The following is a 64,378-nucleotide window of genomic DNA, read 5'->3' on the forward strand; positions in this document are numbered from 1 at the left end:
GTGAAGGGAAGATGTCAGTGCACACCAAACATAAAACAGACTGCACACCAGACATACAAAAGTGCATACATACACGCACACAACTCCAAGGCACCCGCACACATACCTGTTGTCCGCGGCAACCGCACCTGAGGAGAACAGCAAAATGCCTCCAGCTGCGGTTGACACAACAACCCAAACCGCGGGCAACTGTATGCGGCTCCCAAGGAGTCACGGCCATAAACATGGTCGTGACAGCTCTGCTTTATGGTATCCCCAATATCCAGCACTCAGCTCTGCTATGTGGTGACCCCAATATCCAGCACTCAGCTCTGCTATGTGGTGTCCCCAATATCCCACACTCAGCTCTGCTATGTGGTGTCCCAAATATCCAGCACTCAGCTCTGCTATGTGGTGACCCCCAATATCCAGCACTCAGCTCTGCTATGTGGTGTCCCCAATATCCAGCACTCAGCTCTGCTATGTGGGGACCCCAATATCCAGCACTCAGCTCTGCTATGTGGTGACCCCCAATATCCAGCACTCAGCTCTGCTATGTGGTGACCCCCAATATCCAGCACTCAGCTCTGCTATGTGGTGACCCTCAATATCCAGCACTCAGCTCTGCTATGTGGTGTCCCCAATATCCAGCACTCAGCTCTGCTATGTGGTGTCCACAATATCCAGCACTCAGCTCTGCTATGTGGTGTCCCCAATATCCAGCACTCAGCTCTGCTATGTGGTGACCCCCAATATCCAGCACTCAGCTCTGCTATGTGGTGACCCCCAATATTCAGCACTCAGCTCTGCTATGTGGTGTCCCCAATATCCAGCACTCAGCTCTGCTATGTGGTGACCCCCAATATCCAGCACTCAGCTCTGCTATGTGGTGTCCCCAATATCCAGCACTCAGCTCTGCTATGTGGTGACCCCCAATATCCAGCACTCAGCTCTGCTATGTGGTGTCCCCAATATCCAGCACTCAGCTCTGCTATGTGGTGTCCCTAATATCCCGCACTCAGCTCTGCTATGTGGTGTCCCCAATATCCAGCACTCAGCTCTGCTATGTGGTGTCCCCAATATCCAGCACTCAGCTCTGCTATGTGGTGACCCCCAATATCCAGCACTCAGCTCTGCTATGTGGTGTCCCCAATATCCCGCACTCAGCTCTGCTATGTGGTGTCCCAAATATCCCACACTCAGCTCTGCTATGTGGTGTCCCCAATATCCAGCACTCAGCTCTGCTATGTGGTGTCCCCAATATCCAGCACTCAGCTCTGCTATGTGGTGACCCCAATATCCAGCACTCAGCTCTGCTATGTGGTGACCCCCAATATCCTGCACTCAGCTCTGCTATGCGGTGTCCCAAATATCCAGCACTCAGCTCTGCTATGCGGTGTCCCCAATATCCAGCACTCAGCTCTGCTATGTGGTGTACCCAATATCCAGCACTCAGCTCTGCTATGTGGTGTACCCAATATCCCGCACTCAGCTCTGCTATGTGGTGACCCCCAATATCCAGCACTCAGCTCTGCTATGTGGTGACCCCCAATATCCAGCACTCAGCTCTGCTATGTGGTGACCCCCAATATCCAGCACTCAGCTCTGCTATGTGGTGTCCCCAATATCCAGCACTCAGCTCTGCTATATGGTGTCCCAAATATCCCGCACTCAGCTCTGCTATGTGGTGTCCCCAATATCCAGCACTCAGCTCTGCTATGTGGTGTCCCCAATATCCCGCACTCAGCTCTGCTATGTGGTGACCCCCAATATCCAGCACTCAGCTCTGCTATGTGGTGTCCCCAATATCCAGCACTCAGCTCTGCTATGTGGTGTCCCAAATATCCCGCACTCAGCTCTGCTATGTGGTGTCCCCAATATCCAGCACTCAGCTCTGCTATGTGGTGTCCCCAATATCCAGCACTCAGCTCTGCTATGTGGTGACCCCCAATATCCAGCACTCAGCTCTGCTATGTGGTGACCCCCAATATCCAGCACTCAGCTCTGCTATGTGGTGTCCCTAATATCCAGCACTCAGCTCTGCTATGTGGTGACCCCCAATATCCAGCACTCAGCTCTGCTATGTGGTGACCCCAATATACAGCACTCAGCTCTGCTATGTGGTGACCCCCAATATCCCGCACTCAGCTCTGCTATGTGGTGTCCTCCAATATCCAGCACTCAGCTCTGCTATGTGGTGTACCCAATATCCAGCACTCAGCTCTGCTATGTGGTGTACCCAATATCCCGCACTCAGCTCTGCTATGTGGTGACCCCCAATATCCAGTACTCAGCTCTGCTATGTGGTGACCCCCAATATCCAGCACTCAGCTCTGCTATGTGGTGTCCCCAATATCCAGCACTCAGCTCTGCTATGTGGTGTACCCAATATCCAGCACTCAGCTCTGCTATGTGGTGACCCCAATATCCCGCACTCAGCTCTGCTATGTGGTGACCCCCAATATCCAGCACTCAGCTCTGCTATGTGGTGACCCCCAATATCCAGCACTCAGCTCTGCTATGTGGTGACCCCCAATATCCAGCACTCAGCTCTGCTATGTGGTGACCCCCAATATCCAGCACTCAGCTCTGCTATGCGGTGTCCCCCAATATCCAGCACTCAGCTCTGCTATGCGGTGACCCCCAATATCCCGCACTCAGCTCTGCTATGTGGTGTCCCCAATATCCAGCACTCAGCTCTGCTATGTGGTGTCCCCAATATCCAGCACTCAGCTCTGCTATGTGGTGATCCCCAATATCCAGCACTCAGCTCTGCTATGTGGTGACCCCCAATATCCAGCACTCAGCTCTGCTATGTGGTGACCCCCAAAATCCAGCACTCAGCTCTGCTATGTGGTGTCCCCAATATCCAGCACTCAGCTCTGCTATGTGGTGTCCCAAATATCCCGCACTCAGCTCTGCTATGTGGTGTCCCCAATATCCAGCACTCAGCTCTGCTATGTGGTGTCCCCAATATCCAGCACTCAGCTCTGCTATGTGGTGTCCCCAATATCCAGCACTCAGCTCTGCTATGTGGTGACCCCCAATATCCAGCACTCAGCTCTGCTATGTGGTGACCCCAATATACAGCACTCAGCTCTGCTATGTGGTGTCCCCAATATCCCGCACTCAGCTCTGCTATGTGGTGTCCCCAATATCCAGCACTCAGCTCTGCTATGTGGTGTCCCCAATATCCAGCACTCAGCTCTGCTATGTGGTGTCCCCAATATCCAGCACTCAGCTCTGCTATGTGGTGTCCCCAATATCCAGCACTCAGCTCTGCTATGTGGTGTCCCCAATATCCAGCACTCAGCTCTGCTATGTGGTGACCCCCAATATCCAGCACTCAGCTCTGCTATGTGGTGTCCCAAATATCCCGCACTCAGCTCTGCTATGTGGTGTCCCCCAATATCCCGCACTCAGCTCTGCTATGTGGTGTCCCCAATATCCCGCACTCAGCTCTGCTATGTGGTGTCCCCAATATCCAGCACTCAGCTCTGCTATGTGGTGTCCCCAATATCCAGCACTCAGCTCTGCTATGTGGTGACCCCAATATACAGCACTCAGCTCTGCTATGTGGTGACCCCCAATATCCCGCACTCAGCTCTGCTATGTGGTGACCCCAATATACAGCACTCAGCTCTGCTATGTGGTGACCCCCAATATCCCGCACTCAGCTCTGCTATGTGGTGTCCCCAATATCCAGCACTCAGCTCTGCTATGTGGTGATCCCCAATATCCAGCACTCAGCTCTGCTATGTGGTGACCCCCAATATCCAGCACTCAGCTCTGCTATGTGGTGACCCCCAATATCCAGCACTCAGCTCTGCTATGTGGTGTCCCCAATATCCAGCACTCAGCTCTGCTATGTGGTGTCCCCAATATCCAGCACTCAGCTCTGCTATGTGGTGACCCCCAATATCCAGCACTCAGCTCTGCTATGTGGTGACCCCCAATATCCAGCACTCAGCTCTGCTATGTGGTGTCCCTAATATCCAGCACTCAGCTCTGCTATGTGGTGTCCCAAATATCCAGCACTCAGCTCTGCTATGTGGTGACACCCAATATCCCGCACTCAGCTCTGCTATGTGGTGACCCCAATATCCAGCACTCAGCTCTGCTATGTGGTGTCCCCAATATCCAGCACTCAGCTCTGCTATGTGGTGACCCCAATATACAGCACTCAGCTCTGCTATGTGGTGACCCCCAATATCCCGCACTCAGCTCTGCTATGTGGTGACCCCCAATATCCAGCACTCAGCTCTGCTATGTGGTGACCCCAATATACAGCACTCAGCTCTGCTATGTGGTGACCCCCAATATCCCGCACTCAGCTCTGCTATGTGGTGTCCCTAATATCCCGCACTCAGCTCTGCTATGTGGTGTCCCCAATATCCCGCACTCAGCTCTGCTATGTGGTGTCCCCCAATATCCCGCACTCAGCTCTGCTATGTGGTGTCCCCAATATCCCGCACTCAGCTCTGCTATGTGGTGTCCCCAATATCCAGCACTCAGCTCTGCTATGTGGTGTCCCCAATATCCAGCACTCAGCTCTGCTATGTGGTGTCCCCAATATCCAGCACTCAGCTCTGCTATGTGGTGACCCCCAATATCCAGCACTCAGCTCTGCTATGTGGTGACCCCCAATATCCAGCACTCAGCTCTGCTATGTGGTGTCCCTAATATCCAGCACTCAGCTCTGCTATGTGGTGTCCCAAATATCCAGCACTCAGCTCTGCTATGTGGTGACCCCCAATATCCAGCACTCAGCTCTGCTATGTGGTGACCCCAATATACAGCACTCAGCTCTGCTATGTGGTGACCCCCAATATCCCGCACTCAGCTCTGCTATGTGGTGACCCCCCCCCCCCCAGGAACCGCCCCTCCGAGCGCTCTGCATAATGTCTGCGGCTGATAGTGACGTCACCGTTGCGGGGGGGCGTGGCTCAGCGCGATCTGTTGCCCCCTCCGAGCGCTCTGCAGAAGGGACCGGTGCGCCGCTGACTTCCTGTAGGACGGTCATGTAGGAGACCATCCCGGACACGCCCCTCCCCCCTGTACACTGGCTGAGAACAGAGAGAAGGGCTGCAGCCAGACTCACCCGGCCGGGATCTCCTGCGCAGCGCCCATATCATTAGCTGTGAAGGACCTGTGGTGATGTCACAGTCATGTGATCAGTCACATGAGGGGGCGGAGCTCTGTGATGATGTCCCCGGTTTGGTGCTGGTCATACAGTTAACCCCTCAGTGACCTGAGTCTCGGTTGCAGAGTTCCTGGCAGTCGGCGAGCAGCTGTGGAGGCCCCGGTGTCAGACACGTGATCAGCATCTCTAGGGGCCCCTCCTCCCCAAGAGAAAATGCCCACCTTCCTAAGACACACCCAAAGGGGCGTGGCTGACATGATGTGGCTCCCAGAATTAATAATGCCCCCCCAGTAATATTAGTGCCCCCAGTAATAGTAATCCCTCCATAAGTGCCCCCCAGTAGAATTAATGCCCCCATTAGTGTCCCCCAGTAATAGTAATGTCCCCATTAGTGCCCCCAGTAGTATTAATGTCACCATTAGTGCCCCTCCAGTAGTATTAATGTCACCATTAGTGCCCCTCCAGTAATAGTAATGCCCCCCATTAGTGCCCCCAGTAATAGTAATGCCCCCATTAGTGCCCCAAATAATAATAATACCCCCATTAGTGCCCCCAGTAATAGTAATTCCTCCATTAGTGCCCCCCAGTAATAGTAATTCCTCCATTAGTGCCCCCCAGTAGTATTAATGTCACCATTAGTGCCCCCTAGTATTAGTAATGCTCCCCAATAAGTCTCTCCGGTAATAGTAATACCCCCATTTGTGCCCCCAGTAATAGTAATTCCTCCATTAGTGCCCCCTAGTAATAGTAATGCCTTCATTAGTGTCCCCCAGTATTAGTAATGCTCCCCAATAAGGCTCTCCAGTAATAGTAATACCCCCATTAGTGCCACCCAGTAATAGTAATGCCACTAGGAGTGTCCCCCAGTAGAAGTCATGCCCCCATTAGTGTTCCCCAGTAATAGTAATGCCCCATTAGTGTCCCCCAGTAATAGTAATGCCCCCATTAGTGTCCCCCAGTAATAGTAATGCCCCCATTAGTGACCCCACTAATAGTAATACCCCCATTATTGCCCCCCAGTAATAGTAATTCCTTCATTAGTGCCCCCCAGTAATAGTAATACCCGATTAGTGCCCCCAGTAATAGTAATGTCCCCATTAGTGCCCCCAGTAATAGTAATGCCCCATTAGTGCCCCCAGTAATAGTAAGGCCCTCATTAGTGCTTCCAGTAATAGTAATGCCCCCATTAGTGTTCCCCAGTAATAGTAATGCCCCATTAGTGTCCCCCAGTAATAGTAATGCTCCCATTAGTGTCCCCCAGTAATAGTAATGCCCCCATTAGTGACCCCACTAATAGTAATACCCCCATTATTGCCCCCCAGTAATAGTAATTCCTTCATTAGTGCCCCCCAGTAATAGTAATACCCCCATTTGTGCCCCCCAGTAATAGTAATGCCCCCATTAGTGCCCCCAGCAATAGTAATGCCCCCATTTGTGCCCCCAGTAATTGTAATGCCCCCATTAGTGTCCCCCAGTAATAGTAATGCCCCCATTAGTGCTCCAGTTATTGTAATGCCCCCATTAGTGCCCCCCAGTAATAGTAATGCCCCTATTAGTGCCCCCAGTAATAGTAATGCCCCCATTAGTGTCCCCTCGTAATTGTAATACCCCATTAGTGCCCCCAGTAATAGTAATGCCCTCATTAGTGCCCCCAGTAATAGTAGTGCCCCCAGTACTAGTAATGCCCCATTAGTGTCCCCCAGTAATAGTAATACCCCATTAGTGCCCCCAGTAATATTAATGCCTTCATTAGTGCCCCCCAGTAATAGCTATTCCTCCATAAGTGCCCCCCAGTAGAATTAATGCCCCCATTAGTGTCCCCCAGTAATAGTAATGCCCCATTAGTGTCCCCTAGTAATATTAATTCCCCTATTAGTGTCCCCCAGTAATAGTAATGTCACCATTAGTGCCCCCAGTAATAGTAATGTCCCCATTAGTGCCTCCAGTAATAGTAATGCCCCCATTAGTGCCCCCAGTAATAGTAATGCCCCCATTAGTGCCCCAGTAATAGTAATGCTCCCCATTAGTGCCCCCAGTAATAGTAATGCCCCCATTAGTGCCCCCAGTAATAGTAATGCTCCCATTAGTGCCCCTAGTAATAGTAATGCCCCCATTAGTGCCCCCAGTAATAGTAATGCCCCCATTAGTGCCCCCACTAATAGTAATGCCCCCATTAGTGCCCCAGTAATAGTAATGCTCCCCATTAGTGCCCCCCAGTAATAGTAATGCCCCAATTAGTGCCCCCAGTAATAGTAATGCTCCCCATTAGTGCCCCCAGAAATAGTAATGCCTCCATTAGTGCCCCCCAGTAATAGTAATGTCCCCATTAGTACCCCCAGTAATAGTAATGTCCCCATTAGTACCCCCAGTAATAGTAATGTCCCCATTAGTGCCCCCAGTAATAGTAATGCCCCATTAGTGCCCCCAGTAATAGTAAGGCCCTCATTAGTGCTTCCAGTAATAGTAGTGCCCCCATTAGTGCCCCCAGTAATAGTAATGCTCCCCATTAGTGCCCCCAGTAATAGTAATGCTCCCCATTAGTGCCCCCAGTAATAGTAATGCCCCCATTAGTGCCCCCAGTAATAGTAATGCCCCCATTAGTGCCCCCAGTAATAGTAATGCTCCCATTAGTGGCCCCCAGTAATAGTAATGCTCCCATTAGTGCCCCCAGTAATAGTAATGCTCCCCATTAGTGCCCCCCAGTAATAGTAATGCCTCCATTAGTGCCCCCCAGTAATAGTAATGTCCCCATTAGTGCCCCCAGTAATATTAATGCCCCCATTAGTGTCCCCCAATAATAGTAATGCCCCCATTAGTGCCCCCAGTTATAGTAATGTCCCCATTAGTGCCTTCAGTAATAGTAATGCTCCCCATTAGTGCCCCCCTGTTGTATTAATGTCACCATTAGTGCCCCCAGTAATAGTAATTACTCCATTAGTGCCCTCAGTAATATCAATGCCCTTATTAGTGCCCCCCCAGTAATAGTAATGTTCCTCATTAGTGCCCCCAGTAATAGTAATGCCTCCATTAGTGCCCCCAGTAATAGTAATGCTACCCATTAGTGTCCCCCAGTAATAGTAATGCCCCCTATTAGTGCCCCCAGTAATATTAATGTCCCCGTTAGTGTCCCCCAGTAATTGTAATACCCCATTAGTGCCCCCAGTAATAGTAATGCCCTCATTAGTGCCCCCAGTAATTGTAATACCCCATTAGTGCCCCCAGTAATAGTAATGCCCTCATTAGTGCCCCCAGTAATAGTAATGCCCCCATTAGTGCCCCCAGTAATAGTAATGCCCCCATTAGTGCCCCAGTAATAGGCACCCAGTGGCACTCGTTTTCAGGCAGTCAAGGCTCCACCACCTCAGCCGAAGGGAGCTGTCAGTCCTTCCTATCCTCTGCTGGTCCAGACGCTCCTGCTCCTCGTCAGTCATTCCGTCAGCAATCGATCACCGAAGCGATTGCCCAGAGACAGCAGTCTGCGTGCGCTCATCCAACGGGGCAGAAGCTGAACGGGCTCCTGGCCAAGTTGCTGGTGCTGCAGTCCCTCCCTTTCCAAGTGGTGGACTCTGCCCCTTTCAGAGAACTGATGGCTTGTGCCGAGGTGGAGAGTCCCAAGCCGTCATTTACCAGCCCTGCACACACATGTAGAACAGAAGGTGGGCCAGTCCTTGACCCTGTCCGTGTCTGACAAAGTGCACGGCAGCGCCGACGTGTGGAGCTGTAACTACGGTCAGGGACAATACATGTCCTTTACGGCCACTGTGTGAATGTGGTCCCTGCACAGCCACAGCAGGAACTTGGCCAGGTGACGCCACTTCTGCCTCCACGTTCTTACACCGTTGGTCCTGCGACAATGTCTGCCTCTGCCACTCCATCCTCCACCGTGTCCTCAGCCTCCACTGCAGGGACAATTTACAGGGCCCCTCCAGCATACCACATGTGCAGGGCACGGCGGTGTCACGCTGTGTCAAGGAGGGCTGAGCCATGCGTCCTGCCCGGTACACGTGTTCAATCTGGTTGTCAAGCGGTTCTTGAAGTTTTTTACCAATCAGCAAGACATCCTAAAAATGGCCAGGAAACTTTGCATGCACTTCAGCCACTCGTACACCGGAAGGACCCCCTCCTCAAGATGCAGCGGCCGAACGGCATCCCCCAACATAGGCTGATATGTGACGCATCCACCCGTTAGAATTCCACCTTCCATATGTTGGACCGACTATACGAACAGAGAAAGGCCATAAATGCTTTCTTGATGATCCAAGCGGACAGGAGCACTCCCCTGTGTAACTTCGATGTCAGCCAGTGGTAGCTCATGCATGACATCTGCCGTTTGCTCAGGCCCATGGAGGAGTTCACATTATTTGTCAGTCTCCAGGACTACGGGATGAACAACGTCATTCCAGTGCTTCATGTCCTGGAACAGATGCTGGTAAATCTGGCGGGTCAGGGGACTGGAGACGTGGCGCATAGATCTCATGGCCACATGAGCCCTGTGGGGGCTGAAGTGGAGGAGGAGGACATTGGAGACCAAGCAATGTGTAGCGGAATGGGTGGTTTTTCTACACAAGTGACAGGAGGAGCAGGAGCAGCCGGAGGAGCTGCAGGGCGATGAGGGAGACGAGGCAGAGGACCCAGACACACCGTGGCAGTATGCACTGGAGATGGAGGCAGGGAGTCCCTCCGAGTCACTTGCGCAAATGGCCCGATGCATGCTCACTTGGCTTGCGTAGTGACAGCCGAATTGTCACCATTCAGCAGAGGGATGACTTCTGGCTCTCCACCTTGTTGGACCCTCGCTACCGGTCCAAAATGGGGGGCCTTTTTTACACCCGCTGAGAGGGAGGACATATTGAACTACTACAGAGACATCCTATGTAGTCAGTTGTCTGCTGCCTATCTGCGCCATCGTCCATCCTCTCTCAGGTCTGACCGGGTGGGGGGGGGGGGGCCCTCTGTGCTCACGTTCCTCTGCCATGGCTGCTGTGGAGGGGTAGGGGGTAGGAGCAGTACCAGCTCCATCAGCAGTAGCCTAGTATAGAGTCACTGATGAGCAGCTTTCTTCACCCACCTAGTGAAGAAACTACTCACCAGCAGCAGCTAGACCTGGAGCAGGACCTGAACCAGCAGGTGGTGGCATACTTGGACAGCGCCCTGCCACCCCACATTGAAGATCTGCTGGACTACTGGGCAGCCAAACTATATTTGTGGCTGCAACTGGCAGAGTTTGCCCCGGAAAAGCTGTCCTGCCCGCTCAGTAGTGTGGCATCAGAGCGGGTGTTTAGTGCGGCAGGGGCCATAGTTACCCCAAGGAGAACTCGCCTGTCCACCCAAAATGTGGAGAGACTGACCTTTGTCAAGATGAATCAGGCCTCGCCCAAACCTTGACAACAGAGACCGGTTTCTTCTGGCTACCTGCCTCAGCTACTATTCTGATGCTGCGACCCGCCTGATGCCAAGTGCTCCTTCTTTCACCCACCTTCATCAGCGGGTACTAGTATTGCCACCCACCTCCCCACTCTGTCATCTTGCCACTTTGTGGCCTCCTGATGCTGCTGCTGCCGCCACACTGTCATTGGGCCACTCAGTGGTCTCCTGATGGTGCCGCCACCTCCAGACTCTGTCATTGGGCCACTCTGTGGACTTCTCATGCTGTTCCCACCCTCCCCACTCCATGACTGGTCCACTATTTTGCCTTTCAGCCTGGCTGACATCATGTACTTGACCCTTCTTCTGATCTGTCAGAAGGAAGGAAAAATGAGACGCACACCGGATCCTGTCTGTGTAGCAGCTGTAAGGCCTGTACGGTCCCATCAGAATCGGCTTGTGATTTGGTGGCCAAAAGCAGGAGTGGGTACAAAACACAGAAGACATGCAAATATCCCATTCACGTGTCATCTCTGTTTTGGATCCACTCCTGTTTTTTTGGCATTAGCAATACTGATGGATTACTGACCAGATGCTGACCGAGTGACGGCGGACGCTCCACAGACAGGATCGGTTTCTTGGGGGTTATTGTTCTGACGGATCAGAGGAAGGGCAAAATAATCAGTGACGTCACCACAACCTTACTGCTGACCCCCTCTCCACTCTGTCGGGGGCTCTACTTGTATAAGGGGTTAATAGAACAGGTTCTGTAGACGTCTATGTGGAATCAGCTGACGACGGTGTAAAAGGAGCGCGCTTCTTCTTGGCGCTAACATCGACCTGTAAGGCTGAGGTCACACTGGAGTTATTTGGTCAGTTTTGGCCCCGTGAAGGTGAATAAGTAAAGTGTGCAGTGATTGTAAGAGCGACGCCCGTCATCTGCATGTCATACCGACTCACAGTATTATCACTACCACAGCAGACTCCCTATGTGTGTTTACTGCAAGACACAGTGCTCTACACCTATACAGGCACAGTGTTCTACACCGCTATACAGGCACAGTGTTCTACACACCAGGCTATACAGGCACAGTGCTCTACACCGCTATACAGGCACAGTGCTCTACACCGCTATACAGGCACAGTGCTTCTACACCGCTATACAGGCACAGTGTTCTACACCGCTATACAGGCACAGTGTTCTACACCGCTATACAGGCACAGTGTTCTACACCGCTATACAGGCACAGTGTTCTACACCGCTATACAGGCACAGTGTTCTACACCGCTATACAGGCACAGTGCTCTACACCGCTATACAGGCACAGTGTTCTACACCCGCTATACAGGCACAGTGCTCTACAACGCTATACAGGCACAGTGTTCTACAACCGCTATACAGGCACAGTGTTCTACACCGCTATACAGGCACAGTGTTCTACACGCTATACAGGCACAGTGTTCTACACCGCTATACAGGCACAGTGTTCTACACCGCTATACAGGCACAGTGTTCTACACCGCTATACAGGCACAGTGCTCTACACCGCTATACAGGCACAGTGTTCTACACCGCTATACAGGCACAGTGTTCTACACCGCTATACAGGCACAGTGTTCTACACCGCTATACAGGCACAGTGTTCTACACCAGCTATACAGGCACAGTGTTCTACACCGCTATACAGGCACAGTGTTCTACACCGCTATTACAGGCACAGTGTTCTACACCGCTATACAGGCACAGTGCTCTACACCGCTATACAGGCACAGTGCTTCTACACCGCTATACAGGCACAGTGTTCTACACCGCTATACGGCACAGTGCTTCTACACCGCTATACAGGCACAGTGTTCTACACCGCTATACAGGCACAGTGTTCTACACCGCTATACAGGCACAGTGTTCTACACCGCTATACAGGCACAGTGTTCTACACCGCTATACAGGCACAGTGTTCTACACCGCTATACAGGCACAGTGTTCTACCGCTATACAGGCACAGTGTACACCGCTATACAGGCACAGTGTTCTACACCGCTATACAGGCACAGTGTCTACACCGCTATACAGGCACAGTGTTCTACACCGCTATACAGGCACAGTGTTCTACACGCTATACAGGCACAGTGTCTACACCGCTATACAGGCACAGTGTTCTACACCGCTATACAGGCACAGTGTTCTACACCGCTATACAGGCACAGTGTTCTACACCGCTATACAGGCACAGTGTCTACACCTATACAGGCACAGTGTTCTACACCGCTATACAGGCACAGTGTTCTACACCGCTATACAGGCACAGTGTTCTACACGCTATACAGGCACAGTGTTCTAACCGCTATACAGGCACAGTGTTCTACACCCTATACAGGCACAGTGTTCTACACCGCTATACAGGCACAGTGTTCTACACCACTATACAGGCACAGTGTTCTACACCGCTATACAGGCACAGTGTTCTACACCGCTATACAGGCACAGTGTCTACACCACTATACAGGCACAGTGTTCTACACCACTATACAGGCACAGTGTTCTACACCGCTATACAGGCACAGTGTCTACACTATACAGGCACAGTGTTCTACACCACTATACAGGCACAGTGTCTACACCGCTATACAGGCACAGTGTTCTACACCGCTATACAGGCACAGTGTTCTACACCGCTATACAGGCACAGTGTTCTACACCGCTATACAGGCACAGTGTTCTACACCGCTATACAGGCACAGTGTTCTACACCGCTATACAGGCACAGTGTTCTACACCGCTATACAGGCACAGTGTTCTACACCGCTATACAGGCACAGTGTTCTACACCGCTATACAGGCACAGTGTTCTACACCGCTATACAGGCACAGTGTTCTACACCGCTATACAGGCACAGTGGTTCTACACCGCTATACAGGCACAGTGGTTCTACACCGCTATACAGGCACAGTGCTCTACACCGCTATAACAGGCACAGGGCTTCTACACCGCTATACAGGCACAGTGTTCTACACCGCTATACAGGCACAGTGTTCTACACCGCTATACAGGCACAGTGTTCTACACCGCTATACAGGCACAGTGCTCTACACCGCTATACAGGCACAGTGTTCTACACCGCTATACAGGCACAGTGTTCTACACCGCTATACAGGCACAGTGTTCTACACCGCTATACAGGCACAGTGTTCTACACCGCTATACAGCACAGTGTTCTACACCGCTATACAGGCACAGTGCTTCTACACCGCTATACAGGCACAGTGTTCTACACCCGCTATACAGGCACAGTGTTCTACACCGCTATACAGGCACAGTGTTCTACACCGCTATACAGGCCAGTGTTCTACACCGCTATACAGGCACAGTGTTCCTACACCGCTATACAGGCACAGTGTTCTACACCGCTATACAGGCACAGTGTCTACACCGCTATACAGGCACAGTGTTCTACACCGCTATACAGGCACAGTGTTCTACCCGCTATAACAGGCACAGTGTTCTACACAGCTATACAGGCACAGTGTTCTACACCGCTATACAGGCACAGTGTTCTACACCGCTATACAGGCACAGTGTTCTACACCAGCTATACAGGCACAGTGCTCTACACCGCTATACAGGCACAGTTGCTTCTACACCGCTATACAGGCACAGTGCTTCTACACCCGCTATACAGGCACAGTGCTCTACACCGCTATACAGGCACAGTGCTCTACACCGCTATACAGGCACAGTGTTCTACACCGCTATACAGGCACAGTGTTCTACACCGCTATAACAGGCACAGTGTTCTACACCGCTATACAGGCACAAGTGTTCTACACCGCTATACAGGCACAGTGTTCTACACACGCTATACAGGCACAGTGTTCTACACCGCTATACAGGCACAGTGCTTCTACACCGCTATACAGGCACAGTGCTTTCTACACCGCTATACAGGCACAGTGCTCTACACCGCTATACAGGCACAGTGCTTCTACACCGCTATACAGGCACAGTGTTCTACACCGCTATACAGGCACATGTGCTCTACACCGCTATACAGGCACAGTGTTCTACCACCGCTATACAGGCACAGTGTTCTACACCGCTATACAGGCACAGTGTTCTACACCGCTATACAGGCACAGTGTTCTACACCGCTATACAGGCACAGTGTTCTACACCGCTATACAGGCACAGTGTTCTACACCGCTATACAGGCACAGTGTTCTACACCGCTATACAGGCACAGTGTTCTACACCGCTATACAGGCACAGTGTTCTACACCGCTATACAGGCACAGTGTTCTACACCGCTATACAGGCACAGTGTTCTACACCGCTATACAGGCACAGTGTTCTACACCGCTATACAGGCACAGTGTTCTACACCGCTATACAGGCACAGTGTTCTACACCGCTATACAGGCACAGTGTTCTACACCGCTATACAGGCACAGTGTTCTACACCGCTATACAGGCACAGTGCTCTACACCGCTATACAGGCACAGTGTTCTACACCGCTATACAGGCACAGTGTTCTACACCGCTATACAGGCACAGTGTTCTACACCGCTATACAGGCACAGTGTTCTACACCGCTATACAGGCACAGTGTTCTACACCGCTATACAGGCACAGTGTTCTACACCGCTATACAGGCACAGTGTTCTACACCGCTATACAGGCACAGTGTTCTACACCGCTATACAGGCACAGTGTTCTACACCGCTATACAGGCACAGTGTTCTACACCGCTATACAGGCACAGTGTTCTACACCGCTATACAGGCACAGTGTTCTACACCGCTATACAGGCACAGTGTTCTACACGCTATACAGGCACAGTTTCTACACCGCTATACAGGCACAGTGTTCTACACCGCTATACAGGCACAGTGTTCTACACCGCTATACAGGCACAGTGTTCTACACCGCTATACAGGCACAGTGTTCTACACCGCTATACAGGCACAGTGTTCTACACCGCTATACAGGCACAGTGTCTACACCGCTATACAGGCACAGTGTTCTACACCGCTATACAGGCACAGTGTTCTACACCGCTATACAGGCACAGTGTTCTACACCGCTATACAGGCACAGTGTTCCTACACCGCTATACAGGCCACAGTGTTCTACACGCTATACAGGCACAGTGTTCTACACCGCTATACAGGCAACAGTGTTCTACACCGCTATACAGGCACAGTGTTCTACACCGCTATACAGGCACAGTGTCTACACCGCTATACAGGCACAGTGCTTCTACACCGCTATACAGGCACAGTGTCTACACCGCTATACAGGCACAGTGTTCTACACCGCTATACAGGCACAGTGTTCTACACCGCTATACAGGCACAGTGTTCTACACCGCTATACAGGCACAGTGTTCTACACCGCTATACAGGCACAGTGTTCTACACCGCTATACAGGCACAGTGTTCTACACCGCTATACAGGCACAGTGTTCTACACCGCTTATACAAGGCACAGTGCTCTACACCGCTATACAGGCACAGTGTTCTACACCGCTATACAGGCACAGTGTTCTACACCGCTATACAGGCCACAGGTTCTACACCGCTATACAGGCCACAGTGTTCTACACCGCTATACAGGCACAGTGCTCTACACCGCTATACAGGCACAGTGTTCTACACCGCTATACAGGCACAGTGCTTCTACACCGCTATACAGGCACAGTGTTCTACACCGCTATACAGGCACAGTGTTCTACACCGCTATACAGGCACAGTGTTCTACACCGCTATACAGGCACAGTGTTCTAAACCGCTATAACAGGCACAGTGTTCTACAACGCTATACAGGCACAGTTGTTCTACACCGCTATACAGGCACAGTGTTCTACACCGCTATACAGGCACAGTGTTCTACACCGCTATACAGGCACAGTGTTCTACACCGCTATACAGGCACAGTGTTCTACACCGCTATACAGGCACAGTGTTCTACACCGCTATACAGGCACAGTGTTCTACACCGCTATACAGGCACAGTGTTCTACACCGCTATACAGGCACAGTGTTCTACACCGCCTATACAGGCACAGTGTTCTACACCGCTATACAGGCACAGTGTTCTACACCGCTATACAGGCACAGTGTTCTACACCCCTATACAGGCACAGTGTTCTACACCGCTATACAGGCACAGTGCTCTACACCACTATACAGGCACAGTGTTCTACACCACTATACAGGCACAGTGTTCTACACCGCTATACAGGCACAGTGTTCTACACCGCTATACAGGCACAGTGCTCTACACCGCTATACAGGCACAGTGTTCTACACCGCTATACAGGCACAGTGTTCTACACCGCTATACAGGCACAGTGTTCTACACCGCTATACAGGCACAGTGCTCTACACCGCTATACAGGCACAGGTTCTACACCGCTATACAGGCACAGTGTTCTACACCGCTATACAGGCACAGTGTTCTACACCGCTATACAGGCACAGTGTTCTACACCGCTATACAGGCACAGTGTTCTACACCGCTATACAGGCACAGTGTTCTACACCGCTATACAGGCACAGTGTTCTACACCGCTATACAGGCACAGTGTTCTACACCGCTATACAGGCACAGTGTTCTACACCGCTATACAGGCACAGTGTTCTACACCGCTATACAGGCACAGTGTTCTACACCGCTATACAGGCACAGTGTTCTACACCGCTATACAGGCACAGTGTTCTACACCGCTATACAGGCACAGTGTTCTACACCGCTATACAGGCACAGTGTTCTACACCGCTATACAGGCACAGTGTTCTACACCGCTATACAGGCACAGTGTTCTACCGCGCTATACATACAGTGTACCGCTATACAGGCACAGTGTTCTACGCCGCTATACAGGCACAGTGTTCTACGCCGCTATACAGGCACAGTGTCTACGCCGCTATACAGGCACAGTGCTCTACGCCGCTATACAGGCACAGTGCTCTACGCCGCTATACAGGCACAGTGCTCTACGCCGCTATACAGGCACAGTGCTCTACGCCGCTATACAGGCACAGTGCTCTATGCCGCTATACAGGCACAGTGTTCTACGCCGCTATACAGGCACAGTGCTCTACGCCGCTATACAGGCACAGTGCTCTACGCCGCTATACAGGCACAGTGCTCTACACCGCTATACAGGCACAGTGTTCTACACCGCTATACAGGCACAGTGTTCTACACCACTATGCAGGATCTCTGCAGACAGGAAATAGCCATTTTTTTACGCAATTTGCCGCAAATAAATTCGGATTAAAATGAATCTTTTTAAAAAATTCAGCAAACCAGCCAATTAATTTTTTTTCGAAATTGCCTAATATCTACTGATAAGCTAACACAGTAGTGGTGTCTATAATCACATGGCAGTAATATATAGATTATCTATCTGAGAAGATCTCAGTGTGGTGAAGCTATAGTACATAGTGTGTACATCAGTCACCTGAGGGACTGTGACAATGTTTCTCTGCAACCGTTTGGCATACAGACAAAGGAAAGGTATCGTTTTAACCAACATGATGAGGCCTACCAGCCAGTATGTCCAGTTTAAGGGGTTGTCCGGGCTCAGTTCTGAACCCAGACATACCAATATTGTCACCCAGGCAGCCGCCCTGATGTTAGCATCGGAACATGTCATGCTTTGATGCGCTGGGCAAGGGCTTTTTTATTTACAGCAACTCATTGCCGGGCGAAGGCTTCCACCCAGCAGTGTGTTTATTGACGTCACCGGCTGTGATGGGCCGTCTTTAGCGCTGCCCTAGCCTTTTTATAGGCTAGGGCAGCGCCAAAGCCCGCCCATAATTGCCGGTGATGTCACTGGGCTCACTGCTGAGCGGAAGCCTCCGCCTGACAGCCCTGAGGAGGGCTCGGTACATCACCGGATCTCCTGAAAATGCCTCTGCCCTGCGCGATTCATTGCAGTGCGCTGACGACAGGACACGGGTGGTTTGCACGCGGTGCAGTCAGAGCCTGAAGCGAGGCATAAACGTTCTCAACCTGAGCACAACCTGCATGACCAGGCACCTAACCGCAAAGCACGAGCTGCAGTGGAGTAGACACCTCAAGAACCACGAAAGATCGGAGGCTCCTCCTGCTCCCTAGTGTTGAGCGGAATAGGCAATATTCGAATTTGCGATATTTTGCAAATTTTTGGCCTAATATTCGCCATAAATTCACAAATACATTTTTAAAGTTGCTAGAAGTTTCCTGAGACTAAAAAGGTTGGCACGGCAGAACAATAGCTTTATCTGCAGAGAGAGTGCTCCAATATATTCACAATTGCGCAAATCAGCTCTAATGATGCGCATGTTTCTTGGCGCAATACGTGCAACTTGACATTTTCTCAGGTCTGAGTAGATATTACTGATTGGTGTGACATCACAGCGCTGTGTCTGTATGTACGGACAGCAGAGGAACATCTCTCACATGCACAGCAATGTCACTGCTCTCAGCACAAAATGGCTGCTGGGAGGTTCTTATATAGTAAGGGGGAGGGGCAGCGTTCCTATTGGTTGCTAGGGATGTTGCTAAGCTCTGACAAAGACATTGCAGCCTTCTCATTGGCCCACAAGCAAGAAGCAGGGAGGGATCATGGGTACTGATGAAAAAAAATCTAGAAGAAGATTCCGAAGATATAGCGCTATATTCTAGATCTTCGCAAATTCTCGAAGTGCCGATAGTCGCAATGAAAATTAGCGATTAGAATATTCGCGCTCAACATTACTGCTCCCTCTTCTGCTGCGGTCTCGGCCTCCTTCTCACCCTCTGGAGCAACAGAGGATGTGGCAGCCACACCACCACCACCACTGAACATCTCCACAATGTCCCACGGAAGCGTTCAGCTCTCCATCCCACAAACACTGGAGCGGAAGAGGAAGTAACCGCCTACCCACCCGCGAGCCCTGGCCCTGAATGCCAGCATTTCTAAATTACTGGCCATTGAAATGTTGCCATTCCATGTGATGGAGACGGAAAGTTTTAAAAATGTCATGACGGCAGCTGTCCCATGGTACGTGATTCCCAGCCGCCACTACTTTTCCCGGCGGGCTATCCCTGCCCTGCACGAACAAGTGACCTGTTTAGCTCGGCAGGGGCGTCATCACAGACAAGCGCAGCCGTCTGTCCACAGCCAATGTGGACAAGCTCACGGTCATTACAATGAATCAGGCCTGGATCCCTCAGGACTTGTCCGTACCTTGGGCAGAATAGACCTGTATACCGCCACTGAGCCGCCATTGTTACACTGCAGCGCAGTTGGTGCTTCCCTTTACTATTTCCCAATGTTTTGGGGCCTCCACAAACCAAAACATAAGAAAAATAAAATGAGGTTGGTGACCTCCTCTGCCGGCACTGCCACGTCCACCTCTCCTCCTCCGCGTCCACCGCCTCCAGCCTCAAGACGATTATGTCTTATTTTGGCAGAGTAGAGACGTGTACCGGCCGCACCCTCAGCCATTGTTGTGCTCCAGCGCAGTTGGTGCTTCTCTTTGCCATCTCCCAATGTTTTGGTGGTCGACAGTTACCAATCCCTCCCCCCAAAAAAAATTATAATTAAGAATTGTAATAAGAGAATCTGTTTTGTATCCATCCAACTAATGTGGGAGAGGAGATTCCTCTGTGTCTGTGAACGTCAGAAATTCCTCTGTCTGACGGTTGGAGAGGAAATTCTTTTAATTTACAGCCCCCAGGAAATGCTACAGCTTAGAGGTCAGGCTCTTGGTTCGCAAAAGAGACTTTGACGTTTTTTTCTTCCACATTTATCCCCTAAGACAATTCTAAGTCCTTGTCATATTGAGAACAATGTTTTTTAGAAAGCTAATAAATATTACTGGTTTCTTTATAAATATATAGTGTCTATGAATAAGCCCGTAATACGGCTTAACAAAACAAAACAACTATATTCTCATAGTAAGGCCTTATTATGTACTGTTTGTCACGAACTATGGATCCGACCGCTCCGGATCCCACAGCTCTGACGTAGTGGTCTGTGACGGAGTCTGCGCACACACAGAGACCTCACGTGACCGGGGTATTACCACTCGGCTAACACCCCCCCACTACACTTCGGTAACTGCCACCACGTGGGTTCCCGGTCCACGAGCCGACTATCTGGGTCATTCACTATCACACAGATCAGTGGATGAACCGGATATCACTTACTGACCAACCGCAGTCAATCACCCCCAGCTACAATTCCTAAATGCAATGTAACTAACTACCTGGTAACGTCTCTTCAAAGGCAAGGTGCGTTGTTCGGCAGCTTAGAATATGGAAGACTTGGCCACTTAGATTTTATAATCTTTAATAAGCGGTAAAAAGCAGTGCAGACAAGTCTAATGAAAATGACTATAAATCTACAGAATAATAATAACAATATAAATTATCACGACAGTTCAAATAAAAGGGAAAAAGAGGAAAGACTTAGCTTCTCTGGAGGGTTTCAGATGGTCGTTCATATGTCCTTTTTGAATCCTTGCAAACCCCTTTTCAGTATGTATCAGGGGAGACCCTCCAAGTTCTTCTGATACAGGGATATGCCGTCAATGTCCAATGAAGTGTCTGGTGATGTTCCATGGGTCTCTCTCCTCTGTCCTTGTGCATGGATATTTATGAACTCTCCCATGGGCAGGAGACTTACTCCTGTCAGCCAATGGCAGCAGAGGGACTGTGAAGCTTAGGGATTGGCCCCCAAGTGTTTTATGACCCCATCAAAGTTCAGTTCCTACAATGAGGATTATACTTAAGCCCGTATCTCCTTGATACATCGGCATATTGTTATACAGAATACATATTTGCGATCCTTATTTATTTACATACAGAATGAGACCACACACGGTAATGCTGGGACCTGTAGTTCTTCTACCACCCATAGGTCAGCTACAGAATCACATCCTCTAGTCATATTTGATACCCAATTAACCACAATACTCTGTAGAGCCTGGATCTGGTGTCAGAAAGGGCATAAGTTGATTCCTAAATGAAATATGAAAGTGGACTGGTTTTATGCCCAGAGCTAATTAAGGGCTATTAGCTCTCCTCAAACCAGACCTGCAAATTAATGACGTCCTGAGCAGAAAATATGGACTGGCTGGCTGGGTGATCTAAAGTGAAGAAATGTTTTACCCCTGCAAGGTATAATTTTATGGTATTGAAAGATAGGTGAAGGTCTGTGTGACAATAAGCCAGGAATGCCATGACATAAGTTGTTCGGTCCAGATGTTCTTGTGGGTGTCTGAGGGAGAATTGTGTGAAGGTTTCCCACCCTGTCTTGTAGTTCCTGGCTGTATTGAGGGATAAGGAGTGATGGATGAGTGCTTTAGCCGTTCTGACATGCTTGCTCAATCCATCGTCAGCGTCTCGAGGGTGGGTGGAGGGACCCCTGATGGATCCGCGTCTGGCATCACCTGAAAGAAAACCGGGAAGTTGAAACGAGAGAGGGCATCGGCCGCTGTGTTTGCTGAACCCTGTATGAACCTGCATGAAAAATGAAAATTATACTTTAAAGCAAGGCACACTAGTCTGCGGACAAAAGGCATGATTTGTGGGGAAGAGGAACGGCCTTTGCTGAGGATTTCTACCATTGCCTGATTGTCCATGACGAAGATGACCGGCTTGTTCCTCCAGATCTCCCCCCAGGTCTGGGCAGCTGCCACAATGGGATAGATTTCTAAAAGTGGAGAGGATTTGATGGAACTCTGGATGGAAGAAATCTGAGGCGGCCAGGGACCCACGAACCAGTGGTTGTTAAAAATGGCTGCAAACCCTTTTGAACCTGCTGCGTCGGAAAAGACTGTGGGAGAATTATCGTCCCAAGAAGGGACGAAGAGGGAGATGCCATTCCAGCTGGACAGGAAATGGTGCCACATGTGGAGATCGGCCGGTGCGGCGGCCTCGAGGTGGATCAAGGAGTCCTGATCCGAGGCAGCAGGTAAAAGCTGCAGCAATCTGGAGATGAATGCCCGCCCCGGGGGCATGATCTTGGAGGCAAAATTTAACATTCCCAGAATTGACTGGAGTTCTACCTTGGTGAGGGTCCTGGCCGTGACAGACTTCCTGATGGAATCTTGGATTTTTCAGAGTTTTTCGTCGGGCAATCTGGCTTCCATCTTACCAGTATCCAAGATGATCCCCAGGAAGGTTATTACTGAAGATGGACCTTCAACTTTTGCCGGGGCAACCGGGACGTTCAGTTTTGAGAACAAGTCGAGAAGTACCTGGAGCTGATTGGGTGCTTGGTCTGCGGACTCGATCAGCAGAAAGTCATCAAGGTAATGGATGACCCTGGAGCATCCGCCGTGGTTGACCAAGACCCAGTGGAGAGCTATGGCAAATTGATCAAACAGCCAGGGACTGCTCTTTGATCCAAATGTCAGTCTATCTGAGAAATAGTACAGTTCCCTCCACTTGATGCCGTAGAATTTCCATAAATGGGGTGAGACTGGGAGAAGTTTGAAGGCGTCGGCAATGTCTGCCTTGGAAAGCCAAGCGCCTGACCCCAGCTGGAGAATCAACCGAATGGCTTCGTCCAAGGAAGAGTACCGCATGGAGAAGTCCTCTGAAGGGATGAGTGAATTTAAACTGGGTGTGCTGGAAGCATGAGGAGCAGAAAGGTCGAATATCAGTCTTTTTTTATTGAAAAACTTTTTTGTGACCAGGCCAATGGGGTTGACCCTCCAGATGTCAAAGGGGGGGACTGCGAATGGACCCAGGAGGAAACCCTTGCTGATCTCGGACTGGATGAGGGAGTCCACTGATTCAGGATCTGCCAAGGCGGAACGGAGATTGGAACCCTCCCAAGTTGTCTGCGGGGAGGAAACTAGCCCTGTATGGAACCCCTGTGAAAATCCGGAAACCAAAAACTGCACGAATGCGGGGTCGTGGTGATGCAGAAGGAGGGTGGCTAGTAAGTCGATGTTGACTCCAGCTAGTCATGGCTGTTTTGATGACCTTTGCGGACAGGACGACTGGGGATGGGCCCTGAAACAAATGGAGCAAACATGCAAAGCCTTGCATTTTGCAAAATAGCAATCAGACCAGTTAAAGTTGTTACAGACCTGACTTCTGCCCAAAAACACTATGGGCCTGCCCCATTTGTCTACGTTCTGCCCTGAACTTGAAGACCCGGAAGGGAAGGCAGAGGGTCTGCCTTGGGCCAGAGCCCCTAAATTGCGACACCAGTCGGAGGAATGCGAGATGGACTGGCAATTGGCACAGATGGGAGCTTTGAGGCCCGCAAAATGCCTGCAGAACAGCTCCATGTCTAGTGTGGACCAATCCGTGATGTGCTGGAACTGGGACAGAGCAGCAGCGGCTTTGGTGGAGAACGAGCGATGATAATCGTAGAATGCATGACCTCCATACTTGTGTCCCAAATCAGTGACCCTGTAGAGGTAGGTGTCGAGTTCCTCTCTATGGTGTGGTTGGGCAGAGCATAGGATGTCTCGGAATAGGCTGAAGGCCAGCACGAACTCTGGAATGGAGAGCTTTTTTTGCAACCGGGCGTCTTTGGATTTGAGAACCACTGACACGTCTCCACATGCAATGGTCCTGTTCTCGTTGGAATCGTGGGTGGAAATGAGTATGGAAGCCAAGTTTATGTCTTTACCTGCCAAAATGTCCTTCCGGATGTTGTCAGGAACGAAGTGTGATGGGGAAATGGTGAAGGAGCTGGGAGCCTGAATGGCGGACGGGCCTGGAACCGGAGAGGTGGGAGTGCTCAGAATTGATGGTCTGGTCTCCACCACCAGCAACCTGGTCTGGATGTCAGACACTGAACTGGTAAGAGTGTTGATGGTGGAATGAAGCTGGGCCAGCGCTGTCTGGATCGTGGACAGGGACACCTGATCTTCTGCAGCTGAGATAGGCTCCGCCGTCAGTAGCCTGTACAACTCAGCTTTGCGGGCTGAGGCAGGATAGCGGATGCCTCTCCTGGTTAATTCGGTCATGAGTTTCAGAATGGTCCACTGCCTAAACGAAAGAGTGCTTCCATGGGCCGAGCCGGGCGATTCCGGAATAGAGCGGGTCTTGGCGATATCGGAAGCGTGGGACATCGTGCTGTGGAATGAAGAATGGAAGGTAAGAAGGGTGATAGAGCCACTTGACACCTGCGAGTGAATCCGTGAAAACCCTCTGAATGACACCGAAGAGTGACAGTAATCCGTCACCAGGAAGAGGTTAAGAGGCCTGACCCACCTGGCGAGCTGGCCTGGATTACCTGAAAGGAAAAGGCGACATGCATGATACCAGCCTGATCCTGAGGGATGAAGTAGTGAAACCAAACTTACCTGGACTTGGCGTATGAAGCCGTGGAACAGAAATGACCTGGATGGAAAACGGGGCCTAGGATTGGTACCTGGAGGAAATCGCCTAAACAAATTTTTTTGAACCAGACAGACCTCTGGGATGACCCTGGAAAACATGGGGTGAGGTTTGAGAGATGCGGAAGAAAAGTAGAACCTGACGTGGATCAGGGAGCGGGAGCCGTGAGTCAGGCTTGACCGTGCCTGATACATGTGAGGCGCCCCCGAATGACCTGATGCCTTGCGGGCGGTCAGGACCCGTGAACTAGCTGCGTGGCTAGAGGCGAATGCCCCTGAGGCGCATCAGGGTCCAACCAGGTTGGAACGGGCCGAGCGAGTCGGGCGACCGATGCACCTGCTGCGTGGCAGGACCGCGACAGCACCTGATGCGTGTCAGGAAATGCAAATGTGACGTGAGAACTTGTCCCTGATGCGTGTCAGGGCGGTGAATGAACCTGATGCGTGTCAGGAAAATGAACATGGACTGCTGCGTGGCAGACCAAGACTGAAAACCTGATGTGTGTCAGGGAAAGAAACGAGACCGGAAAAGGCATCTGCTGCGTGGCAGACCATTACGTGAATGAAACATTAATGCGACAGAAAAATTGACATGAATCTGCTGCGTGGCAGACAATTGCGTGGACAAACCCTAAGCGAGACAGAATATTGACGTGAATCTGCTGCGTGGCAGATGATTGCGTGAAACCTGAAAGAGCAATTGCTGGATGAGACCTGATACGTGTCAGGAAAAGACGTGAATCTGCTGGGACTGATGAGTCCCAGAAGTAAACGACGTGAATCTGCCGTGCGGCAGACAAACGACAGGGAAACCCGAGCATCCCAGTAAAAAATGGTGACGTAAATCTGGCGCGCGGCAGACGGATGACATGATGCTTTTATTTATTTTTTTGATCATTCCTGGGTATGGATTGCTGAGTGAAGGGTGAACAGAAATGAGTGCATGGTGTGTGATGGGTTTAGCCACGTGACCTCAAGAGGGGTGACCAGGGTGGATTGGATGCAGAGGTGCTGTGGCAGTGCCTTGGATGTGCTGGATGGTTGTGATGCGGTATGAGTTGGCTGGGCTCATGCTTGAGTGTAATAGTTTCCCTGTGATGGGGACCTGAGCGTTGGCGTTGCCTGGTGACCAGTGTGGGAGCCGGGCCCAGCATCGCAAACACGTGTGGAACGCTGAAGAGCGCGGCGCCGAGGCTCCCAGGATGGAGAGCAGCTCAAGGCGCCGCTTAGCTTACCGGAGGAGCGAGGTTCGAGAGGGCAGAGGAAGTCAGACCGGAGGCAGGAACGAGCGGCAGCGAGGGTAGAGCGGCAGCGTCGGAACTGAACCCGGACGTGAAGAGACGTCACGTGAGAGCGCGGCGTCCATGATGGGAGCGTGAGGCAGCGCTAAATAGGCCTCCTTCGCCCCTCCTACAAACGCAGGCTGAGCTTCAGCCTTGACTACCTGTGAATGCAGCAGTGATATGTAGATGAGCTTTCTGAGCCGATGTCAGTGTGGTGGAGCTATAGTACATAGTGCATATGTTATGTAGATGATAGGACACAGCTCTGCCCTCAGCATGTCTTTCCTATACTTATAAGATAACACATATTACTGGTATCTGTATAATCATACATTGTGTCTGTGGATAAGGCAGTGATATGTAGATGAGCTTTCTGAGCAGATGTCAGTGTGGTAAAGCTATAGTACATAGTGCATATGATATGTAGAAGCTAGGACATAGCTCTGCCCTCAGCATGTCTTTCCTATACTTATCAGCTATCGCACATTACTGGTATCTGTATAATAACACATTGTGTCTGTGAATAAAGCAGTGATATGTAGATGGGCTTTCTGAGCAGATCTCAGTGTGGTGAAGCTATAGTACATAGTGTATATGATATGTAGATGCTAGGATACAGCTCTGCCCCCAGCATGTCTTTCCTATACTTATAAGATAACACATATTACTGGTGTCTGTATGATCATACATTGTGTCTGTGAATAAAGCAGTGATATGTAGATGAGCTTTCTGAGCAGATGTCAGTGTGGTGAAGCTATAGTACATGGTGTATATGATATGGAGATGCTAGGACACAGCTCTGCCCTCAGCATGTCTTTCCTATACTTATAAGATAACACATATTACTGGTGTCTGTATAATCATACATTGTGTCTGTGGATAAGGCAGTGATATGTAGATGAGCTTTCTGAGCAGATGTCAGTGTGGTGAAGCTATAGTACATAGTGCATATGTTATGTAGATGATAGGACACAGCTCTGCCCTCAGCATGTCTTTCCTATACTTATAAGATAACACATATTACTGGTATCTGTATAATCATACATTGTGTCTGTGGATAAGGCAGTGATATGTAGATGAGCTTTCTGAGCAGATGTCAGTGTGGTAAAGCTATAGTACATAGTGCATATGATATGTAGAAGCTAGGACATAGCTCTGCCCTCAGCATGTCTTTCATATACTTATAAGCTATCACATATTACTGGTATCTGTATAATAACACATTGTGTCTGTGAATAAAGCAGTGATATGTAGATGAGCTTTCTGAGCAGATCTCAGTGTGGTGAAGCTATAGTACATAGTGTATATGATGTGTAGATGCTAGGACACAGCTCTGCCCTCAGCATGTCTTTCCTATACTTATAAGATAACACAGATCACTGGTGTCTGTATAATCATACATTGTGTCTGTGAATAAAGCAGTGATATGTAGATGAGCTTTCTGAGCAGATGTCAGTGTGGTGGAGCTATAGTACATAGTGTATATGATATGGAGATGCTAGCACACAGCTCTGCCCTCAGCATGTCTTTCCTATACTTATAAGATAACACATATTACTGGTGTCTGTATGATCATATATTGTGTCTGTAAATAAAGCAGTGATATGTAGATGAGCTTTCTGAGCAGATCTCAGTGTGGTGAAGCTGTAGTACATAGTGTATATGATATGTAGATGCTAGGACACAGCTCTGCCCTCAGCATGTATTTCCTATACTTATAAGATAACACATATTACTGGTGTCTGTATGATCATACATTGTGTCTGTGAATAAAGCAGTGATATGTAGATGAGCTTTCTGAGCAGATGTCAGTGTGGTGAAGCTATAGTACATGGTGTATATGATATGGAGATGCTAGGACACAGCTCTGCCCTCAGCATGTCTTTCCTATACTTATAAGATAACACATATTACTGGTGTCTGTATAATCATACATTGTGTCTGTGGATAAGGCAGTGATATGTAGATGAGCTTTCTGAGCAGATCTCAGTGTGGTGAAGCTATAGTACATAGTGTATATGATATGTAGATGCTAGGACACAGCTCTTCCCTTAGCATGTCTTTCCTATACATATAAAATAACACATATTACTGGTGTCTGTATAATCATATATTGTGTCTGTGGATAAGGCAGTGATATGTAGATGAGCTTTCTGAGCAGATGTCAGTGTGGTGAAGCTATAGTACATAGTGTATATGATATGTAGATGCTAGGACACAGCTCTGCCCTCAGCATGTCTTTCCTATACTTATAAGATAACACATATTACTGGTGTCTGTATAATCATACATTGTGTCTGTGGATAAGGCAGTGATATGTAGATGAGCTTTCTGAGCAGATCTCAGTGTGGTGAAGCTATAGTACATAGTGCATATGATATGTAGAAGCTAGGACACAGCTCTGCCCTCAGCATGTCTTTCCTATACTTATAAGATAACACATATTACTGGTGTCTGTATAATCATACATTGTGTCTGTGGATAAGGCAGTGATATATAGATGAGCTTTCTGAGCAGATCTCAGTGTGGTGAAGCTATAGTACATAGTGCATATGATATGTAGATGTTAGGACACAGCTCTGCCCTCAGCATGTATTTCCTATACTTATAAGATATCACATATTACTGGTGTCTGTATAATCATACATTGTGTCGGTGGATAAAGCAGTGATATGTAGATGAGCTTTCTGAGCAGATCTCAGTGTGGTGAAGCTATAGTACATAGTGCATAGGATATGTAGATGCTAGGACACAGCTCTGCTCTCATCGTGTCTGTGGATAAGGCAGTGATATGTAGATGAGATTTCTGAGCAGATCCCAGTGTGGTGGAGCTATAGTACGCTGTGTGTATAATACACCTATATACAGTAGATATGTATAAGCCAGGACACAGCTCTGCATATAGTGACTACTCACATTTTTCAGGAGTCCCAGGAAAATAGTGATTCTTGCTAATAACTGCATACACACTTGAGAGAGGTGAATCAATGTATAAGCCATGTAAGATAGCGGAGGGAGAGCACATTTAGAAGATAAGTCTCCTGCAGCATCAGCTACCCCAGAACACTCCCCGGGAGAGCTGGACCGTGACTGACCACAGCGGACTAGTGCGACCCCTAGTGGTCATATCTTTGCAGCTTATGTTTGGGAAATGCCAAGTGATTGACAGATCTGATAATCAGACTCCTTCCTAAGAAATAAGACGTTATTATATTGTACAGTGAAGCTTTCAAGACACCAAAAAACTAACTAGCCCTCAGTCCCCTGGAAATAGATGCCCCCCTCACTATAGTGCTGCCCATTACTCTTACAAATATAAAGGACTACTCACATCACTGGATTGTGTCTCTGATCTGGGGCTCAGTAAAATATTCAATATTCATTTTATTAAGAGCCTGAAAGGGGCGCCATGAGAACTGCTTATGAAGAGAGCGTCTTCCCGCTGAGCTCCTGATGTAGACGCCAACGGCGGAGGCTTTGTATCTATGAGATTTAGTATTCCAAAAATACAATAACGTAAAAGTCACTGACGAGAGAAGAAAGTCAGATATCCGCGTCACGCATCACTTCAACTTGTCTCTTGTGTAATGTTTAAAAATGACTTGTTGTGTTAAGGTTACTAATGGGCATCGAACCCAAACCCTGCAGTGCACAAAGCGGTCCCCTCGCCACGGGGCTACGCGCTCCCATAACACCGCCAGGAGCTCAGCCACAGGCTTTCTATGGTTGTGGGATTAAGGCTACTTCACACTTGTGTCAGAGGATTCCCGCAATCCGGACGCACATACCGGATCCGTCTCTCCAGTGTCACCAGGAAAAACGGATCCAGTATTTATATTTTTCACAGATTTAAAGGTCTGCACATGAGCGGACTGGAAGAACGGATCCGGCACTAATACAGTGCGGCAAGTGTTCAGGAATTTTGGCCGGAGAGAAAACTGCGTCATGCTGCGGTATTTTCTCCGTCCAAAAAACGTAAGAGGGACTGAACTGATGCATCCTGGACGGATCGCTCTCCATTCAGAATGCATTAGGAAAAAACTGGACGGACTCAAAACCGGAAAAGAAAAACACAAGTGTGAAAGTTTCCTGAGCACAGGGGCCCCAACCTATTTGCACCAAGGGCCAGTTTCATGCAAGACAATTTTCCCAGGGACCGGGTGGGGGGCGGTTGTTGGGGGGGTGCTGGGCAGCGCTGACTGATTCACTCATCAAAACACAAGATGCAGATTAACATATATAATACTATATAACGATTACATTTATAATTTAAATGTACTGGGCTCTGCTGCACTGGGCTCTGCTGTGCTGGGATCCGCTGCACTGGGCTCTGATGTGCTGGGATCCGCTGCACTGGGCTCTGCTGTGCTGGGCTCTGCTGTGCTCGGATCCGCTGCACTGGGCTCTGCTGTGCTGGGATCCGCTGCACTGGGCTCTGCTGTGCTCGGATCCGCTGCACTGGGCTCTGCTGTGCTGGGATCCGCTGCACTGGGCTCTGCTGTGCTGGGCTTTGCTGCACTGGGCTCTGCTGAACTGGGCTCTGCTGTGCTGGGATCCGCTGCACTGGGCTCTGCTGTGCTGGGATCCGCTGCACTGGGATCCGCTGCACTGGGCTTTGCTGAACTGGGCTCTGCTGCACTGGGCTCTGCTGTGCTAGGATCCGCTGCACTGGGCTCTGCTGTGCTGGGATACGCTGCACTGGGCTCTGCTGTGCTGGGCTTTGCTGCACTGGGCTCTGCTGTGCTCGTATCCGCTGCACTGGGCTCTGCTGCGCTGGACTTTGCTGCATTCGGCTCCGCTGTGCTGGGATCCGCTGCACTGGGCTCTGCTGCGCTGGGCTCTGCTGTGCTGGGATCCGCTGCACTGGGCTCTGCTGTGCTCGGATCCGCTGCACTGGGCTCTGCTGCGCTGGACTTTGCTGCATTCGGCTCCGCTGTGCTGGGATCCGCTGCACTGGGCTCTGCTGCGCTGGGCTTTGCTGCACTGGGCTCTGCTGTGCTGGGATCCGCTGCACTGGGCTCTGCTGTGCTGGGATCCGCTGCACTGGGCTCCACTGCGCTGGGATCCGCTGCACTGGGCTCTGCTGCGCTGGGCTCCGCTGTGCTGGGATCCGCTGCACTAGGCTCTGCTGCACTGGGCTCTGCTGCACTGGGCTTTGCTGCACTAGGCTCTGCTGCACTGGGATCCGCTGCACTGGGCTCTGCTGCACTGGGCTTTGCTGCACTGGGCTCTGCTGTGCTGGGATCCGCTGCACTGGGCTCCACTGCGCTGGGATCCGCTGCACTGGGCTCTGCTGCGCTGGGCTCCGCTGTGCTGGGATCCGCTGCACTAGGCTCTGCTGCACTGGGCTCTGCTGCACTGGGCTTTGCTGCACTAGGCTCTGCTGCACTGGGATCCGCTGCACTGGGCTCTGCTGCACTGGGCTTTGCTGCGCTGGGCTTTGCTGCACTGGGCTTTGCTGCACTTAGCTCTGCTGCACTGGACTTTGCTGCACTTAGCTCTGCTGCACTGGGCTTTGCTGCACTGTGCTCCGCTGCACTGGGCTCCGCTGTGATGGGATCCGCTGCACTGGGCTCTGCTGCACTGGGCTCCGTTGTGCTGGGATCCGCTGCGCTGGGCTTTGCTGCACTGAACTCCGCTGCGCTGGGTTTTCGCTGCGCTGGGCTCTGCTGCACTAGGCTCTGTTGCACTGGTCTCCGCTGCACTGGTCTCTGCTGCGCTGGGCTTTGCTGCACTGGGCTCTGCTGCACTGGTCTCTGCTGCGCTGGGCTTTGATGCACTGGGCTCTGCTGGGCTTTGCTGAACTGGGCTCTGCTGCACTGGGCTCTGCTGCACTGGGCTTTGCTGAACTGGGCTCTGCTGCACTTAGCTCTGCTGCACTGGGCTCTGCTGCACTGGGCTCTGCTGCACTGGGCTTTGCTGCACTTAGCTCTGCTGCACTGGGCTCTGCTGCACTGGGCTCTGCTGCACTGAGCTTTGTTGCACTTAGCTCTGCTGCACTGGGCTTTTCTGCGCTGGGCTCTGCTGCACTGGGCTTTGCTGCAATGGGCTCTACTGCGCTGGGCTCAGCTGCACTGGGCTGTGCTGCACTATGCTCTGCTGCGCTAGGCTGTGCTGCACTGGGCTTTGCTGCGCTGGGCTCTGCTGCGCTGGGCTTTGCTGCGCTGGGCTCTGCTGTGCTGAGCTTTGCTGCGCTGGGCTCTGCTGCGCTGGACTCTGCTGCGCTGGGCTCTGCTGTGCTGAGCTTTGCTGCGCTGGACTCTGCTGCGCTGGACTCTGCTGCGCTGGACTCTGCTGCGCTGGGCTTTGCTGCGCTGGATTCTGCTGCGCTGGACTCTGTTGCGCTGGGCTCTGCTGCGCTTGACTCTGCTGCGCTGGACTCTGCTGTGCTGAGCTTTGCTGCGCTGGACTCTGCTGCGCTGGACTCTGCTGCGCTGGGCTTTGCTGCGCTGGATTCTGCTGCGCTGGACTCTGCTGCGCTGGGCTCTGCTGCGCTGGACTCTGCTGCGCTGGGCTCTGCTGCGCTGGACTCTGCTGCGCTGGACTCCGCTGCTGTCTGTCTCTGTGATTTTTCAAGGTCCACATGACAGGAAGATTACCTGCGCTCCAAGGTCCATCTCCCGCTCCCTCCCTCCGATACTAGCTGCGGCCGCCATGGTCATCTCCATTGTGGGCAGTGCCACCCGAACCAATCCCTCTCACAGCCCCTCGGTCAGGCTTTTCATCGGTGGCAGAGGCTGGCCATCATCACAGAGCTCTCCCTCCTTCCTCCTCTGTGATGTGCGCTCCCCGCACTCCTGCGTCTAGCATCTCCCCTCGTCTGTATTACCGCCGCCCGGCAAACTATCATCCAAGACCCGGTCCTGACCCGCGGAAAGGTGGATGGGGTCAGGGTCAGGTATCGGGGTCAGGGTGAGTATTTTGCCTCACACTGACTTGATTCTGGTATATGACTAAAATAAACACCCGGAGCGAACACTAATCCCACCGACACCGCGACCAAGACACGAGATCCCAAAACCATCACATGCTACAGGCCGACCGCCAGAAACTCTGCAACCGAGACTCAGGTCACTGAGGGGTTAACTGTATGACCAGAACCAAACTCCGCCCCTCAGGATCACATGACTATGACATCATCACAGGTCCTTTACCCACCACCTAATACAATCTGCAATACTGAGCCACCGTCTAATATAGTCTCTAGATTTGAGCTCCGCCCCTCATGTGACTAATCACATGACTATGACATCATCACAGGTCCTTCACCTATTAGAATATGGGAGCTGCAGAGACGGGCCAGGACGGGTATGTATGGCTGGTAGTCACCGCTCTTCTCTCTGTTATCAGCCAGGACCACAGCGCAGTATACAGCGGGCGTATGTTCAGGGGTGACGGGCGTGTAATAGTGAAGGGTCCAAGTGTTAAGCTTATTAGGAGAGACTATGGACTCTATACTGTAAGAGCAGTGAGACTATGGACTCTTTACTGTAAGAGCAGTGAGACTATGGACTCTATACTGTAAGAGCAGTGAGACTATGGACTCTGTACTGTAAGAGCAGTGAGACTATGGACTCTGTACTGTAAGAGCAGTGAGACTATGGACTCTGTACTGTAAGAGCAGTGAGACTATGGACTCTATACTGTAAGAGCAGAGAGACTATGGACTCTTTACTGTAAGAGCAGTGAGACTATGGACTCTATACTGTAAGAGCAGTGAGACTATGGACTCTATACTGTAAGAGCGGTGAGACTATGGACTCTATACTGTAAGAGCAGTGAGACTATGGACTCTGTACTGTAAGAGCAGTGAGACTATGGACTCTATACTGTAAGAGCAGTGAGACTATGGACTCTTACTGTAAGAGCAGTGAGACTATGGACTCTATACTGTAAGAGCAGTGAGACTATGGACTCTATACTGTAAGAGCAGTGAGACTATGGACTCTATACTGTAAGAGCAGTGAGACTATGGACTCTATACTGTAAGAGCAGTGAGACTATGGACTCTATACTGTAAGAGCAGTGAGACTATGGACTCTACTGTAAGAGCAGTGAGACTATGGACTCTTACTGTAAGAGCAGTGAGACTATGGACTCTATACTGTAAGAGCAGTGAGACTATGGACTCTATACTGTAAGAGCAGTGAGACTATGGACTCTATACTGTAAGAGCAGTGAGACTATGGACTCTATACTGTAAGCAGTGAGACTATGGACTCTACTGTAAGAGCAGTGCTGGCTATGGACTCTACTGTAAGAGCAGTGAGACTATGGACTCTTACTGTAAGAGCGTGAGACTATGGACTCTATACTGTAAGAGCAGTGAGACTATGGACTCTTACTGTAAGAGCAGGTGAGACTATGGACTCTATACTGTAAGAGCAGTGAGACTATGGACTCTATACTGTAAGAGCAGTGAGACTATGGACTCTATACTGTAAGAGCAGTGAGACTATGGACTCTGTACTGTAAGAGCGGTGAGACTATGGACTCTATACTGTAAGAGCAGTGAGACTATGGACTCTTTACTGTAAGAGCAGTGAGACTATGGACTCTGTACTGTAAGAGCAGTGAGACTATGGACTCTGTACTGTAAGAGCAGTGAGACTATGGACTCTTACTGTAAGAGCAGTGAGACTATGGACTCTATACTGTAAGAGCAGTGAGACTATGGACTCTATACTGTAAGAGCAGTGAGACTATGGACTCTATACTGTAAGAGCAGTGAGACTATGGACTCTAGTACTGTAAGAGCAGTGAGACTATGGACTCTTTACTGTAAGAGCAGTGAGACTATGGACTCTTTACTGTAAGAGCAGTGAGACTATGGACTCTATACTGTAAGAGCAGTGAGACTATGGCTCTATACTGTAAGAGCAGTGAGACTATGGACTCTGTACTGTAAGAGCTAGCTGCAGGAGACTATGGACTCTATACTGTAAGAGCAGTGAGACTATGGACTCTATACTGTAAGAGCAGTGAGACTATGGACTCTATACTGTAAGAGCAGTGAGGACTATGGACTCTATACTGTAAGAGCAGTGAGACTATGGACTCTATACTGTAAGAGCAGTGAGACTATGGACTCTATTACTGTAAGAGCAGTGAGACTATGGACTCTATACTGTAAGAGCAGTGAGACTATGGACTCTTTATACTGTAAGAGCAGTGAGACTATGGACTCTATACTGTAAGAGCAGTGAGACTATGGACTCTATACTGTAAGAGCAGTGAGGACTATGGACTCTTTACTGTAAGAGCAGTGAGACTATGGACTCTATACTGTAAGAGCAGTGAGACTATGGACTCTTTACTGTAAGAGCAGTGAGACTATGGACTCTATACTGTAAGAGCAGTGAGACTATGGACTCTTTACTGTAAGAGCAGTGAGACTATGGACTCTATACTGTAAGAGCAGTGAGACTATGGACTCTGTACTGTAAGAGCAGTGAGACTATGGACTTCTTACTGTAAGAGCAGTGAGACTATGGACTCTATACTGTAAGAGCAGTGAGACTATGGACTCTTTACTGTAAGAGCAGTGAGACTATGGACTCTGTACTGTAGAGCAGTGAGACTATGGACTCTATACTGTAAGAGCAGTGAGACTATGGACTCTATACTGTAAGAGCAGTGAGACTATGGACTCTATACTGTAAGAGCAGTGAGACTATGGACTCTTTACTGTAAGAGCAGTGAGACTATGGACTCTATACTGTAAGAGCAGTGAGACTATGGACTCTTATACTGTAAGAGCAGTGAGACTATGGACTCTATACTGTAAGAGCAGTGAGACTATGGACTCTATACTGTAAGAGCAGTGAGACTATGGACTCTATACTGTAAGAGCAGTGAGACTATGGACTCTATTACTGTAAGAGCAGTGAGACTATGGACTCTATACTGTAAGAGCAGTGAGACTATGGACTCTATACTGTAAGAGCAGTGAGACTATGGACTCTTACTGTAAGAGCAGTGAGACTATGGACTCTATACTGTAAGAGCAGTGAGACTATGGACTCTATACTGTAAGAGCAGTGAGACTATGGACTCTATACTGTAAGAGCAGTGAGACTATGGACTCTTATACTGTAAGAGCAGTGAGACTATGGACTCTTATACTGTAAGAGCAGTGAGACTATGGACTCTATACTGTAAGAGCAGTGAGACTATGGACTCTATACTGTAAGAGCAGTGAGACTATGGACTCTATACTGTAAGAGCAGTGAGACTATGGACTCTATACTGTAAGAGCAGTTGAGACTATGGACTCTTTACTGTAAGAGCAGTGAGACTATGGACTCTATACTGTAAGAGCAGTGAGACTATGGACTCTATACTGTAAGAGCAGTGAGACTATGGACTCTTACTGTAAGAGCAGTGAGACTATGGACTCTATACTGTAAGAGCAGTGAGACTATGGACTCTGTACTGTACGAAGAGCAGTGAGACTATGGACTCTATACTGTAAGAGCAGTGAGACTATGGACTCTATACTGTAAGAAGCGGTGAGACTATGGACTCTATACTGTAAGAGCGGTGAGACTATGGACTCTATACTGTAAGAGCAGTGAGACTATGGACTCTATTACTGTAAGAGCAGTGAGAATATGGACTCTATACTGTAAGAGCAGTGAGACTCTGGACTCTTTACGGTAAGAGCAGTGCGACTATGACTCTTTACGGTAAGAGCAGTGAGACTATGGACTCTATACTGTAAGAGCAGTGAGGACTATGGGACTCTATACTGTAAGAGCAGTGAGACTATGGACTCTTATACTGTAAGAGCAGTGAGACTATGGGACTCTATACTGTAAGAGGCGTGAGGACTATGGACTCTGTACTGTAAGAGCAGTGAGACTATGGACTCTATACTGTAAGAGCGGTGAGACTATGGACTCTTACTGTAAGAGCAGTGAGGACTATGGACTCTATACTGTAAGAGCAGTGAGGACTATGGACTCTATACTGTAAGAGCAGTGAGACTATGGACTCTATACTGTAAGAGCAGTGGACTATGGACTCTTTACTGTAAGAGCAGTGAGACTATGGACTCTTTACTGTAAGAGCAGTGAGACTATGGACTCTATACTGTAAGAGCAGTGAGACTATGGACTCTATACTGTAAGAGCAGTGAGACTATGGACTCTATACTGTAAGAGCAGTGAGACTATGGACTCTATACTGTAAGAGCAGTGAGACTATGGACTCTGTACTGTAAGAGCAGTGAGACTATGGACTCTTTACTGTAAGAGCAGTGAGACTATGGACTCTTTACTGTAAGAGCAGTGAGACTATGGACTCTATACTGTAAGAGCAGTGAGACTATGGACTCTATACTGTAAGAGCAGTGAGACTATGGACTCTTTACTGTAAGAGCGAGTGAGACTATGGACTCTTATACTGTAAGAGCGGTGAGGACTATGGACTCTTACTGTAGAGCAGTGAGACTATGGACTCTATACTGTAAGAGCAGTGAGACTATGGACTCTATACTGTAAGAGCAGTGAGACTATGGACTCTGTACTGTAAGAGCAGTGAGACTATAGACTCTCTTACTGTAAGAGCAGTGAGACTATGGACTCTGTACTGTAAGAGCAGTGAGACTATGGACTCTTTACTGTAAGAGCAGTGAGACTATGGACTCTATACTGTAAGAGCAGTGAGACTATGGACTCTTTACTGTAAGAGCAGTGAGACTATGGACTCTTTACTGTAAGAGCAGTGAGACTATGGACTCTATACTGTAAGAGCAGTGAGACTATGGACTCTATACTGTAAGAGCAGTGAGACTATGGACTCTATACTGTAAGAGCAGTGAGACTATGGACTCTATACTGTAAGAGCAGTGAGACTGTGGACTATTTACTGTAAGAGCAGTGAGACTATGGACTCTTTACTGTAAGAGCAGTGAGACTATGGACTCTTTACTGTAAGAGCAGTGAGACTATGGACTCTTTTCTGTAAGAGCGGTGAGACTTGAGATGATTTTTCCCTATCTCTCACTGTTTTTCCACAGGATTGCACAATAGTGGACATTGGGTATTACTCCCATCATCCATCTGAGAGCCTCCCCCTCACCCCCTAGTACATGAGCAGAAGATCCTAGGAGTCACCCACAAGATCACTGAGCTGCTGACTAGAGAGGTGACACTGCTGGGAATACTGGGAGGTTCTCCAGTAACAGCACTGGGGGGATCTGGGTGATGATGGTGTCATTGTGTTGTCAGGTTCCTGTAAGGTGTCAGGATGTCCATGGAGGACTGGGAGTATATAGAAGGACACTTGATGGAGGACCACCGGCCCCTCACATCACAGGGTAAGAGGAGAATATATATTCAAAGATTTATCATTGTCTTTGTGCTTTTAAAGTGGTGTTAAGAAAATCGCATTTTAACCCTTACTAATACGCCTTTTTACTGACATAAACAACGTTTTTTTTAGCTAAACAGCTGGCTTTAATAAATCATTACATGTACACAAAATGGTGCATTAAAAACTATAACTTATAAAATTAGACCTCATACAAGTACATCTATGAAAAAACCAAAAAGTTATAGCTGTTTTAATGCAGTTTTTAAATAATGTGCTTGGTTCATTAAGGGTTAACTGCGACTTTTCAAAATATTGTCACATCTGCCATTTTTCACTTCAGAAACGGGAGCGGGTCGGAGTGGGTAACGGGGCGTCGCCAGATATATTTATCTTCATCTACCCCCATGTACAGCCCGCGTAGCAGCTAGCAGGGTGTGGCGTGACTCAGTAATATGCCGCTCCCCCAGACAGTCAGCTCCGTAGTGCCCTGGAGCAGCGGGGCGTTGACGTTTGGACATTCGTGGACATTTGCCTTTTTCCCCTATGTAAAGTTAAAACTTCTTACTTTATTTCTCTTGAAAGGGTTAACTTGCACTGTTTATTGCTGTGTAACTGCATTTTATATGTATGCTGTGATATATGTGTCCTGTTCATTATCACTGTAATTGCTGAGAGACTTTTTGGACTTTAAATAAGAAGCTGGTCATTTTCCACAGACGTCGTTTACCACCAAAACCAAACAGACTGACCTTGTGACTGTCTGATTTTATCTCTGTCCTTATGTCTGGAAAAAACTCCTGTGTCATTGTCATTGAGTATCCTTGAAGCTGTAATGTAAGTCTATGACAGACGGAAACTGTAACATTGTATCTGTTTGTGCTGAGCTTCTCCACTCCTCCCACTTGAAGGTTCCAGTCTAGCTAAAACTGTATATAAGGAGAGCAGTCAGAGCCCCTAGTGTGCTGCAGTTAGGGACCAGTGCTTGGAGGGGGAGACTCTGCCAGTCTGCATGAGTGACCAGAAGAAGACGCAAAGATGGGGACGCCGAGCCACAGACCATGGGTCACCCGATCTGTGACCAAGGAGCCATCTGGACTACTGAGCCACAGACCATGGGCCTTTGGCCAGGGTACCAGCCTTCTGAGAGAGAGAGAGAAACATCTAGCGTAGGCCTTTCCTCAGCATCAAACCCTTCTTCTGCCAGGGAGGAGACTGGAGAAGCCAGCCCCATGCCTTACCAGTATTGTTTTGCACCTGAATTCCTCCAGTAAAGAAGCCCCCTAGTTTATTGCAGACACTGACTCTTTGGACTTATTTCCCATTGGGGTTCATAATGCCTTACCCTCCCATCTGGTAACACGTGGTGACACCTCAACAGTATCCAGGAGACCCAGCGTCGCGTTTGGACCACCCCAAACCCAGCCACTGCAGCTCCTCCTACACAGGCTGCACTCCTTCTCCAGACACTATCTCCTCCTACACAGGCTGTACCCCTTCTCCAGACACTAAGCTCCTCCTACACAGGCTGTACCCCTTCTCCAGACACTAAGCTCCTCCTACACAGGCTGTTCCCCTCCTCTAGACACTATGCTCTTCTTACACAGGCTATACCCCTCCTCCAGACACTACGCTCCTCCTACACAGGCTGTACTCCTCCTCCAGACACTAAGTCCCTCCCACACATGCTGTACTCCTCCTCTAGACACTAAGCTCCTCCCACACAGGATATACTCCTTCTCCAGACACTAATCTCTTCCTACACAGGCTGTGCCCCTCCTCCAGATACTAAGCTTATCCTACACAGGCTTGACCCCTCCTGCAGACACTAAGCTCCTCCTACACAGGCTGGACCCCTCTTCCAGATTTTTTAGCTACTGTATCCGACGTGTCTGAGTTGGAAGTTCTCCTGCTGTTTTCTCTCTGGTTCCCTCCTTCTTGCTCTCATTGGACCCCCATCCTAGGACATGTTCGACACCGAAGAATGGGGTGAAGGCAGGTCTCTGGATGGAAGAGCAGCTCCACGCCTGGAGTTTCCATGTGGGTGACCGGATTAGCTTGGGGTTTAGCTGGTAAAGGAGCAGAACATTGTAATTTAGGCCCCAATCACTAAACCTAGAAGTGAAGGAGCTGAGAGAAGTGTCTGATCTATAGACAGATCTACAGGAGGCCATGTATTCAGTCACTGTGTGCTTGTGTCTCCACAGATGGATCCAGGAGGAGAAATCCCCCCGAGAGATGTCCCCTTCCTCTGTATTCCCAGGACTGTCCAGAGGAGAAGCTCCTAGAGAACCATCAGGTAGATGGAGCTGAGCCCTATACACACCTATATAGGGGGGTCCTGCAGTCATGGAGGGGTCATAGATTGTGGGGGTCTCTTATGTGGATCTGTTAGATTTCCCACCTGTCTGCTGTGTTGTCCTGAATTGTTACAGATGACAAATCAGGGGGAAGATGTGACTGATATTAAAGTGGAGGATGAAGAAGAGCAGATAATGGGCGATCCCCCGTGTAAGAGTGAGGTGGAGGAGGACCTTCCAGTCCATGTGACCACAGGTATGTGATACTGGATGGAGACGGTGGATTCAGAGGTCCCATCTTGGAGCTACACTAAGGGTGAGGATGGAGGCAATTATCAGGAATGAATGATTGTCCGATCGCCTGTTCCTGATAATTGCCCGGTGTAAAGATGCTGCAGTCACTCCTTTGTGGTATAATCGTATATTCATCCGGCGCCTATTAACGTCATTTATCGGCCGCACATCTCTCTGTGTAAACCGGTTTCAATGCTGAGAAATAGTGGAGCTGTATGAGGAGGAATGATCGTAGTGTTGGAGAGCTCAGGTTGTGGAGAAACTGTGCACTAACTCAGCTCACAGCGGCTGCCAATGGAGACACCTGGAGCACAGACACACCGTACTCAATTCAGTGACGTAGAGATGAGAAAATAAAATTCGTCTTATTTCCCTGCAAAGTTTTGTATAACCCTCCGGAGACTCCAAGGATTCTTTCTCTCTCGTCTTTGTCTTTTTTTAATTTATTTATATAATTGTTTTCTTTTTCTACTCTCCATCACTCGGATCAGTTATTCCTTTAGGACTTAAACATTCAAAAAATGATTCCTTATTGTGGGCAGATACCTGCCGGTGTTTAGACACACACACATACAGTTGTATCAGACAAAGCATTGACTTGTTCTGAACAAGCGGTCCAAAAATTCTGCCTTTATTTGGAGCAGCAGCTCTACAGCATGGAAGTTGTTAGAGATGTGTGGCTGTGCAGGGGTGGTGGCAGTAGTGACCGTGACAGCAGCAGTACAGTATAGACCCTGACAGACAAGGCAGGGCATATGGGGTTGTGTAGGTGCAGTAGTAGGGGCTGTAGGAGGAGCAGCAGCAATTCAGTATTGAACAAGATGGACAGGCAGACAGAGGCATCATTGGGCTGATGATAAATTGCCACCGTCAGCAATGGCAGATCTAGTCATCCGCCTCACCTGGAGGAGTGTGAAAAAACTCACCGATCCATGCCTCATTCATATTGACAAGGACAATGTTTTGTACAATTACAAACAACAATTCTGTCTGCATCAGTGTGACAATACCTGCTACACAGAATACTCCCCCTGACACTGGAGACACTGGGCCAATTCCACCCTCCCCAGAAGTCCATGGGGTCGAGGAACAGGGTATGTGCTGGAGAAAAGGCACAGTCCAGGCACGACGGATACAGGTTGTTCCTGTGGTGCGTATTTGTTTGCTGATGTGCGCCATGTAGGGGTAGCACCTGAAAAAACGGTTCCATCGTGTTCAGCAAACGGAACTGTTTGCTGCTGTGGCTTTTGCTCCTTTTTGTAGTGGTAGCTCTGGCAGGATAGTGGTGAGTCGGAGCAGAAGGCAGAGAGGGGCCTCCTGGTCAGCTACGTGGACAACATCTGCTTGGCAAAAGCTGCAGCAAGCTGGGCACAAAGCGTGTCCTGGTAATACAACAAGTTTTCCCCCCTTTCGGTATCAGGAAAATATTCCCCCAGGGTCTCAAAGCATTGCTGTCCAGTAATCATCGGACTGCTTGATGTGAATGATACTCCTCTCAGCATGTAAGTAACCAAACATACAGATTGCCATTCCCGATATTGTGTCCAAGGACCCAATTCTTTCAGAATCCGCCTGCACTGCTATGATTGGCCACGGCCATGTCTGTCGTAATGACTGTCAGTCTCATTCTATGGCTCTGCCTGTGAAAACACCATGTCCCCCTGACCCACCAACTACTCCTCCAGCCTCATCCTCCTTCACTTCCTCATCCATGTGGGTCCACAACAGCCAGTGGGCCGTGAGCAGGATGGAGAAGATCAGTGTATGTAGAAGTCAGTGGCCAGTTTGGAAAATATTGGTTCAGTGCTCTCCTTGCGACCACTGAGGAAGAAGCATTGCGCTTCGAAACGCGTTTGGTATCCCTGCAGTACAGGAAGGATTGATATATTCCAGCAGTCTTCATAATTCTACAAAAGGACCGTACAGAAATTTCAACATAGATCGATCCACCCATACGGCAAGCCCCTCGGCTCCGCGGACATCACCACATCTACCCTGGTGCACAAGATATCGCTGCAGCTCCCGCTCACGTGGGACGCCACGCTACGAGCAGGTAGAGCACAGCAAACAAGCCTGCAACACTGCAGCTGAGTACTACAAGACGGGTACAGTAATTCTATACACGGCCTGTACATATACACCTGTGGATTGGACAATCTTTGAGCTTACACTTTTTGAACTCGTATATCGCAGCTTCTATCCACAGCTGATATCGATAAAGAGCTGGATGTTTACAAAGTGCCGGTAATTATTTCAGAACGGCCGATACAACCATATATACGGCTTGTCGACTATTGACTAATGTATATACTTTTCCCCGTCAGTAGCAGGAGCGCCATTTTTCTGGGCAGTAATTGAAGGACCACTACTGTAAGGACGGAATCACTAGTTATTTCATACAGTGGACCCTACATAGTTTTTAATACATGTATTTTTTTTCTATTTTAGTTTCTGTATTTTTTATTTTTTTAATATTTTTTATTATATTTTTAATCCTCATAACCTTCTATTTATATTTTTTGAGTGGATCAACTAATATAAGGTTATAAATTTTAACTATATGTCGAATCACATCTAATCGAAATAAATATCTATTTGTACCATATACACTCACCTAAAGAATTATTAGGACCACCATACTAATACGGTGTTGGACCCCCTTTTGCCTTCAGATCTTCCTTAATTCTACGTGGCATTGATTCCACAAGGTGCTGATAGCATCTTTAGAAATGTTGGCCCATATTGATAGGATACCATCTTGCAGTTGGTGGAGATTTGAGGGATGCACATCCAGGGCACGAAGCTCCCGTTCCACCACATCCCAGAGATGCTCTATTGGGTTGAGATCTGGTGACTGTGGGGGCCATTTTAGTGCAGTGAACTCATTGTCATGTTCAAGAAACCAATCTGAAATGATTGGAGCTTTGTGACATGGTGCATTATCCTGCTGGAAGTAGCCATCAGAGGATGGGTACATGGTGGTCATGAAGGGATGGACATGGTCAGAAACAATGCTCAGGTAGCCCGTGGCATTTACACGATGGCCAATTGGCACTAAGGGGCCTAAAGTGTGCCCAGAAAACACCCCCCACACCATTACACCACCACCACCAGCCTGCACAGTGGTAACAAGGCATGATGGATACATGTTCTCATTCTGTTAACGCCAAATTCGGACTCTACCATTTGAATGTCTCAACAGAAATCGAGACTCATCAGACCAGGCAACATTTTTCCAGTCTTCAACAGTCCAGTTTTGGTGGAGCTCGTGCAAATTGTAGCCTCTTTTTCCTATTTGTAGTGGAGATGAGTGGTACCCGGTGGGGTCTTCTGCTGTTGTAGCCCACCTTTCTTTCCCATTCTGACATTCAGCTTGGAGATCAGGAGATTGTCTTGACCAGGACCACAACCCTACATGCATCGAAGCAACTGCCATGTGAGTGGTTGACTAGATAATCGCATTAATGAGAAATAGAACAGGTGCTCCTAATGATTCTTTCGGTGAGTGTACATTGTAGTTGTTATTATACAGCCAGAGATATTAGGGTGCCCCCACATCTACAAGTAAGAAGGAGAAGATGTGCTATATTCCCCATTCCTTGTTGCATCAGTGTGCAGTTTTGTTGTAAAATAAATATGAGGGGGATGAGGTTGTTCATGCTGCAGTTGTCCCTACTGACACATTTTGTGGCCTCTTTGAAGTGCGTCAGGACCCAACAGGTGTCTCTGATGAGCTGCAACTGCCTGAGCTCCCTGCTGCTGAATTCCAGCGAGTTGGAACATGACAGATCAAGTGTTGTAAAGGCAGACTCTTCTGTCGCTGCAAGTCCAGGAGAGCATTTCTTACCACATGAGAACATCTAAAATGTGCAGACACTCTCCTGGATATGGCCACCTTCTGCAAGCCATGATAATTTTTTAAAAAGCATTGCATGACTAAATTGATCACATGCGCCATGCTGGGAGCTTGTGTTATTTCCAACTGCAGCACAGCCATGATGTTCCTGCCATTGCGCTGATCACTTTGCCCTGTTGTCGTTGTCAGCCGGACATCCAGTGAGAAATGTTCTGCTTGATGCAGATTAGCAACTAATCCGCTGTGTGGCTTCTCTCGCCCAGGCTGATCCGTTGTATCACCGCATGGCAACGCCTCACTTTACACGTGTGGTAAGAGGGGCGGGGAGTGGGAGCAAGGCTCTGCGCTGTTTTTGTTGGGGAAGACATGGAGGAGGAGGTGGATAAGCGGCTGGCGTGGAAACCAAAGCAACACAAATGTGGATGTGTCAATAGGACCTGGCCTTGTAGTTGTGGTGCTGCGACGCCACTACTGATCAAAACATTGACCCAGTGGTCCATGAAAGACATGTGCTGTCCCTGCCCGTAACAGCTGCTCCACATGTCGATGGTGGTGTGCACCTTGCTGCACAGCGACAATTCCAAGGCGTGGCCCACGCTCTCCGCCAAATGACCATACAAGGGAGAGATGACATTTTTTTATGAAATATACAGTGGTTTGCAGCAAGGTATCTTCTGTCGAGGTTGAGTGCATGCCATCAGCTCCCTAAAGGCAGTGTAATCCACTAGGTGGTACGACAGCAACTGCACCGCCAGCAACTTTCCCAGGTAGGAGTTCAGTTTGCACACAGATTACTGGGCACATTTAGTTCTTTACTCTCCACACATTTCATTATCTGTGACTGTAACGCTGGGGAAAAAAAACTTTTAGGGGAAAAAATTAGCAACTGGGCAACATCTGTGGTCAAAATATACCATGCTAGCAGTAAAATAAGCTTTGTACTTTGCAGCAGGTTTTTGAAAATGCACAATTGGACATTTCCTCCCACAATATCTGCTGACTGTGACGATGGAAAATGTGTAACAGAATTTTGGGCAAAAATGTCTGTGACCATAAAAACCCCTGCTGGTGACATATAGAAACTTTTAGTTGTCTGCAGTGTGGAATGGGTTAATATTTTTTATATCTGCCAGCCTTCATGTATTACCATTCCATCTGTCTAGAACAATAGTGTGACCCCAGGAAGAGTGTTAATGCAAATCTTTTGGGGAGAATATTTTAGCCACCTTGGGGTTATTTATGATCTAGAAAGACACCTACATTAGGCCTATTTCTGGTGCACATTGTGGCGCCACCATCTATGACTTTTTCCTGCTCGCCCCAGATCTAGAATAAGTGGACGTGGCGTGTGAACGGGGCAGGCCCGTCTCATTCATCATTTTCTACGCCTGTTTTAGTTGTAGAAAATGGTCTAAATCTACGTCAGCAAGGGAGCATCTTAGATTCGTAACTGGCGCTGGACGCGCCGAAGTTATGTAGACGCTGGCACCTCTTTATAACTCCGGCAGATCCACCGCCAGGCACAGGGTTTATTAAGACCGGCGTCTAAAATGCCAGACTTCATAACTGACCCCTCATATGTGCACGTAATGAGGTGTAAAGAAGACAAGCCATGAAGGCAATCATGAACATCAGTACAGAAAAGGCCCTACGAACGCCATCTGCTGCGGACTGAAGCTTTGTACCCAGGATGTCCCTTTGCGTTTCCTCGGACAGAGGTCAATAATACACATGGGGCTCCTCAGGGTCATAAGCGTAGGATGGGGACAAGAGATGAACTAATTGGATTTGTTGCAGATTTCACACATGCCATATAATTGTGAAAAATAGTGGGAAATAGGCATGGAGGCTCACATGACCCTGGGAGGGGGCTTGCTGACAGCCTGTGAGGCACTCGGGGGGCAGGATTGCAGCGGGTCCTTGAGTCTGTGGGCTTGCTTGGAAGCACAGCTTGCACTGAGAGAGGACGTGCATTCACTGTGTCTGAGCTGTAGACACAAGGAGGGGTCTTCTGGTCTGCTGAGGATAATATAGGGACATAGATGGGATCAGTAGGTTTATCAGGCAGGGATACTTTACAGGGTCACTTACAGTTCTGGGTGCGGTTTACACTGAGGGCAGCTTCATAGCCGCAGTCCTGCGCTGCCTGCAGAGACATCAGATTTTCAGCAGTAAGCTCATTTATTTTTAAAAAGGCAGGTCCAGCAACACCGCATACATAGTGCTGGCTACACTGCGCAAGCGTGCATTTTTCTGCATAAAAACGATCAAGTTTATAATTAACCAGTTCAGTTCCCTTCACCGCTGTGCTCATACCAGCGCCTGTTTAACCCCCTCAGCCCCCCTAGATTAAACCCCCTTAATGACCAGGCCACTTTTTACAATTCTGCACTACACTACTTTCACCGTTTATCGCTCGGTCATGCAACTTACCACCCAAATGAATTTTACCTCCTTTTCTTCTCACTAATAGAGCTTTCATTTGGTGGTAATTCATTGCTGCTGACATTTTTACTTTTTTTGTTATTAATCGAAATTTAACGAAATTTCACTTTCAGTTGTAAAATTTTGCAAAAAAAACGACATCCATATATACATTTTTCGCAAAATTTATTGTTCTACATGTCTTTGATAAAAAAAAATGGTTTGGGTAATAAAAAAAAAATGGTTTGGGTAAAAGTTGTAGCGTTTACAAACTATGGTACAAAAATGTGAATTTCCGCTTTTTGAAGCAGCTCTGACTTTCCGAGCACCTGTCATGTTTCCTGAGGTTCTACAATGCCCAGACAGTAGAAAACCCCCACAAATGACCCCATTTCGGAAAGTAGACACCCTAAGGTATTCACTGATGGGCATAGTGAGTTCATAGAACTTATTATTTTTTGTCACAAGTTAGCGGAAAATGATGATTTTTTTTTTTTCCTTACAAAGTCTCATATTCCACTAACTTGTGACAAAAAATAAAAACTTCCATGAACTTACTATGCCCATCACAAAATACCATGGGGTGTCTTCTTTCCAAAATAGGGTCACTTGTGGGGTAGTTATACTGCCCTGGCATTTTAGGGGCCCATATGCGTGAGAAGTAGTTTGAAATCAAAATCTGCAAAAAATGACCGGTGAAATCCGAAAGGTGCTCTTTGGAATGTGTGCCCCTTTGCCGACCTAGGCTGCAAAAAAGTGTCACACATGTGGTATCGCCGTACTCAGGAGAAGTTGGGGAATGTGTTTTGGGGTGTCATTTTACATATACCCATGCTGGGTGAGATAAATATATTGGTCAAATGCCAACTTTGTATAAGAAAATAAGAAAAGTTGTCTTTTGCCAAGATATTTCTCTCACCCAGCATGGGTATATGTAAAGTGACACCCTAAAACACATTCCCCAACTTCTCCTGAGTACGGCGATACCACATGTGTGACACTTTTTTGCAGCCAAGGTGGGCAAAGGGGCACATATTCCAAAGCGCACCTTTCGGATTTCACAGGCCATTTTTTACACATTATGATTGCAACCTACTTCTCACACATTTGGGCCCCTAGAATGCCAGGGCAGTATAACTACGCCACAAGTGACCCCATTTTGGAAAGAAGACACCCCAAGGTATTCCGTGAGGGGCATGGCAAGTTCCTAGAATTTTTTATTTTTTGTCACAAGTTAGCGGAAAATGATTTTTATTTTATTTTATTTTTCTTACAAAGTCTCATATTCCACTAACTTGTGACAAAAAATAAAAACTTCCATGAACTCACTATGCCCATCACAAAATACCTTGTGGTGTCTTCTTTCCAAAATGGGGTCACTTGTGGAGAAGTTATACTGCCCTGGCATTCTAGGGGCCCATATGTGTGAGAAGTAGTTTGCAATCAAAATCTGTAAAAAATGACCGGTGAAATCCGAAAGGTGCTCTTTGGAATATGTGCCCCTTTGCCCACCTAGGCGGCAAAAAAGTGTCACACATGTGGTATCGCCGTACTCAGGAGAAGTTGGGGAATGTGTTTTGGGGTGTCATTTTACATATTGCAAAAGACAACTTTTCCCATTTTTTTATACAAAGTTGGCATTTGACCAAGATATTTATCTCACCCAGCATGGGTATATGTAAAATGACACCCCAAAACACATTCCCCAACTTCTCCTGAGTACGGCGATACCACATGTGTGACACTTTTTTGCAGCCTAGATGCGCAAAGCGGCCAAAATTCCTTTTAGGAGGGCATTTTTAGACATTTGGATCCCAGACTTCTTCTCACGCTTTAGGGCCCCTAAAAAGCCAGGGCAGTATAAATACCCCACATGTGACCCCACTTTGGAAAGAAGACACCCCAAGGTATTCAATGAGGGGCCTGGCGAGTTCATTGCAATTTTTTTTTTGGGCATAAGTTAGCGGAAATTGATTTTTTTGGGGGTTTTTCTCACAAAGTCTCCCTTTCCGCTACTTTAGGACAAAAATTTCAATCTTTCATGGACTCAATATGCCCCTCACGGAATACCTTGGGGTGTCTTCTTTCCGAAATGGGGTCACATGTGGGGTATTTATACTGCCCTGGCATTTTAGGGGACCTAAAGCGTGAGAAGAAGTCTGGAATATAAATGTCTAAAAAATGTTATGCATTTGGATTCCGTGAGGGGTACGGTGAGTCCATGTGAGATTTTATTTTTTGACACAAGTTAGTGGAATATGAGACTTTGTAAGAAAAAACAAACAACAAAAAAATATATATATTTCCGCTTACTTGGGCCAAAAAAACATCTGAATGGAGCCTTACAGGGGGGTGATCAATGACAGGGGGGTGATCACCCATATAGACTCCCTGATCACCCCCCTGTCATTGATCACCCCCCTGTCATTGATCACCCCCCTGTAAGGCTCCATTCAGACGTCCGTATGATTTTTACGGATCCACAGATACATGGATCGGATCCGCAAAACACATACGGACGTCTGAATGGAGCCTTACAGGGGGGTGATCAATGACAGGGGGGTGATCAGGGAGTGTATATGCGTGATCACCCCCCTGTCATTGATCACCCCCTTGTAAAGCTCCATTCAGACGTCCGTATGCATTTTGCGGATCCGATCCATGTATCCGTGGATCCGTAAAAATCATACGGACGTCTGAATGGAGCCTTACAGGGGGGTGATCAATGACAGGGGGGTGATCAATGACAGGGGGTGATCAGGGAGTCTATATGGGGTGATCAGGGGTTCATAAGGGGTTAATAAGTGACAGGGGGGGGTGTAGTGTAGTGTGGTGTTTGGTGCTACTTTACAGAGCTGCCTGTGTCCTCTGCTGGTCGATCCAAACAAAAGGGACCACCAGAGGACCAGGTAGCAGGTATATTAGACGCTGTTATCAAAACAGCGTCTAATATACCTGTTAGGGGTTAAAAAAAATCGCATCTCCAGCCTGCCAGCGAGCGATCGCCACTGGCAGGCTGGAGATCCACTCGCTTACCTTCTGTTCCTGTGAGCGCGCGCGCCTGTGTGAGCGCGTTCACAGGAAATCTCGGCTATCGCGGGAGGACGCGTATATGCGTCCACCCAGAAGAGCAGGGCCGCTGCCAGGACGCAATCCTGCGTACGGCGGTCCTGTAGCGGTTAATGGCACTTCTGTTAATCAATGAAAAAACTGTTTCAATTTAGCTGCCAATTATAATTGTGCATTTCAACGCTTCAATACACCATCAAAGACTGGAGCGGCCTTTATAATAAGAGCGGGAAGTCCATATGTGAATTATAGGAAGATTGCTATCATTCTGCTAGTCTGCTCTATTCCACATGTCTACTGGGAGCAAACTGGGCTTCCAGCCGAGCCTTCCTCCTCTCCACTGATTGTATTACAACTCGCACCATTCTATAGAACCCTAGAAGCAGGTGATTAGAAGTAGCTTGTAGAACTTCTCAGCTCAACTAGTAGTTTCTCATTCACATCTGAATAGCATTACTTTCTCTCCATCCCAGGACATGCTTTCTACACGAAGGTAGGAGAGAAAGCCAAGTCTCTAGATGGAAGAGCAGCTGCTCGTCTGGGGTTTCCATGTGGGTGACTGGATTAGCTTGGAGTTGAGCCGGGGAGGAGCAGATCATTCTTCACTAAACCTAGAAGTGAAGGAGCTGAGAGAAATGTCTGATCCATAATGCAAGAAGAGAAGAGAAAAAGGGAGCGTAAATGGGGATGAGGAAAACAGGGACAAGAGGAACGGAAGGGAAATGGAACTGGGAATGGGATATAGGGTGGGACGGGCGCCAAAGGATGCCAAAGGAATAAACAGGAAAAGAGACGTAAATAAGTAGGCTGCTCACACTTAATTGAACAAAAGGTTCATACAGCGGAGCGACTCACAGGTCACAGTGGACAAGGATTCAAGAAAAAAGAGAGCTGGTGGAGCGCATGGGTATGAAAAGGAGAAAGGCAGAAGATAGTAGCCCCCAAAGGTCTAGAGTCTCCCTAAGTGGTGTGAAGGCAAAAAGCCCCCAAAGAGCAGCTGCACGTCTGGGGGCTACTATCTTCTGCCTTTCTCCTTTTCATACCCTGGCGCTCCACCAGTTCTCTTTCTCTCTGATCCAATGACAGATCTACAGGAGGCCATGTATTCAGTCACTGTGTGCTTGTGTCTCCACAGATGGATCCAGGAGGAGAAATCCCTCAGAGAGATGTCCCCGTCCTCTGTATTCCCAGAACTGTCCAGAGGAGAAGCTCCCAGAGAACCATCAGGTAGATGGAGCTGAGGTCACACAAGAATCTGAGAAAGTGATTGAACCAAAGATCATTTTACATTTTTCTGGTTTAGGATGAAAATCTGATTGATATTAAGGCTGAGGTTAAAGATGAAGCAGAAGAGGAGACGGATATATGGACCGATCGGCAGTGTAAGGAGGAGGACTGTCATATCAGGGTCACCTGGATACTACTCCCATCATCTCATCATCACATGTAATGATCTCTCCTGTCCCTGTGTGTTTCCTACAGATGGACTCATAGAAAGAAATCCCCCCGAGAGATGTCCCGGTCCCCTGTATTCCCAGGACTGTCCAGAGGAGAAGCTCCCAGAGAACCATCAGGTAGATGGAGCTGAGCCCTATACACATCTATATAGGGGGGTCCTGCAGTCATAGAGGGGTCATAGATGGTGGGGGTCTCTTATGTGGATCTGTCTGCTCTATTGTACTGAATTGTTACAGATGACAAATGATGGGGAAGATGTGACTGATATTAAAGTGGAGGATGAAGAAGAGCGGATGATGGGCGATCCCCCGTGTAAGAGTGAGGTGGAGGAGGACATTCCAGTCCATGTGACCACAGGTATGTGATACTGGATGGAGAAGGTGGATTCAGAGGTCCCATATTGGAGTTACATTAAAGACCTTTTACATAAGGATGGAGGTAATTATCAGGAATTAATGTTTGTTCCTGATAATTGCCCGGTGTAAAGATGCTGCAGTCACTCCTTTGTGGTATAATCGTATATTCATCCAGCGCCTATTAACGTCATTTATTGGCCGCACATCTCTCTGTGTAAACCGGGTGCAGTGCTGAGATATAGTGGAGCTGTATGAGGAGGAATGATCGTAGTGTTAGAGAGCTCAGGTTGTGCAGAACCTTCATGTTAACCAGCCAGATGAATGAGGAGTTAGGCACTGGCTTGTTACTGCAGGCATGAACTGAGAGAATCCATACTTGAATGTTCAGACATTAAACTGGAAGAATGCCTCGTAATTGGTTACGCCCAGAAGAATATTACTTCTAGATAAGAGATGGAATAAATAAATGTATATAAAGTGTAAATGACAGTGTTCCTCGTGTCTGACCCTGAAGGGGGCTGGAGGCTGTTCAGTAGGGGAGCCCATTTCTCCTTTCATTTGAACACTCTCCTGACCCTTAGTACAGTCCTGATCAAAAGTTTAAGACCACTTCAAAAATGGCAAAAAAAACATATTTTACATTGCTGGATCTTAACAAGGTTCCAAGTAGAGCTTCAGCATGCAACAAGAAGAGATGGGACGGAGACAAAACATTTTTTGAGCATTCAATTCATTGAAAGTAACGATTAAACTGAAACAGGCTGTTTTTCAGCTGATCAAAATTTTAGGACCACATGCCTTTAAAAGACCAAATCTGTGCAAAGATGTGGATTCATTGTCATCTTCTGTCAGGTAGTCACACGTTGTGATGGCAAAGGCAAAAAAACTCTCCCTTTTTGAACGTGGTCGGGTTGTTGAACTGCATAAGCAGGGTCTCTCACAGCGCGCCATCACTGCTGAGGTGGGACACAGTAAGACAGTCATTTGGAATTTCTTAAATGATCCTGAGGGTTATGGAACAAAAAAGTCAAGTGGAAGACCCAAAAACATTTCATCAGCACTGAGCCGGAGGATCCAATTGGCTGTCCGTCAAGACACTGGACGATCCTCGACCCAAATTAAGGCCCTTACTGGTGCTGACTGCAGCTCCATAACCATCAGACGGCATCTGAGACTGAAGGGCTTCAAAAACAAAAAACGTCTTCAAAGACCTCGTCTCCTTGAACGCCACAGAACTGCTCGTTTGGACTTTGCAAGAGAGCTCCAAACATGGGACATTCAAAGGTGGAAGAAAGTTTTATTCTCTGATGAGAAAAAATGTAACCTTGATGGTCCCGATGGTTTCCAACGTTACTGGCATGACAAGCAGATCCCACCTGAGATGTTTTCTACGCGCGACAGTGGAGGGGGCGCCATAATGGTCTGGGGTGCTTTTTTCCTTCAGTGGAACAATGGAGCTTCAGGAAGTGCAGGGGCGTCAAACGGCCGCTGGCTATGTCCAGATGTTGCAGAGAGCATTCCTCATGACTGAGGGCCCTCGTCTGTGTGGTAACGACTGGGTTTTTCAACAGGACAACGCTACAGTACACAATGCCCGCAGGACAAGGGACTTCTTCCAGGAGAATAGCATCACTCTTTTGGCCCATCCTGCGTGTTCCCCTGATCTAAATCCAATTGAGATCCTTTGGGGATGGACGGCAAGGGAAGTTTACAAAAATGGACAACAGTTCCAGACAGTAGATGGCCTTCGTGCGGCCATCTTCACCACTTGGAGAAATGTTCCCACTCACCTCATGGAAACACTTGCATCAAGCATGCCGAAACAAATTTTTGAAGTGATGAACAATAACGACGAAGCTACTCATTACTGAGTTCATGTTTGGAAGTTGGATTTCTGTTTTGGGGGGTTTAGTTTTTTTGGGAGGTGTGGTCCTAAACTTTTGATCAGCTAAAAAACAGCCTGTTTCAGTTTATTCGTTGTTTTCATTAAATTGAATGCTCAAAAAATGTTTAGTCTCACTCCCATTTCTTATTGTTGCATGTTGGAGCTCTACTTGGAACCTTGTTAAGATCCAGCCATGCTAAATAGGATTGTTTGCCATTTTTCAAGTGGTCTTAAACTTTTGATCAGGACTGTATATTTAGTTTTGGGTCAGACACCCCCTTTAATTAGACTAGTTCTCAGTACCTGATTAGGCAGAATAAATAATTGAATATAAATAGTATACGTAGCCATAAATCTTAGAGGATAAAGGGGCAGTAGGTTAATGGATAGTACAGTAATAGTATTACTGGTCATCCTACATCTGATCGCCCCCTTCCCTCCTCTCTGACACAGCAGATCACATTCCCATCTTCTTCCAAAACTGGCAGAGGTAGTAAGGGTTTAAAGGTAGAGAGGGGCCATGAATCGATTTTCCATTGTTATGGATCAGGCATGGAGTAGCGACTGCACTTCCAAAGAGTATCATGGAGGGATTCACAATACCCACTGGGAGTTGTGTGGTAGCCATGCTATACCACTGAGTGCCTGATATCAAAGCAGGCAGGACCGTGACGCTGGAGGGACACTATAAGTCGTAAGATGACTAGTTGGCAGAGGACGGGCTGGATTGTAAGTCACTGTTTTGCTTTTCAGATTTTGTGAGTTCATTGGGTCTAGATTTTATGTAATAAAAGTGATCACTGAGTGTAAAGCAGAATCCTCAACTTTAACTCAAAGTATCAATGACAAACCCTGGAGTGGATTCTAATGAAATAGGACCCATTTAAGAAGGACTTGCTTCTCTTTCCTGTTGGACCCACTGGTTTGGGGTCATAAAATACACCTTAAGCTGTTTAAAAAAAAGCCCTTGCGTTTCCATTGTCATAGAAATGTTAGAAATTGTCGTCTTTGTGGCTTGACAAATCACGAAATCAATTTATAATCGTTACAGGAAATCCCAGTAAGAACATCGTATTATCTCTCCATTATAAAGTAGATGATGAAGGTATCGTGCAGCGCTCTTCAGGAGAAATCCTCACTACCCATAATGTACACCCAGGACCTCACAGTACAGATCTATCACATAATCATGAGGAATCTGCTGACCAATCACAGATTGCTACCACAAGTACCAGGCAGAATGGGGGTGAAAGGTTTCAATGTGATGAATGTGGACAACAGTTTTCATGCATATCAGTCCTTGTCAGACACAGAAGACTTCACACTGGAGAGAATCTGCATTCATGTTCTGAATCTGAGAAATGTTTTACTACTAAGAGCTATCTTCAGATTCATCAAGGAATTAACACAGGGGAGAAGCCATTTATATGTTCTGAATCTAAAAAATGCTGCACAGATCAGTCAAGTCTTTTTAAACATGAGAGAATTCACACAACAGAGAGCCCATATTCATGTTCAGAATGTGGGAAATGTTTTAGAAGTAAATCGCATCTTGTTAGACATAAGAGAAGTCACACAGGAGAGAAGCCGCATTCATGTTCAGAATGTGGGAAATGTTTTATTCTGAAATCACAGCTTATAGTACACGAGAGAATCCACAGTGGAGAGAGGCCATATTCATGTTCTGAATGTGGAAAATGTTTTACTGATAAATCTAATCTTAAAAGACATGAGATAAGTCACACAGGAGAAAAGCCACATTCATGTCCAGAATGTGGAAAATGTTTTAAAAGTAAATCGTATCTCATCATACATAAGAGAAGTCACACTGGAGAGAAGCCATATTCATGTTCAGAATGTAGGAAATGTTTTATGCATAAATCAAGTCTTATAATACACGAGAGAATCCACACAGGAGAGACACAATATTCATGTTCAGAATGTGGGAAATGTTTTATGCGCAAATCATATCTTATAACACATCAGAGAAATCACACAGGAGAGAAGCCATATTCATGTTCAGAATGTGGAAAATGTTTTAGAAGTAAATCATATCTTGTTAAACATGAGAAAAATCACATAGGAGAGAAGCCATATTCATGTCCAGAATGTGGGAAAAGTTTTATTCTTAAATCACAGTTTATAATACATGTGAGAAGCCACACTGGAGAAAAGCCGTATTCATGTTCAGAATGTGGTAGATGTTTTACTGATAAATCTAATCTTGTTATACATGAGAGAAGTCACACAGGAGAGAAGCCATATCCATGTTCAGAATGTGGAAAATGTTTTACTGATAAATCAAATCTAGTTATACATAAGAGAAGTCACACAGGAGAGAAGCCGTATTCATGTTCAGAATGTGGAAAAAGATTTATTACTAAAGCCAGTCTTCAGGTCCATCAGAGAATACACACAGGAGAGAAACCATATTCATGTTCAAAATGTGAAAAATGTTTTATGCATAATTCAAGTCTTAAAATACATGAAAGAAGCCACACAGGAGAGCAGGTGTATTCGTGTTCAGAATGTGGCAAATGTTATTTTCGTAAATCAAGGCTTATAATACATGAGAGAATTCACACAGGAGAGAGGCCATATTCATGTTCAGAATGTGGGGAATCTTTTATTATTAGATCAAGTCTTAAAATCCATGAGAGAATTCACACAGGAGAGCAGCCATATTTATGCTCAGAATGTGGGAAATGTTTTCTACATAAATCAAGTCTTGTTATACATAAGAGAAGTCACACAGGTGAGAAGCCATATTCATGTCCAGAATGTGGGAAATGTTTTAAAGATAAATCAAATCTTGTTATACATAAGAGAAGTCACACAGGAGAGAAGCCATATTCATGTTCAGAATGTGGAAAATGTTTTACACAAAAATCACATCTTGTTAAACATCAGAGTAGTCACACAGGAGAGAAGACGTATTCATGTTAAGAACATGTGAAATGTTTTATGCTTAAATCAAGTCTTAAAATACATGACAGAAGTCTCAAAGGAGAGAGGCCGTATTGAAATAGCAATCATAGAGTTAAACACAGTTATAAAGCTTGCCATATAGAGACAAGTTTATCATGTGCCAGCTATGAATTAATAATGCAGGATCATGTGTCTTATTTAGATTGTGTCTCTATGTATATCCTGTTACACAATGTATGTGTCCTTTAAGTCAGCAGGTTACTGGGAATGAACCGGACATTTCTGCTAGCTGTTGAGGGCTGCATTTACATGTTGTGCGATTGCTTGTCTGCATAGAAAATTATTATTTGGGCGGCAGATCGCTCTGCACAAGAAGGATGACATGATCACCTGATAAACAAGCAAATCAGGTGATCACTGGCACCTAGTACACAGGCAGATTATCGGGAACCTCATCCCAGATGACGTTTTCTATATTTGTTGGTGTCCTCCAGTAATCAGAACCGTGTGATCTTCTCTTTTGATATAAATAAAGGGGCTGAGAGGACCTCCCTCAGACTTGATCATTCGCCACTCTAGTCTCTGCACATTACTTTCTCCTGCTGGGGCAACTAAGGGACGTTCTTTGGCAGTTCCCAGTTAAATTACTCTGATATTTCTTTGCATGATGAATCCTGGGAGCTGATGAGACCCAAGGAGCGATACCAGAACGTCATGCTGGGAGATGCTTAAAATGCAGTTAGTAAGACGACGGTTTCTTACAGTGACCTCCTATCGCTATTCGGCTAATCACTCTGAGGCTGTCCTGACTCCAGAGTCTTGCCTAGATGTCTTGATCTTTGTGTGGATAGAGACTGTGGATGTGTAGTGCTGCTTGGTGGAAAGGGACACAGATATACAGGGTGGGCCATTTATATGGATACACCTTAATAAAATGGGAATGGTTGGTGATATTAACTTCCTGTTTGTGGCACATTAGTATATGTGAGGGGGGAACTTTTCAAGCTGGGTGGTGACCATGGCGGCCATTTTGAAGTCGGCCATTTTGAATCCAACTTTTGTTTGTTCAATAGGAAGAGGGTCATGTGACACATCAAACTTATTGGGAATTTCACAAGAAAAATAATGGTGTGCTTGGTTTTAACGTAACTTTATTCTTTCACGAGTTATTTACAAGTTTCTGACCACTTATAAAATGTGTTCAATGTGCTGTCCATTGTGTTGGATTGTCAATGCAACCCTCTTCTCCCACTCTTCACACACTGATAGCAACACCGCAGGAGAAATGCTAGCACAGGCTTCCAGTATCCGTAGTCTCAGGTGCTGCACATCTCGTATCTTCACAGCATAGACAATTGCCTTCAGATGACCCCAAAGATAAAAGGGGGTCAGATCGGGAGACCTTGGGGGCCATTCAACTGGCCCACCACGACCAATCAACTTTCCAGGAAACTGTTCATCTAGGAATGCTCGGACCTGACACCCATAATGTGGTGGTGCAGCATCTTGCTGGAAAAACTCAGGGAACGTGCCAGCTTCAGTGCATAAAGAGGGAAACACATCATCAGTGTGTGAAGAGCTGGAGAAGAGGGTTGCATTGACAATCCAACACAATGGGCAGCACATTGAACACATTTTATAAGTAACATAGTACATAAGGCCGAAAAAAGACATTTGTCCATCCAGTTCGGCCTCTCATCCTGCAAGTTGATCCAGAGGAAGGCAAAAACCCCTGTGAGGTAGAAGCCAATTTTCCTCACTTTAGGGGAATAAAAATTCCTTCCCGACTCCAATCAGGCATCAGAATAACTCCCTGGATCAACGACCCCTCTCTAGTAGCTACAGCCTGTAATATTATTACACTCCAGAAATACATCCAGGCCCCTCCTGAATTCCTTTATTGTACTCACCATCACCACCTCCTCAGAGAGCTCCATAGTCTCACTGCTCTTACCGTAAAGACCATAGTCTCACTGCTCTTACAGTAAGAGTCCATAGTCTCACTGCTCTTACAGTAAGAGTCCATAGTCTCACTGCTCTTACAGTAAGAGTCCATAGTCTCACTGCTCTTACAGTAAGAGTCCATAGTCTCACTGCTCTTACAGTATAGAGTCCATAGTCTCACTGCTCTTACAGTAGAGTCCATAGTCTCACTGCTCTTACAGTATAGAGTCCATAGTCTCACTGCTCTTACAGTAGAGTCCATAGTCTCACTGCTCTTACAGTAAGAGTCCATAGTCTCACTGCTCTTACAGTAAAGAGTCCATAGTCTCACTGCTCTTACAGTATAGTCCATAGTCTCACTGCTCTTACAGTATAGTCCATAGTCTCACTGCTCTTACAGTAAGAGTCCATAGTCTCACTGCTCTTACAGTAAGAGTCCATAGTCTCACTGCTCTTACAGTATAGAGTCCATAGTCTCACTGCTCTTACAGTAGAGTCCATAGTCTCACTGCTCTTACAGTATAGAGTCCATAGTCTCACTGCTCTTACAGTAAGAGTCCATAGTCTCACTGCTCTTACAGTTAGAGTCCATAGTCTCACTGCTCTTACAGTAGAGTCCATAGTCTCACTGCTCTTACAGTATAGAGTCCATAGTCTCACTGCTCTTACAGTAAAGAGTCCATAGTCTCACTGCTCTTACAGTAGAGTCCATAGTCTCACTGCTCTTACAGTAAAGAGTCCATAGTCTCACTGCTCTTACAGTTAGAGTCCATAGTCTCACTGCTCTTACAGTATAGAGTCCATAGTCTCACTGCTCTTACAGTATAGAGTCCATAGTCTCACTGCTCTTACAGTAGAGTCCATAGTCTCACTGCTCTTACAGTAGAGTCCATAGTCTCACTGCTCTTACAGTAAGAGTCCATAGTCTCACTGCTCTTACAGTAGAGTCCATAGTCTCACTGCTCTTACAGTATAGAGTCCATAGTCTCACTGCTCTTACAGTATAGAGTCCATAGTCTCACTGCTCTTACAGTATAGAGTCCATAGTCTCACTGCTCTTACAGTAAGAGTCCATAGTCTCACCGCTCTTACAGTATAGAGTCCATAGTCTCACTGCTCTTACAGTAAAGAGGTCCATAGTCTCACTGCTCTTACCGTATAGAGTCCATAGTCTCACTGCTCTTACAGTATAGAGTCCAGAGTCTCACTGCTCTACATAAAGAGTCCATAGTCTCACTGCTCTTACAGTATAGAGTCCATAGTCTCACTGCTCTTCACAGTAAAGAGTCCATAGTCTCACTGCTCTTACAGTATAGAGTCCATAGTCTCACTGCTCTTACAGTATAGAGTCCATAGTCTCACCTGCTCTTACAGTAAAGAGTCCATAGTCTCACCTGCTCTATTACCAGTATAGAGTCGCATAGTGCCCTCACTGCTCTTACAGTAAAGAGTCCATAGTCTCACTCTCTTACAGTATAGAGTCCATAGGTCTCTACTGCTCCTTACAGTAGAGAGTCTATAGTCTCACATGCTCTTACAGTATAGAGTCCATAGTCTCACTGCTCTTACAGTAATAGAGTCCCATAGTCTCACTGCTCTTACAGTACAGAGTCCATAGTCCTCACTGCTCTTAACAGTATAGAGTCCATAGTCTCACTGCTCTTACAGTATAGAGTCCATAGTCTCACCTGCTCTTATCAGTATAGAGTCACTAGTCTCACTGCGCTTACAGTAAAGAGTCCATTAGTCTCAGCTGCTCTTAACAGTATAGAGTTCCATAGTCTCACTGCTCTTACAGTATGAGTCCATAGTCTCACTGCTCTTACAGTATAGAGTCCATAGTCTCACTGCTCTTACAGTATAGAGGTCCATAGTCTCACTGCGCTTACAGTAAAAGAGTCCAGAGTCTCACTGCTCTTACAGTAAATAGGCCACGTCTCATATGCTCCTTACATGCTATTAAAGTAAAAAAAAAGAGTCTATAGTCTCACGTGCTCTTACAGTAAAGAGTCCCATAGTCTCACTGCTCTTACAGTATAGAGTCCATATTCTCACTGCTCTTACAGTAAAGAGTCCATAGTCTCACTGCTCTTACAGTATAGAGTCCACAGTCTCACTGCTCTTAACAGGAAAGAGTCCATAGGCTCACTGCTCTTACACCGTATAGATAGTCTCACTGCTCTTACAGTAAAGAGTCCATAGTCTCACTGCTCTTACAGTAAAGTCCATAGTCTCACTGCTCTTACAGTATAGTCCATAGTCTCACTGCTCTTACAGTAAGAGTCCATAGTCTCACTGCTCTTACAGTAAGAGTCCATAGTCTCACTGCTCTTACAGTATAGAGTCCATAGTCTCACTGCTCTTACAGTAAGAGTCCATAGTCTCACTGCTCTTACAGTATAGAGTCCATAGTCTCACTGCTCTTACAGTAAGAGTCCATAGTCTCACTGCTCTTACAGTAAGAGTCCATAGTCTCACTGCTCTTACAGTAAGAGTCCATAGTCTCACTGCTCTTACAGTAAGAGTCCATAGTCTCACTGCTCTTACAGTATAGAGTCCATAGTCTCACTGCTCTTACAGTAAGAGTCCATAGTCTCACTGCTCTTACAGTAAAGAGTCCATAGTCTCACTGCTCTTACAGTAAGAGTCCATAGTCTCACTGCTCTTACAGTATAGAGTCCATAGTCTCACTGCTCTTACAGTATAGAGTCCATAGTCTCACTGCTCTTACAGTAAGAGTCCATAGTCTACCTGCCTCTTACAGTATAAGAGTCCATAGTCTCACTGCTCTTACAGTATAGAGTCCATAGTCTCACTGCTCTTACAGTAAGAGTCCATAGTCTCACTGCTCTTACAGTATAGAGTCCATAGTCTCACTGCTCTTACAGTATAGAGTCATAGTCTCACTGCTCTTACAGTATCAGAGTCCATAGTCTCACTGCTCTTACAGTATAGAGTCCATAGTCTCACTGCTCTTACAGTAAAGAGTCCATAGTCTCACTGCTCTTACAGTACAAGAGTCCATAGTCTCACTGCTCTTACAGTATAGAGTCCATAGTCCTCACTGCTCTTACAGTATAGAGTCCATAGTCTCACTGCTCTACAGTATAGAGTCCATAGTCCTCACCTGCTCTTACAGTATAGAGTCCATAGTCTCAACTGCTCTTACAGTACAGAGTCCATAGTCTCACTGCTCTTACAGTAAAGAGTCCATAGTCCTCACTGCTCTTACAGTATAGAGTCCATAGTCTCACTGCTCTTACAGTAAAGAGTCCATAGTCTCACTGCTCTTACAGTATAGAGTCCATAGTCTCACTGCTCTTACAGTAAAGAGTCCATAGTCTCACTGCTCTTACAGTAAGAGTCCATAGTCTCACTGCTCTTACAGTAAGAGTCCATAGTCTCACTGCTCTTACAGTAAAGTCCATAGTCTCACTGCTCTTACAGTAAGAGTCCATAGTCTCACTGCTCTTACAGTAAGAGTCCATAGTCTCACTGCTCTTACAGTAAGAGTCCATAGTCTCACTGCTCTTACAGTAAGAGTCCATAGTCTCACTGCTCTTACAGTAAGAGTCCATAGTCTCACTGCTCTTACAGTAAGAGTCCATAGTCTCACTGCTCTTACAGTAAGAGTCCATAGTCTCACTGCTCTTACAGTAAAGAGTCCATAGTCTCACTGCTCTTACAGTATAGAGTCCATAGTCTCACTGCTCTTACAGTATAGAGTCCATAGTCTCACTGCTCTTACAGTAGAGTCCATAGTCTCACTGCTCTTACAGTAAGAGTCCATAGTCTCACTGCTCTTACAGTAAGAGTCCATAGTCTCACTGCTCTTACAGTAAAGAGTCCATAGTCTCACTGCTCTTACAGTAAGAGTCCATAGTCTCACTGCTCTTACAGTAAAGTCCATAGTCTCACTGCTCTTACAGTAAGAGTCCATAGTCTCACTGCTCTTACAGTAAGAGTCCATAGTCTCACTGCTCTTACAGTATAGAGTCCATAGTCTCACTGCTCTTACAGTAAAGTCCATAGTCTCACTGCTCTTACAGTAAGAGTCCATAGTCTCACTGCTCTTACAGTAAGAGTCCATAGTCTCACTGCTCTTACAGTAAAGCCATAGTCTCACTGCTCTTACAGTAAGAGTCCATAGTCTCACTGCTCTTACAGTAAGAGTCCATAGTCTCACTGCTCTTACAGTAAAGAGTCCATAGTCTCACTGCTCTTACAGTAAGAGTCCATAGTCTCACTGCTCTTACAGTAGAGTCCATAGTCTCACTGCTCTTACAGTAGAGTCCATAGTCTCACTGCTCTTACAGTTATAGAGTCCATAGTCTCACTGCTCTTACAGTAAAGCGTCCATAGTCTCACTGCTCTTACAGTACAGAGTCCATAGTCTCACCTGCTCTTACAGTATAGAGTCCATAGTCTCACCGCTCTTACAGTAAAGAGTCCATAGTCTCACTGCTCTTACAGTACAGAGTCCATAGTCTCACTGCTCTTACAGTATAGAGTCCATAGTCTCACTGCTCTTACAGTAAGAGTCCATAGTCTCACTGCTCTTACAGTAAAGTCCATAGTCTCACTGCTCTTACAGTAAGAGTCCATAGTCTCACTGCTCTTACAGTATAGAGTCCATAGTCTCACTGCTCTTACAGTAAGAGTCCATAGTCTCACTGCTCTTACAGTAAAGTCCATAGTCTCACTGCTCTTACAGTAAAGAGTCCATAGTCTCACTGCTCTTACAGTAAGAGTCCATAGTCTCACTGCTCTTACAGTAAGAGTCCATAGTCTCACTGCTCTTACAGTAGAGTCCATAGTCTCACTGCTCTTACAGTAAAGAGTCCATAGTCTCATGCTCTTACAGTAAGAGTCCATAGTCTCACTGCTCTTACAGTAAGAGTCCATAGTCTCACTGCTCTTACAGTAAGAGTCCATAGTCTCACTGCTCTTACAGTAAGAGTCCATAGTCTCACTGCTCTTACAGTAAGAGTCCATAGTCTCACTGCTCTTACAGTAAAGAGTCCATAGTCTCACTGCTCTTACAGTAGAGTCCATAGTCTCACTGCTCTTACAGTAAGAGTCCATAGTCTCACTGCTCTTACAGTATAGAGTCCATAGTCTCACTGCTCTTACAGTAAGAGTCCATAGTCTCACTGCTCTTACAGTAAGAGTCCATAGTCTCACTGCTCTTACAGTAGAGTCCATAGTCTCACTGCTCTTACAGTAAGAGTCCATAGTCTCACTGCTCTTACAGTAAGAGTCCATAGTCTCACTGCTCTTACAGTAAAGAGTCCATAGTCTCACTGCTCTTACAGTAAGAGTCCATAGTCTCACTGCTCTTACAGTAAAGTCCATAGTCTCACTGCTCTTACAGTAAGAGTCCATAGTCTCACTGCTCTTACAGTATAGAGTCCATAGTCTCACTGCTCTTACAGTAA

General features: G+C 47.5%; 1 long non-coding RNA gene across 2 annotated transcripts; it reads left to right on the top strand.

Moving 5' to 3' along the window:
* The first annotated feature begins 33,364 nt into the window (after positions 1 to 33,364).
* LOC122922904 lies at positions 33,365 to 40,687 on the top strand. 2 transcript variants are annotated; one of them, XR_006387207.1, is made up of 4 exons: positions 33,365 to 33,419; positions 38,134 to 38,261; positions 38,345 to 38,433; positions 40,634 to 40,687. It is a non-coding gene; the product is annotated as an uncharacterized LOC122922904 (long non-coding RNA). The 2 variants fall into 2 exon arrangements; XR_006387206.1 differs by lacking the exon at positions 33,365 to 33,419 and having other exon boundaries at positions 38,125 to 38,261.
* Positions 40,688 to 64,378: the final 23,691 nt, after the last annotated feature.

Source organism: Bufo gargarizans, unplaced genomic scaffold (genome assembly GCF_014858855.1).
Source record: "Bufo gargarizans isolate SCDJY-AF-19 unplaced genomic scaffold, ASM1485885v1 original_scaffold_1049_pilon, whole genome shotgun sequence".
In the NCBI taxonomy this organism is placed as follows: domain Eukaryota; kingdom Metazoa; phylum Chordata; class Amphibia; order Anura; family Bufonidae; genus Bufo; species Bufo gargarizans.